Source organism: Lichenostomus cassidix, chromosome 2 (assembly GCF_008360975.1).
Source record: "Lichenostomus cassidix isolate B80296 chromosome 2, HeHo_3.0, whole genome shotgun sequence".
Lineage (NCBI taxonomy): Eukaryota > Metazoa > Chordata > Aves > Passeriformes > Meliphagidae > Lichenostomus > Lichenostomus cassidix.
This window is the reverse complement of record NC_139482.1, coordinates 72,736,371-72,808,459: the sequence shown is the minus strand read 5'-3', so window position 1 is coordinate 72,808,459 and position 72,089 is coordinate 72,736,371. Positions and strand designations below refer to the sequence as shown.

Sequence of the window (72,089 nt, the reverse complement as noted above, 5' to 3'; positions counted from 1 at the left end):
GACAGAGGAGAAAGGGAGTGGACAGGAATCTATCTAAGAATAGCTCATCCTTGTGTCAAACAATGGTTTGGGACATTTTCTAATGCAGTAGATAAGATTATCAGTTTTTTTAAACAGTCTGTACTTATTTTAACCCTCTTCTATGTAAACCAGCAGTAGCTTTGAAATGGTATTAGAAGCAACTCCTTTTGCCTTAGGGATTTAGAATATAAAATGTCAGTGGCAAGATATCTTGAGGGAGATGGGTGGATTTTCTGTCTTAGTAGAAAACTAATTCTTGAATTTTAGTGATAAGAAAACCAGATTTTTTTTTTCAAAAACAAATGCTATTTTGAAAAGTAAGCAAGAGAAATTAGTCTTTTATTAATACTGAAAAAATAATACTGGAACTACATCACTGTAAATTGAAAATAACATGTATAATGAGAATATTGAATTGTCTATTCTCTCTTAACCAAATACCAAAATCAGAATAGGAATGACATTTAGGCAATATTTCTACTTATGATATTTTTGGTTTGTGGGGAAAAAAAACCAAACCAAAACAAAACAATTTTTCTGATTTTTTTTCATCCAGATCAGATTTTCTTGTGTTGACCCATTGCTGTGTCTTGTGAAGGTAAGATTTCTTTTTTCTGCTTGAGCTCTCCAGCAATTCAACAAAAACTGCAGATGTGTTCTTATTGTTAGTGGATGAACTATCAAAAAACTTTCAGTCATAAAGTCAGGCATAAGAATCTGTGTAGAAAAGCTGCCAAGAATAATTTTCAAATTTGAGCTACTTCATTTCAGCTTTGGAATACTGTTAGTCTTTATTGACTATTGTTTACCTGTTCTGAACCAGTTGTTGATTTCTAGACCTTTGCAGCCTGGGTCTGTATTGGTATTCACATCGCAGTGTGAAGTGAGGATTTGATGAATGGAGGCCTGAATGTCAAGCTGCTCCTTTGATTACAGCTGCTGGTGCCACAGTTCTTCCAGCAGCAAATACCTCTTTTGATGACACTTCATGCACTTTAAGATTTTTCTGCAGTGTCCACAAAAATGCACTTAATTCAAATATTTTTTTCTTCAGGTTTAGAAGCTGAGAATTCCTTTTGTTTTCTCCCATTGATAATACTTTTACATGTAACCACTAGTATTGGCTACAACTGGATGAGGTAGGGAGAAAAAAATACTGCTGCAGCCATCTTTCTGCTTAAACCTGACATTACAAGAACTACAGAAATGCTTTTGAGATGTAAAGGAAGACTAAGTGGTCATCTTAGCCAATATCTAATTTCTAAAGGATAAAGTTAGATGAACTTAACTCTAACCTAGGATAAAATATTGAAATAAACAGATTGGTTTCTTTTCAGGAGTTTAGGGGTTTATTGCTGTCAAGGGTTTACCCTGGCTGAATGCCAGGAACCCACCAAATCCTCTCTCTCACTCCCCTCCACAGCTGATGAAGGGTCCATGAGTTGAGATAACAACCAGGAGAGATCACACACCAAATACCATCACAGGCAAAACACACTCAGCTTGGAGATATTAATTGAATTGATCACTAACAAAACCAGAGCAGGATAATGAGAAGTAAAATAAGACCTTAAAATAGCCTTTGCTCCATCTCTCCTTCCTTTCCAGCTCCACCTCCTCACCCAGCAATGCAAGAAGACAGGGAATGGGGGTTATGGTCAGCTCATCACCTCTTGTTTCTGCCACTTTTCAGGGAGAGGAGTCCTTCCCCGTGCCCTTGTGGGGTGTCTCCCATAGAAGACAGTTCTCCATGAACTTCTCCCATGTGATCCCATCTCATGAGCAACAGTTCTTCACAAAACACTGCACCCTTCCATGGGGTGCAGCCCTTAGCTACAGCCTGCTCCAGCGTGAGTCCACCAAGAAGTCACAAGTCATACCAAGAAACCTGCTCCAGCGTGGGCTCCTGTCTCCATGGGTCTGCATGTCCCTGCCAGGAACTTGTTCCAGCATGGGTCTCCCACAGGGTCGCAGCCTCCCCTTAGGTAACCACCAGCTCCAGTGTGGTTCTCCTCCATGGGCTGGAGATGCTCTGCACTCCCACGGATCTCCATGGGCTGCAGGTGCACAGCTGCTCCACCATGGTCTGCACCATGGCCTGCAGGGGAATCTCAGCTCCAGTGCCTGGAGCGCCTCTAGCCCCTCATTCTGCACTGACCTTGGTGTCTGCAGAGGTGTTCCTCTCACATGTTCTCCCTCCGCTATTCTCTGGCTACAATTACAGCTACACAGTAATTATTTATTTTTTCCTTCTTCTTAAATCTGTTATAACAGAGGCGTTACCACCGTCTCTGATGGGCTCAGCCTTGGCCAGCAGTGCATCCATTCTGGAGCCAGCTGGCATTGGCTTTGCTGGACATGGTGGAATCTTCTGGCAGCATCTCATACAAGCAGCCCCTTTAAGCCCCACCCCCCCACCAAAACCTGTAAACCCAATACAACTCCTTCGTTTAGTTTTGGTTTTAGTTTTCCCCCATAATTCATTAATATGAATTGAATGTTGAATTTTTCTTTTTTAGTTAGAGAAATAGGATATTTTCTGCAAAACACTTTTTAAAATTTTCTTTCTTTTTACCAGCGTTTTAAAAAGAGACATATGGAATGGAAAACAGAAGCATGATTTGTATGCAGCAATGATTTACATTGGTATAAAAGCAAATGGTTATAAAATTCTTACTATCGCCTCTACATTACAAAGTCATGCAGCCTCAGCTAAAACCAAATGAACAATAATAATGACAATGCTAGGTCGAAATACGTATGGTAGAGGTATCAAATATGCAGTTAGGAAGAGGATGTATAATTTATTTAATAAGATTTTCTAAGCCATGTGCAACCTTTGAAGATATGATGAATATTTCATAATTCACAAAAACATTCAACTAAAATCTGTAGCTTGGTTACACAGCTATCATTTTGACTGAAATAAAATAAATTCTTTATTTTAGATTTAATTGTATTTCAAGTTTCTCTGAATGCTGCACGAAGCAACATCAATAACAAATCAAGTTATGGTTAAAAATGTATGTACTATCTCCATACATACAAATTGAATACATCAGTAATTTTAAAGGTTCCCCCACTCCCCAATGTTTTTATTATCTTTGACTGTGAAGTTTACATATGGCTCTACACATGGAAAGCTATTTACACATATTGCTAGACTCAGCCACTTCTATGAGGGTGAGGAAACTGCAGTGCTGGGTTTCCAGAATGCTCCAGGACTCAGTTCAGCTAGGGACAGCTGTGAGCTTGGAACAACTAGTGAGGGAGAAAACTTCATTTCACAAAAAGTCATGGCAAATATTCTGTACATTTTTGACTCATATTTGCAGTGGAAACAAATATCTTTACCTTAGTGCAGTTTTGTCCCATTTGGGTAAATATCCTATTAGTTAGGCATATGATACCTAGCTCTTCTAAAGGACACTGTTTGCTACTCTGACATCACCTCATTGATTTTAATGACTTGTAAATTATGTTGGTTTATATCCAGAAAGAGTTCCTGGAATAGTTCTCTGAAATGCTGATGAGCACTACTCATCTGAGTGGGAACACTGAAAGTGTTCTGCTCTGCTCCCCTATGCACATGATCAATAACTGAAGACAATAGGTTTGAGGTTTTAGCTCACAGGGAACACAGAAATTGTTTCTAAGCCAGTCACCTGCTAGAAACATTTTGGAATAGATTCCAGTTTTGAGTTCAAGACTATTTAATGCACTAAATTAAATACATATTCAGTACTTCTTGATATGAGAAATCCAGATTCACAAAGTAGTGCATACAATATGGAACATCAATTTTTTCTTATTTCCAATATCCATGACAGGGAAAAACTCATATTATATACAAAAGTTAAGTAAAATAATCAAAGAAAGTTTGTTTCAGTTAAGAAAACTGCATCAAAAATATATTTCACAACAATCTATTACAATCTATCAAAGATATAAAACAAGTGAGAATAAAAAATTGTTTTAAAATCTGAAAAAGATCTGAAATCAGAATTAAACCATCAAATTAAAATAAGTAATTTTCAAGTAGGATAATTTTCATTGAAAAAATATGTAACTTCATAAAAGGAAACTGCATAGACAAGACCAACTGATTGAACACATAATGCTGACAAATAAACAGGTTAAGTAAATTGCACAGAAAATAATGAAAATTGAGTAACCTTTCCGTAGGAGGAAAAAAGTTCAAAGATAAACCAATTTTGGTGTTAATGTTTTTCTTTTCTGTTCAATAGAAAATGCAGAATAATTTTTGCACTGGATTTATCTTCCCTGTGTCAAATTTAAACAGATTTGCACTATTATCTTCCATATTTTCCAATACTCTGTCCAGTAAATGTGACACAGTTTGCAATAACCAAAATATCTGACCTCAAGTGACATTGTTACTCTTTCTTATTTCATGAACTATGGCAAGGATAATTAAACAGAAGGCTGAAATAACAGTAAGTTGCATTTCCTGGGGTGAAGGGCTAGATAATAAGTAAAAACTGGGACTTTTCTTTGCCTCCAACTCTCTGCAATATGTTCCTTATTCTGTGTGAGAAAATTGTTGTTTCTTTTAGTGGGGAACATCATGGAAACATCTAAACCTGGAAAATAGATTCTCCCTCAAATCAGAAGATCTAAGTTGCAACACTGAAATCAAAGACATCTTATGTATTTTTTTCAGTTAGTTATTTAAGTTTATCAGAATTTCAGAACTGCCTATCAGAAAATCAGTTCCATTGTCCAGTTGATGTGAAAGTAAGCACATATTCATGGTAGGAAAGGTAGATATTGTTCACAGTGTTCCTTTATTACTCCTTCTGGAAAAAGAAAAGGATTTTATTGCTTTTCTCACATGTAATTAAAAAAATATTTTATATATACAGTTATATGTTCCTCATGTGAATTTTAAGCTTGTGAAGAACTTATATGTTACAAGATTTTAAAATCTTCCATTTTGAGACAGAGGTGCTCCTTTAGTAAGGCTTCTACAAAAAGCACTGCTTTTTAAACTAGTTTTACATTGCCCCTGGCTCCAAATCAGCAGGCTATGGATCTTCATGTTTGTTCTGTGGTACATATTCTGACGAGGGACAGGTTGTGTTTGACAGTGCTAACTGGGAACCTCCAATGACATCACCCTCCTTCTTTCTGCACACACTCCATTGTCTCATCTTTGCCAATTACTTGTACTACCCTTTACAGGTAACAACATTAAAAAAACCCCAAAAACCAAAACAAAACCCCAAAAAACCTAAAAACAAAACAAAAACAAAAAAACAAAACAAATAAACAAAAAAAAAACAAACAAAAAAACTCCAACCAACCAAAAAAAACCCCAACAAACCAGTTCAAAATGTAATATCTATTTAGCTAGTGAGAAAAGGGAAACTGTATCATTAAGATACCGGTCTGAAATTTCTTCTTTATTGACAACATGGCAGGTTGTAGGTCTGTAGGGAACCTGTGCACACAGTTTGTGTTGCCTAAGCTTTGTTTTGAGACTTAACTGGATTCTTTTACAGGCTAGAATATGCTAATCAGAGGGATGGAGTGAGGAAACAAAAAAATAGGAGGGTGCTCAACAGAAAGATTCAGTGATGTATTGGATCTTGTGCCAGCAAGAATAGGTAATGGAATAGAGTATCTAAATAAAGGAAAATTGGTACAATGAAACAGAATTTCTGAAGAGAAAATATAACTTTAAAAACTAAATTAGTATTGGCAGTTAAAATGAAAGTTTCTTCCTGTCATGAAGTCTGCACTATGCAGCATACACTCCAATAGTACTAGGATTTGACAATCTTAAGTTTATTTTTCCAGCTTACTTGCACACCTGTGAATTGCTGATACTGACTATCTGAAATGAAGGTGTTGCAGATGGCAACATGCAGGCAAAATACAGCTGCTTTTGCACTGAAATGTATACAATCTAAATAGCACCCTCTCAGTAATAATGAAAACGTGGTTATGCTCTTCCAGCCTATTTTACACAAAAATTGTTCAGCCTCAAATACTTCTTGTGGAGCTTTCTCATTTCAAGATTATGTGCTACTGGAATGGACAGGTATATGATATAATACAATCAAAGTAGCTGCAGAGCTCTGTACACTTTCTAGATATCCTAGTAAGAAATGCTTGCTGCTTGTTGAAATACATACTGGCATGATACCCGAGCATCTGTTAAGCACAGATAGCTGACAGTTGCTTACTCACCCAGGCATTTCTCTTAACATTTTTGCCTGGGTTTTCTTTACTTATTCAAATGATCAAAAGACTTTGTTGACAGGGGAGAAACTCAGCTAAAATCAGTCTGGCTTTGAAAAAAAGGAAACTCAATTCCATGAGAGACTGGACATCACAAGACTGGGCAAATGTAGTTGCAAATTTCATAAAAGGAGTGACTTTTTAATACTGGGGATAGATTAGACAGCATCTGCTGCTATAGCATTACACTGGCTTAAGATAAGTGGCCTCACGTATTACATACTCCTAGAAAGTAAACATTTGAACTCTTGTACTTTTTTACTTCAGAATTGTTGCGGTGGCTTTAGCTCAGCTGAGCGTCCCTAGCAGTGGCATTGCCCCACGGGACGAGTCATGGGAATAAAGCAGCCCTAAAGGGGGTGCTCCCAGAGAGCCTTGAAGTAAAGCTATTGGCCCACCTTATCTCCCCTCCCATATTAATTCTGGAAAGTTCTCCTTTGTCTGCCTTTGCCGTGTTCTCTGATTGGAAAATTTAAAATTCTGTATCCTCCCGCCTTGTTCCCCCATAAGATTAAGTTATTGTCAATCCAGAGTTTTATGTACCCCGTTGGTTCTTTCGGTTTTTCCCCTCCCTTTTTTCCCTGATATATAAGCTGCAACGCAACGCAGAAACCCCGCTTTTAGCTCGCCGATCCAGCCCTATTCCTTCCCTCTTCCATCTCCCCTTACCTTTTAATAAATGCCCTGGGCCGCCGGGCTGACTGCCTGCATCTCCTGTGTCTGCTTTCGATCCCTGATTTGCACCACTCCTCCGGGAGTTCTGCCGAGCTCTGGGCCGCCCCGCTGCCGCCCGAGAGCGGGCTGCCTCGCCGGGCTCCGCTTATGCAGCCTACCCGATCCCGAACTGAGTTTGGGGGTCCGGGACCCCTCTACAGAATAATCTTTATAAGTGTAAAATGCAAAAGATAATAAGAAAGTGTTGATTGCAGGTATTTTGAATCTGATTTAGCTGTGAACTGCTATAGAAAGAGAGATCTCAGGCCTTACTCTATATGAATATTCTTACTCCATCATTGGCAGTTAAAGAAAATTATTAATAATAAGAAAATATCTGCAATCCCCCGTCACACCTTTTGACACACCTCAGATAGTCTCTTATTACATTTCCTATGCAGCTGCTATCAGGAATGCAAGCTAAAGCCCTCTCAAACTCTCAGTTATCTTTCCACTGATCACAGTGAAGTCTTGATAAAAGTACTGACACAGAATTTGCTTTGCAGAGTATTTTGTCTGTCTTCTGAGCATTCTGGGTACACCTGAATTGAATTCTAAGGATCAGCTTAGTTTGCCATAAAATCAAAAACCATAACAGAAAACTGTTGAGTATCACAGAAATCTTTTGCAATTTAACTTTCATCAGATTTTGTGCCCTTCATCTTCTTTTTACCTCCAGACTGAAAGAGCTAAAAATTTTTAAATTAATTTTTCCTGCTCCCATTGTTTTTTTCTGATATCTTCTCATTTTGTAAGAAATATCAAATCAAATCTAAATGGAAAAGGATGAAGTGAAACAGAACATTCTTTTTTCTTCCTCTAAAATAAATCTATTTATTTTCTCAATTTGAAAATAAAACACCAAAAACATTTTCATTTCCTTTTCTATTTTTCTTCCTGTTAGATAGTAAACTGAGATTTCAATGAGTCGCACAGCTCAAGGCTTTTTGCAAATATTTTATGTTCATTAGGAGACATTAGTTCTTTACTGTATGTTAATCCTTCCTCTGTCACTCTGTGAAAGAAAATTTCTCATCTTCAATCTTGACAGTGTGCTAATCTGTCTATCATCAGCTCTACATACCACATGCTGTACACTTGCAAATGCATTTCTGAGATAGCTACAGCTGTAGTTAAGACATATGCATTCAGTCAACAGAGAAAAAGCTTTCTACTCAAAATAGCCTCTTTCTCTACAGTTGTAGCCTTTTTAGACCTATTCTGCTTTACTTTGAAGTTTTTTTTTTCATTATCAAGAGTGAAGTATAAAAGGTATTTGCATTTACTTCATTTTAGATAAATCTTTAAAAGTATAAATGTGTCTGTGTGCTCGGCTACCTTGATGACTGCCTGTTTTAAAAATGCTCAATGAAGCAGCAGATTTCGTTAGCAAAGTTCCAGCAATGCCTTTATGCAGCTTGGACATAAATTAAGCAAAATACCCACTTGATAGCAGACTTTGGAGTAGCCAATCCAGTGCACCTCCTTGGGTGTTCTAAAGAAACAGAAATTTGAATAACAGTAACTCAAGAGATTGGACACTAGCAGCACAAGGGAGCATGCAAACCATATGAAATGCAGCTTACAGAAGATGCAGGTAATAGAAATCAGAGAAAAAAATAACAGAAAACTGGATCATCAGATTTGTTTGCATTACAATTAAGAGAATGCAAGAGTACCTGGAAAAATGTTGTTAGAAGAGAGGACAGGAGATCTTATTTTGGCTTTTCAAAAATCAATAGAAGAGTGGAACAAGCTGTTTGGTCTGAAATTTTTGATCATTTGTTTTGGCAAGTAGAATGTGAGGCAGGAAAAGATTCATTGTTTTTATAAGCACTTTAATCAGTCTCTTGACATCATGCCTTCAACATTTTGATATTTCCCAATTTTTTTAAAAACTGCAATTATCACTTTTTAATTTCCATACTAGAAATTTATTCAGTCTGAAAAATAGAAATGAATTTGTAGAAGCTGCCTGCCTCTACTGGCCATTCCATGAAATCCATCCAGCTATAGTTCCTTATTACATTGTCTTCAGAGTTGTCACAAGTGTCTGTTTAAACCACCATTGTTTAAACATTTCATTTGTCTCCCCACCCTGCCACAACCCTTCCTGAAAAAAAGTAAAATCAGAAGAAAATCTGGAAGGGAAAAGTTCTCTCAGACACTCAGCCTGTGTGGCTATATTACTTTTATGTAATAAAAAGATAGAAAAAAATCTAGTTCAACCCTCCTGCACAGAGCAAGGACATCTTCAACTGGATCAGGTAGTTCGGAGCCCCTTGAATGTTTTCAGGGATGGGGCATCTACCATTTCCCTGGGTAACCCATTCCACTGTTTTAGCACCATCATTGTAAAAAAACTTCTTCCGTGTATGTGACCTAAACTGACTCTTCTTCAATTTAAAACCTTTACCCTTTGTCCTAATGCAACAGCTCCTACTGAAAAGCTTGTCCCCGTCTTTCTTATAACCCCCCTTTAAGTACTGAGAGGCTGCAACAAGGTGTCCCCAGAGCCTCCTTTTCTCCAGGTTGAACAACCCCAACACTCTCACCCTTTCCTCACAGGAGAGGTGCTCCAGCCCTCTGATTGTCTCCATAACCCTTATGAAATAGCTTCACTCAATTGACACTCTGATAACAATGATTTTTCTTCTGTCTTCCTCTTTTACTTTTTTTCAGAACATACAGAAGAATTTCAGGTTTTTTGATAACTCGCTGGTAAGTCAAACCTTCAATTCTATTGCAAAGTTTATACAGAAGGCCATATTATTCCCCCTGCTGCAACAAAACAAATTTTTGGGAGATTGGGTGAGGAAAAAAGCTTTTCTTTTTCTAATCTGCCCAGCTATGGAATATTTTTTAAAATAACCAAGTACCAGTATGAGACACAAGGGCTGAGCTGTGTGTTAATTTAAATTTTAAAAGAGGCAGGAATCTCCAGGACATAATCAGTGAATTTTGTCCATATGCAGAGGTCTGAACTACTGCCCTCTTACTTCCTCTGTGTCTCACCGCTGTATCAATGCCATTTCTCACTTCAGAAATGGCACTCTGAAGCAATCTTTCAAGGACATTAGGTCAAGTTCATTGCTGGTGTAATATTGTCCTCAGTGGCAGTTCTTCAGCTGAAATACGGGCTGGATTGAGTGCTTCATGTTTAATTAGCATCGTTGTGGCACAACGATGTGCAAAATGATTTACTGTCTGAGATGATTGCTGTGATGTGATTTTTGTTCACTAATGATTCAATAATGCTTTATGTCTGCTTAGTCTTATAAAGGAGGAAAGCTTGACCCAACCTGGAGGCAAAATTAAGATGCATGTTCGAGAGCTGCTAGCGCTACATGAGTGTAAGGGAGCTTCTTCCCAATGCTATTTCAGGAAAAGAGACTGAGAGAAGTTCTGGTCTTTATTTTTTTTTTTTTCCCAAAGCAGAGCTGGAAGAACAGAACTGCATAAGTCTGGCAAACACCAGGAAAATTGAAACTGTCATTTATCCGCAGCATTTTATAAACCTTTGAATTGGAAATAGCACAATCTTAAAAGAACACCAATCCACCACTGGTCTCTTTGAACTTCAAAAGATTACAACAGTGTTACTTTTTGTTCTGGTATTACCTTCAGGGAGAAGTGTTCTTTCTTAAGTGCTTTATGCTTTCTCCAGTAAGAAAAAGTAACATGCTGAAAATAATTGCAGCTCTTATGGCAAAACAGGAAGAAGGCAAGAATGAACAAAAGTAAAGGGAACTGTAATTTTCAGTGTCCTTGTCTTCTTTATGAAGCAAAACTCTCTCCATAAAGTGTCTTCCTGGCTCACTGCAGATAGCTCTCATCAGCTTTTACAGCTGGGCATCTTAGAACTTCTTCATGGTGCATTTTATTTCCCATACTTTGCTAGCAAAGCAAGAAGTTTGTTTCAAGTTTAAATACTAGAGATAAACGTATGTTGTAATTAATTTATATACTTACAGCCTGAAAATGAGTGATGTTTACAGATGTAATGCATACAGTCCTTTGCTTTGGGTGGTAACACATCACTTCCCTCTTCTCTTTGCCCTATTGTTTCCTTGAAAGTGATTGTTGCCATCTCATAGCTCAGAAGGACAGAATTTTTCACTATTCTTAGTGTCTCACAAAAACACTTTTTATTTGAAAAGCTTTGTGTTCCATATGGTGTAGTTTTCTGAAAGGATTTCTCTGCCTTGCACAATATCTTTATCTTTTTCCTTGTTGTCTTCAGTTATCATGACTTTAGAGTTATTAGAAACCAGTAATTCCTTCTCATATTTTCTTAAAAGTAATATCTGACAACATAGTATAAATATGTGTCTGGAGTACAAGAAACATCACTAATTTGTAGTATAGTTATTAACAGCATCACGAAAAAACACTTGAAAGAATTAACTTTCTATATTGTTTCAGAAGGATTTATTACTAATTCTGTAGTATGTGGAATTGGGTATTATATTATTTAGCTAGAAAGAATTATTGTAATAATAAGATTAGAGAGCTAGTTACCTCAAAGTCTGTCTTTGAACTTTTCTGATATACACACAGTATGAGTTACTCTCTGTTAGGTCCTAAAGCAATGTTCAGACTTGATATATATGGTTCCAGTATTTACTCTCACCTCAAATATTATTTGAATTGAGCATTAATTGACAGAGCATCCCCAGAGTCAGGGAGATAGCAACAAAGGATTTCAGTCACAGCCATTCAACTTCCTTTCCTCAACATTGTGAGAATGGGAATTTGAGACACTGGTAAGTCCTTTGTGACTTTAAAGGTTCTCATTGGGTGCTATTGGCTGTAAGGCACTAGGAAGTGCAGTAAGAAGACCTACAGGTACAGGATTGGAACAACTCTTCTTCAAGCTAACAGTAGAGGACTGCTCAGCTTCTTTGTAGTCTTTCATAGTCAGTCCCTTAGTTAATTCTTTTCATCTGTTCCAGTTCTGTTCCCACTGAAGAGGCAAGCCACATGGAGATTCACTGGCTGTGGTTCAACAAAAGTAACAGAGACATGAGCCTAAAAGTGCTTTACTGTTATCAAAAAATGTATGAGCACATACAAAGTCACTATTTCATGCCTCAGTAATTACGTGGGAAAGACTATATGTATATATATCACACTAAACACCAAAGCAATTTCTCCTTGTAACTTCTTGAGTCCAAATCAGATTCTGAACAGGCACATTGTGTTATGTTTGCTACACATAAATGTATACATAATTTATAATTTGTTATACCAGTAAGATCTTCTGTTGGGAGTTGCTTAAATGTAAATAAAGATACATTGTGACATTCCTTCTCCTCCTCCCTTTTACAATAAAAACAGTAATCAGGCCTGGGGCGACATAGCAGCAATTAGATTTTACCTTCCTGACATAAATCTCAATGCACATGAAAATTAGGTGTGGCCCTCAGGTTATGAGTTTAACAGCCCAGACCATTATTGTGCTTAAGGGTGGCCTATTTACAACACTCATTATTTGTCTTTTCTAACCTACATCAAGTTTATGTAACTTACTTTTTCTCTGCTTTATGGTCTGTAGATTTGCATGCTAATCCATTTTCTTGCCTACAACAACTAATCTTTTTGTTGCTCTGGACCAATTTTCAGTAAATTTTCGAATTTCTGTGCATCCAGAAGATATGGAAACCATTAATAAGTTTGCTGATGGCTGAAATCTGAATGGTGAGTATAGTAAATGTTCTAATGGACTAACAGTGCAATGAACTACTTCACCACATACAGGTAAATATTTAATCATATATATGATTTTATACATATATCTCTATATTTACACACTGAAATACTGTATTTTTTTATTGTATGTAACTGGCAAATTAACTACACTGTAGCACTCTCTATGGAAACTTTAAAAGTTTTGACTAACCTGCCCAAACAGATTGTAAGAACTCTGGGGATAAGTTTTGCTTCCCTGTCATGGAGGATTCAAAGTCTTTCCCCACTACACACATATATCTTAACAATGACTTCAGAATTACCTCAGAAGAGATTCACACCCGAGGTCACCAAATTTTATTTACGCCTCCCTTTGTGTCTAGGAATGTTACTGCAGTTCTTAAAAAAAACAAATTTATTCTCAGTATTCAGCTGGGACATCAGCAGTAGCAACTGATGTAACCATCTGTCTCTCTCAGGGTCATGTTTTTGGGGCATCTTTTTGTGTATACTGGAAGACTCTGAAGATTGCCATATAAAACTTCAAAGTATAAAGCTGTCATTGATTGTATATCACATACAAAGGATAACTAGCATTATCAAGCCACAAGGCCAAGCACTTACATGCTTATTTAAGTGTGCTTCAGACTTCCATCTTGTCATGTCATACATAAGCCATTCAATGCCTTTGCTAGCAGCCAGTAACTAATCTGATAGGAAGGGTTGGCATCTGCTGCTCCCTGAAATGGAGCTTCGGAGCTGTGGAGTTGTCTTATAATACTGTTTTTTTCTCATAGCATTTTGTATCATTCCATATAATTTTGGGTTGTGGTTTATCTTCTCTTTACTCATTCTGTTGAAATCTCAACAGTCTTACTTCTGTTTCCTATACATTGTATGGTGCAAATCAAATCTACTTTCTCACAATTTCTCTCATCACAAAACAGTTTCCTCAGCTGCCTTAGCCATGGTTACATAGTTTTGCTGTACAAAACCTAGACTGAGTCACAGACAGCTGAACCACACAGTAGGTAACACAGTTGCATTAACCCCAGGCATTAGAATCTTCTAGAACTCAAATGAATCCCTTCTCCAGGGAAACTCATCTCTGATAGAAGCACGCAGATATTTTCTTTTTGGACCTCTATACCATAATGCATGACTAAATCCTCTGAAGCCACTCAAAATATATTTTAAATATTAAAAATATTTAAATATTAATTTGAGAATAATTATTCCCCTTGATTTTTTATCTTCTTGCCTACACAATTTTTAATAGCACTGGACTTTTTTAAAAGAAATATACCTTTTGGACTTAAATTTGCGGTTCTGCTAAGGGCAAACACAAGTTATGGAACCACTGATATTGATGAAGTTCCCAGCAAGAAAATTTTTGAAACACAGCTAGGCTTTCTGGTCACTTTGAGAAATAAGGAGAATGATTAAAAGGTCCAGAAAATTGAACCACTTCAGAAAAAAAATATACCAGAAACAATTTCAGTGTGGAAGGATGACATATTTTGCCACCTGAGATTTTCTCACAGAACTAAATTGTCATTGTCCAGCCAGTTCTAACCTATAATACTTCACAAGAATAAAAAAAAAAAAAAAACCAAACTCATTTAATATTGCAAAGATATATGTTTTCCTCTGAAAAATCAATATAATATAAACCTCTCTGTAAATTCCCTGTGTCTCCTTCCATCTTTCCTCCTTAAAACCCTAATTTGAAAGAATATGACTCAGGTAATTTATTCTTTCTCTTCTTATTGCGTTCAAGCACCTCCAAACTAGCACACTTACTCACACAGCCCCTCCACAAAGATGAAAAAGGAGTTTGAAAGCAGGTGCACAAGATATCTAGAAAGAAATTTTAATGGCTTGGTCCTGTTATGCTTTCACAATCACCTGTTATGCAAACCATTGTTAATTCATTATTTCTTTCTATATGTCCATCAGTCTGTCACCACACTGCTGTGATGTCTCTGTATGGATTGGATGCTACTTAAAAAAGGACTGTTTCCCAGTTTTCATTTCCACATTGAGGGCCATCTGAGACATACCCACAAATAAGTTAAGCTTTAATAATGGTCATATTCAAGTGCCCATCTGTGTATTCTCATGTTCTCAGCTCATGTCCTGAAGCAGTACACTCAGATGGATTCAGAGGTTTGTTCATCAGGACCTCAAGGAACTAGACCATAAGCATCTCACAAACATCGACAAACACAAATGCAAAAACCGGTTCAGAAAGAACATTTTTGTGAAGTCTGAGGGCTCAGACAGTATGTAGAAGCTATGCAAAAGAGAATCTGAGCGTTTTGAGAGATGAATGATATATGAACAAGAAAGGTTTCCTTGCAGCAGTGAAATTTAATCACATATTGGGCTGCAATAGGAAGTAAAGAGTCACAAGGACAAAGACTGTCATTTCTTCCCTTTATTTAGCACTCATGAAGCATTTATTCCTTTTAATTTTGCATGTGTAGCAGAAGAAAAATGTTGGAAAACTGGAGTAGGCTCAGCAGAGTCCCACCATACCTCAGTTATGGGCAGGGAGCTGGAGCACATGACATAAAAGAAACTTCTATGGGTAGTATATTTGTTTAGCCTGGAAAAAAGAAGGCTATTGATATCTCATTTTAGCTTTTCACTATCCAGAGGGAGGACTGAAAATCCAGAGGTAGATCCAGATTCTTCTCAGATCCACAGAAACAAAGGAAAAGAGGTCAAAAGGTCAGAGTTTACAAAGTGTGAAATTCCAACAGGACACAAAGAAGGAAGTTCCCTCATTTAGAAGCACTGGAAGGGGGGCTCAGACTATGTTGCACATTTGTCCTTAGAGATTTTCAAAATTAACCTGTACAGGTTAAATTAACCTGTAAAGGTCCTGAGAAACCACACCTAGGTTTGAATTTAGTGCTCTTTTTGCAAGAGTTTAGCTTTCCAGAGGGGGCTTCCAACCTAAATTACACTAAGAATATTATGACAACTATGACCTGTATTGCCTATGTGTACATACCAATATGTATTCCTTAATCACAAGGCTTTGTATGCTCTTCAATGAAATTTTCTACTTCTCAGCCATGACACCCATAAGATCATACGAAAAGAAGGCTGGATAATCATCTTGTGAATTTCAGAGAAACATCAATTTCCTGGGGAAGTATTATGTATAGTGCACAAAGTTGCAGCACCAGCTACAGGGGGGAAAGGATGTGCAGTTCAGAGAGAGCAGAGTAACTAGACAAAACAAAAGGTGGAAAAATGACAGTTTGAAAAGTGACCTGTGGACTACTGGGAGTTTGAATATCCTCAGAAAACAATTCATACAGGCCCAGACACAGAGGTTTAGGCTTGCTCTTCCGGTTTGATAAGACTATAGAGAAAGAAAAACTATTTAGTAATGAGAATTTTCAAGTGATTGAGATATCATGAACATTAGCAATTGGAGAGTAAAAGGCAAAGAGGATCTTAGGAATATTTAGGATCTGAATTTCTCTGGTTCATGGTATTCCAAAGTAAAAAAAAAAAAAAATCAATTATATTTTGAATGAAACCTCATTCTTTGAACAAAAGTTTTGGAAGATATAAAGAAAATAATTTATCATTTGCTATTGTAAAAATGTTATTTTTGGAACTCATATGAAGTTAGACAAAGCACTAATGTAAAAATAGCAGACATCTGATTCCATGTGGTTACAAGCCTGACTCTAATGCAATTATAGATTTGCATTGTTGCTTTATTAGAATAGTAAACAAGATATAAGAACAAATAAAATAAGAAGAGCATCAGCACCCATTTGATTTCTGATCGTTTTGAAATTAAAATCTATATTTGTTTTACAAATCCATGATGTGCCATTATGCTGGAAGCCATTATAACACTGAAGCATCAGCTAATAGTACTTAAAAAGCAGTTAATTACTAAAACACTACATTCAACTACTTGAAGATGCCATGAGAAACAAACTCTTTAGTGTTTCTTGAGTACTTCAAAATTTGCAAATCGTACTTGTGGTTTAGCCCTGCTAGGCAGCTAAGCACCACACAACTGCTCCCTTACTGTCTCTGAGTGAGGTGGGAGAGAGAATCAGAAGGGTAAAGAAGAGAAAACTCACGAGTTGAGAGAGACAGTTTAACAAGTAAAAAATACAGCCACACCCACTCCCACACACCCCTTCCACCTCCCCCCAAAACCCTCCAAACAAATGAACAAACAGCCCTCCTCCCAAAACACTAAACCCAAAGGGAAAAAAAGAAAGCAAAGCAATGGCCAGCCAGTCCCCGAGCAATTGTAGCCCAAGCAAACATACCCACCTTTTTTTTTTTTTTTGGTGGAACATGACACCATGCGGTATAGAATATCCCTTTGGTTAGCTGAGATCATCCATCCCGGCTATGTTGCCTCCCAACTTCTTGTACATCCCCAGGCTACTCACTGGCAGGTCAGACTGAGAAATAGAAAAGGCCTTAACAGTGTATGCACTGTTCATCATGATTAAAACATCAGTGTGTTATCAAGACTGTTTTCCTCACACATTGAAACCACAGCTCCATAAAAGTTACTACGAGTAAAATTAACTCTAGCCCAGCCGAAACCAGTGCAGTACTATGAAAAACTTGAGAATAAAAAAGCATTTCATGCAATAATAATCAGATCATACGTAGAGCAAAACTCCACAGAAGTCTTTTCTTCTATGAATAATTTAACATCCCCCTTTTACTTGTGCTTAAGTCTATCACCATAATTCAGCTGTCAGTCTTTGTTAACAGATCTCATCTTACAAACATTTCCATACAATCTTAACTCTTTTACACAGTTTTACTCTTTTACTCTCCTTTACTCTCTTTAACTCTTTTACTCTTTTAATCTTTTAGCAAAGAGTTGCTATTGACATTAGCTAAGTTAAGCCATGTTCAACATATTTTAGCTTCCCAGGCCTAACGCTACTGATCTAGTGAAGACTTAGTGATGCACAGTGCCACATCCATGTTACATTCTCTTTAAACAGAGCAGGCGTGTCAGCTGGTGCATTCTTGAGGAAAGAGAGTTTGTGAGAAAAAAGAAAGTCCTGAGAAGGGTCTAGAAGAGAGCAGCCCATCCTCTTCCTGGTCTACCATGGCCATCATGGCTGTAAGTTTATAATAACTTTTTGTTTGGTTGATTTTGTTCCGATTGATGTTGTCATTCTGAGTGTCTCTGTGTAAAAGGCAAAGAATCTTCTCTATTCTAATAAAATTGGTGTGGGGTTTGTTTTATTTTGGTTGGTTGTTTTTTTGTCTGGTTTTTGTTTTAAGTTTAAAGACATTTAATCTTTGGGAAACTTGCACCAGAGCAAAAGTCTGAGGCATGGCCATGTCAAAGTGCTGATTCCGTTGTGGTCCAGAGTGAAGCCTTTTATTGTGTCAGTTTCTACTGACAGAGTAATATGAAAAATTGTTTTCTATTCTCCTGAATACAACTGTTGTTTTTCTGCTGAGCCACACTGACAAACTTCATTAGCTCTTTCAGAAGAGAACTTAGAGTTGCTGCTCCATTTTTATTTCTTCCTTATTTTTTTAAGGTTGTTGAAAGTGGTTCTAGTAATTTTGAAGACTCTTGAGCTGTTAGCTCATTCTGTCCCTGACTCAATTCATCTATAATTTAAAAAAAAAATAAATTAAAAATTGATTGTTGCTTCTCTTTTCTGAAAGGGTCAAAAGTCTTGAGTGTGTAGCCTGAATAGAATGCATAGTGCAATGAGAAACAGTATCTACTTGATATAAAAAGTTATTTGGCTATTGTTTGTGTGGTAAGTTTGTGTTTTCAAAAGCAAGCATAAAATATTTAATCTGTTTTATAAATGCTTTGTATTTCCTGTTCTTGCTTTGTCTGTATATTTTACACTCACTAGCCCTAATAATTAAATGCTATCTATGCTCTAAGTTATGTTTTTTACTGGGGTGAGAGGAAGCTGTGGAAATTTTCTGGGGAGTTTTAATTCACAGAGAAGTTGAAAGTGTCATTTAGGGTCTAAACCTTAAATTTTCCACCATCTTTGATTTTTACTCTTATAGATCAGATTCGAGGTAGAATGTTTTCTTTTTATCATTTTTGAGTTGACGCTACTTTATCACAACCAAAAGGTCTTACAAGGTATTGTACAGCCTTTTCCCTGTGGAAGGGACAACCGAATTTTTTGCGGGTTCTGAAAGCAGAAATAGGCTAAATGCTTGTATCCATCTTGTCGATACATTAATTTCTTTCAAAATATGAAGAGCTTTCAAGGCGCACATTTGGGTGCTACCTTTTCCGTTCTTCCAGAAAGATGTCACTGAAGTCGTAAATCTTCTTTTCTTGTTAGTCTTATAGTTATGTTGATCTTGAGTCAACAAAGGCCTTAAGCTGTCAATGGCTTGTGAAGCAGAACTTACAGGGAGGGACTTGAGTATTTGCATAAATGTCTTTCTAAACTGAAGGACTAATGCTCCTAAAATTAAATGACCTGATAAGCAGAGTGGAAGGAAATGCAGGTGGAAAGAAATGCTGGCTTTTAGACAACAGTGGAGCTGGAAAACTGTTCCTTCATAACTATGTCATGCCCTGTAACTTAAAGTTTTTGCAAGTCTGTTCTTATTCTGCATTTCTGAAAGACATATCTGACTGTAAAGCCATCACTTTGTTCCTCCCTAGGGCTAGGCATGAGCATGTTGCATTAATTCCAGTTTCTTTCTTCTAACATAGAAAACCAAGAAATGTGCAATTTACAGGTTTCCCAGTAACTGTGTCTTTTTAAAGCATATTGAAAAATCATAAACCATAGTTAAGGTCATGGTGCTAAAAGCACATGTTGGGTTATAAGAGGTGATTACAAGCATCACCAGGACATAAATAGCATTTCATGGGAGAGGAGTGGGACAGGAAAGCTGGTATCCTGCTTTACCATCTGTGGAAGAGGCCTAATGAGAAATGAATGTTGCCTGAGTGATACACTGGTGTTTCTCCTCTCAGTTCAGCAGTACTGACTGGTGGCACTATGAATCAAATAGCATGGAGAAATTTTCAGCACCAGATGGCAAGATCAACTCCTGCAAATGGTATTTTAAAACAAAGCTAAAAAGAGCCTTTAATTCTTCCCTGGTGCTAGTCTGAAAACTGAAATAGTTTGAAAGTGATTATGATAGTATGATGAATGGTGCCAATGAGGAGTAAGAGCTGACACCACCATCTTGTAGGAATCTTTGCAATAATACATGGGATCTGAGATAGTTTAAGTAGCTAGGAGTTTGAGGGAACTGGATTTGGAGGTTGTATGCAGGAAAACACAGTGGTGATATGAACAACTATTTCAATGATAGTGTATTGTTAAACAGAAAATCAAAATTAAGTTGGTTCAGTACTGCAGACTGGGGCATTGGCCTAGATAACAAACTTAGATGAGATGATATTCATCTCATGCTGTGTTTCCTAAGTACGACATCATTTGCGATTACACTTAACACATATTTTAAGTTGGTGTCTCTTGATTCATCACACTTTCTTTCTGCTGTTTTTTCTGCCAACTCATTAGCTGATACTGTCACATTTCTACCAGCCTGAGGCGCGGATGGACTCCACAACTTTAAAAAGTTGTAAAGTAGGAATGCTTTATTCCAGCGCTGGGATGCACTGAGGTAACCCTCCAAAGCACGCGCACTGCCAGCAGCACTTCACTTGTTTTATATCGGGTTACAGGCTACATATGCATAAAGTTGGACAAAGCCCCTATTCATATTCATTATCTATCCCCACTTTGTGTTACAACGAGTTCAAAGTTCATTTAAATGTGCTTGCGCCTGCGTGGTGCTACTTGATTATTGTGGGCAAGGGTCTCTGGTGGTCTTTAGTGGAGGAAGTAAGGAGTATTCCTCGGGATGAACTCTTCACCCCGTCTCCTTGCGCATACTCCCTGAGTTCCTGGTCCAAGTCTAAACCTCAAAGCTGACTCGGGCTGCTTTCAGGGTCCAAAAGCAGGATATCTGGTCATGGTTACTTCACTCCTACCAATAGTCTTGCATTCCTTTTGCATCCTCCCTTTCTGCTTGGCAAGCGCAAAGACTGTTTTGTGAGTGATATATTGTTTTAGCAAGCAACTCTTAGTAAATTATTATCCAACCTCTAGTCCCCTAAATCAAGCTGAACTTCCTATTTTGACAAAGAGTATTTTATCTTCTTTTTTTTTCTTCTTTTTTTTTTCTTTTTTTTCTTTTTTTTTCTTTTTTTTCTTTTTTTCCTGAAATGCTCCAATAGGCGGTGACTCCTTCGGTGTCAATAACTGCTATTAACAACTCTTTCAAAATTTAAAAGAAAGATTATGGAATGGTCACCGAACCTGCTAGACAAACAAAAACTCTCCAACAACATTTTTAATGTTAGAGAGTCAAGGCATTACTTTATTTTCTGGCCAGGAGGTTATTCTGGACAGGATGTGTCACAGAAATATTTCATACACACAGAGCCCAGGTGTATAGAGAAAATCATTCCATTACACATTACATTTACAAGCTTTCCCCCAAACTTTATACAATCAAAACATAGAAGTTCATTAATTTAATGTTCATTGGTCCAAAGTTGTGTAGTCTTTACTTTTCGGTTTTTTGTTGGATCTGGATTTCTTCGCCTCCGATGCTAATTAGGTCTTCGCTCTTTGATTTCCTTATCAGCCTTTTCCTGGCCAGGTGTCTTCAACCCTGCTAGGGGGCTGGCTGCATCTGGGTAGATGTTTGTTGATGTTTGCTGATGGCCCTTGGTGTTCTGCTGATGGTCGTTATCTTTTGGGTATCTCTTTGGGGCTACTCCCAGTCTGTTGATTTGTTAAACTCATCAGACCCCACCTGGTGGAACAATGTCCTGGAAAGAAACTTAAAATTCTTTTTCTCGGGGCAAGGGCAGCGCAGAGTAGAGGGGGATGACCTCTTCCTTGGTCTTGCTGGCCATGCTGTTTCTCATACAAGGCAGGATGGCCCTGGACTTCTTGGCAATAAGTCTTCACCCATTACAGTTCACCTTGCAAAGGGGTGAATTCATCAGCCCCAAATTCATCAGCAAAGCAATCAGATTTCCCATTTCGTGCCACATGATCGCATATCTGTATCTGAAACTGCACAGAAAAATCTGTATCTATCATCACACCCCATGAAATTTCATTCAATAATTAAAACTTGCCATCTTGCTCCAAGGCAGTGGAGCAAGATGCTGCATGGCAGTGAATTCAGCTTACACATGATATATGGGAATAATAAGAATGCTATTTTTTTGTTTTAGTTTATTGTAGATATTATTTCTTTTTAAACCTTTTAGTTCAATTACACTCCCACCATTTTTTCTTTCTCACCTTTGTGCAAGCTAAACTACAGAATTGACCTTGATAGTTCATATAATTGTGTAGTGAATGGCTGACCGTAATGTAGGTCAAAGATTATATTTTTCTTCTTTTTGTTTTATGACTTTAATCACTTTTCCAGAATTAATTACCGGAGATAATTATTAGTCACTTTACTTTAAAAACCCCAAACAAACCAAAAAGCATCAAACTACTGCAGGAAATGAATAGCTTTATATTTAAACATCCAGATTGCAGATAAAGGATTTCCAAGTCAGCTGCCATGTCTACTACAGTATTATGCTAATATAAAGGAGTAAAATAAAATAAAAAATGCTGTATATATAAACTTTCGGCAACTAATGTTCATTCTGGAAGGAATGGTTGGCTTGTAACAGTAAACCCTTTCTTCTGCCCTTTTACCTTGCTTAGAGGTTTATTAACTTAATGTAATGAATTATATCCTCAGCAGCAGTGAATACTGCAAGCTGTGCAGATAACTCCTGACTTCAGAAAGGCTCAGCTATCCATCACTCTTGAAGCTTTCTGATGCACAGTGTACATTTCTACTCCCTAGTCTCTGACTCTGATCTCATCCTTTCACCCACTCCTGTTTCATTCCCTAAACATTTCCTAAAGAGTACCTATGTGTACTTCCAGTATTTGCCCACTCACTTTTGATTTGGTTGGTCCCTAGGAAGCTTTAATAGATGTGTTTGTGGAAGATCTGTGTCTCTGGGTGTTACTGGCAGGATCAAAAAAACAAGTTATCTTTTTTACTGCTGGTTGCAAGGCATTTGGGAATTTTACATGAACTCTGCATCAGCCATAGATTTCTTCAGGAAAGAGATTTCCACTATGTATTCAGCTTCAAGTAAAAAATTAAACAGTGAACTATGTTGCCTCAAGTTACCACTGTACTATAAAGCCCTGTTCACAGAAGTATACTTTGAATCCACAATGTTTTAGCAATTTATAATAGTGATAAGCCTGCTAGATGTGCATAATTTTGCACAGGTTTTAAATATTGCAAAGTTATCCTCTTGAAAGGACTTACTTTTCAAAAGGCAAAAGGCAGCACATGGTCCATTTCAGCTGCCATAAGATAGGTGGTTATCCAGAGCTTTTAAGAAATTTCAGTCATAGAAAAATAAATGAGAACCTAAGTAGTTCTTCAAGAAGTAGAATAAAGTATATTTCATCTAAACCATCCAATAAATACATCTGTAAGCATTGTATTGGTTAAATTCCTAACCTCTGCTTCTCTCCTTGCCCTCAGTTAGTTGCTTTTAGATGTAACATGCCCCCAGAAATAGACAAAACATAGTCCTGATTTTGGTTTACAGTCCCTCTGAAAGGGACGATACATATGACGAATACAGAGTAATTTCTTTGTTACTAGTTTTTTTTTGTTTTTTTTTTTTTTAGATAGTGTTATCATATGTGTTTAACAAACTTTTGGATATTGTAATATTTTTCAGTTCAGAATAAAGGCAGATTTGGTTCCTGTTGCAGACTATATGGCAAGAATAAATTATTTTTTTGAAACTTACATGAAGAATTTGGGCTGGAAGTGATTCAATCAAGCACCAATTATGTCTTCTCTTTAGCAGAGGAGTATATTTGTCTGAGAATAAGACACACACTAGATAATGCTGCAATATTCAAGCAAGTACTCAATCAGGAAATGCTACTACTATATAGAAAAGAGAAAATTTAAAAGACCTGAAAATAAAATCCAATGCCTTCTCAGTAAGAGAATTGCCTTGTGGTTTTTCTATATAACATAACCAAAATACATTCAACAAGGCAAACAAACCCCTTAGCAGATAAAAACAGATCTGTTAAAACAGTATAAATTGGTTTATTATTTTCCATTAGCAAATGGTCACAGATACACTTCTGTGAATATATTCCTGACATTGTAAAACTCTGTTCATCCTCTGGAGAGCTCCTGGGGCTGGTAAAGGTGGGTGAGTAGTTCTCAAGGTTATCACTAGCCACAGCTGATGTTTCCTCTCTGGCTTGCCTACTCCACTGTTGATTCTACATGTAAAACAGCATACTTCCACTTGAAACACCAGAGCATTAGCTGTATTGAAGTTTTAAACTATATGGGAAATAGATATTTTGGTGGGGTATTGTTCTTTTATGGGCCCACCTTTTTTTTATCACAATTTTAACTTCTGTTCTTATTATGATATATTTTCATTACAAAGCAATCTACCATCTTTAGTAAGAACAAACTTCAAACATTCTTGTTGCACATTCTTATTTTATGCAAGATTATTTTCTCTTTCCTGTTCTTCAGTAGCTTAGTTTTACCAATTTTTCTTTAACTCCAGGTGAATCCATGTTCTGGAGTATCTGTCTTTAATTCATTGAACACAACAGTTTGTCCAAAAGTCACTTCTTGAGCCTTGCTTTTCAAAGCTTGGAAAACTCTGGGTTCTTTCCTTCTAAACATCCTTGAGCTATATTATCAGTTCTCAAGTTCCACAGCACAAGAATATATTCAAGGGCACATTGCATATTGAAGCTCTTGCAAAAATTAATATATTAAGGATTTGTGCGATTTGTCAATCATTTTGTTTGTTGTAAATAAATCATCATAAAATTAGCAATTAATTCTTGTACAGCAGTAGCTAAAGTGAGGTAGTGTTTGGCAAAAACATAAGTAGAAGGTTTGGATGCAAATCACAAAGATGGGATGGATGCATTGGAGCATTAACTAGAATCAGCAAGGTTTTAAACATCAGAGTATTAACATATCAACAGCTGCTTAGTATTGTAGCTAAAACAGTCTGTTAAGCAGTGTTCTTTAACTCAGAAATTAAGCCAGGCTTTGTGTTCAATTGTTACTGAACAGGTGAGCATGTAAACTTAATCTTTTACTCACCTTTCAATTTTATAGATAATAAATGAGTGCAGGGCTATACTTGAAATTAAAAGAAACATTGGTTCATAAGATTCAAGATCATAACGACCAGCTTTAGTTTCGATGTTTCCATTTCTCAGCGACAAAAGTTCTTTATGGTACATGTATCCAAAAATCTAGTCTCATTCTTATTGAATATCTGTTGTCATCTGCAGCTTCTAAACCTATCTCTCAAATAGTCATGTGGAGCCTCGTGATTTGCACTCTTTGACTGCCCTGTAAAAGCTGCAGTCTCTCCTAAAATTTTTCTAATCATTATTTGCTGACTTAAAAATCCTTGGTCATTGAAGAGCTCCTATATTGTTCATGTAGTTAAGAGGAAACTTTCAGTGGTTTTACCAAATAAAGTAGAACTTAATAGCAAAAAGTTGTACTTTTCATCTGCTATCCATGGTGAAGGGGTTTTTAGCTTTAACAAAAAAGTTCTTCATGTGGTTGGTTACCTTCATAGTGAAATCGCTGTTTTGCACTGAAAACTTTCTCCAGGGATTCAGTGCCTACTGTATTGATCTTATGCTGCATTGGGCCATATTGTGACAAATAGCAGGAGCTGATGATATTTCACCGTTCAGGAGGCTCTGCAGCATTCCTGGCTTTGTTTCTAAAAATAGTTATGGCTTTTGTCAGTATTGTCTGTTGAGGTTGACACACAGTTCTCTTTTCATCATATTTCTGTTTCCAGGAGTGCCTTACACTGAGATACTGCAAAGCAGCTGCTATCTCCTGGAATATATGCAGTCAACTTGAACACCAAATGTTTTCCTAAACAGATCATGCATGAATCCAAGTCAGTATTTGCTATTTTTTTCTTTTTCTGCGTATTATAAGTATTGCTCATGTGGTAATGATGGATATGAATTGTTTTTTGGAATGGGCTTAAATACTTAAGCAGCTTTAGGCTCAGTTAGTTAGTCCAAAAGTCAAGTGGAATGAAGGTATAATCATCTACATGTTGCAGCTGGATTCACACCGACACGGTTCTGTGGCATCCATCACTGCCTTGGGGAAAGGTGATTTGAAAGTGTGAGAGTACACTTTAAATTTCAAAATTATTCATGTTTTCTAAGTCTGTGGTAGCAAAATGCTGTGACAAGTAAATTGAAAAATGAAGAACTTTCGGGGGGCTTTCATCCTATAATTTCTCTACTGTTATAACTTCTGCTGGAATGTGAATATAACTTCCCAGTTTTCCCTAATTACAGCCCTGGTTATATTCCCACAATGACTTAGTCTGTGATTTAAGTAGAAATGTTGATTTGGTCTTGTGTCCTGAGCTGTGAGAGATGGTGTTGGAGTGATTCCTTTTTTCTTTCTCTGTTGTCCTAACTGGTGGGTCATAACTGGAGCTACACTTTCTTATTTGTCCTACTTCCTGCCAGCATCCATGGATGATGGCTGTATGCTCTGTTAGTTTTTAAATGTCTAAAGTAACACCTTTCCATGGCTTTGCTTATGGTGGGAGGTGAAGAAAGAATGGAGTGGAGAGAAGGTACTTCTGCTGCTATCCTGGCTTTACTTTTTTTTGTCCAAGCTGCAGCACTATCGCACATAAATACAGAAATGCAAAATTCATCTTCATAAAACTTAAAACTTATTTGGTTTACCACAGAGGTTAAAATGTTGCTTCCTAAGTTCTGAAATGTGTTATAAACCTGTCTAAATGTGCTTGCTCCTTTACACAACACATTGCTGGAGTGCTGGAGTCACTTGAGTCTGTGCAAGTTGGGAAAACATTAACTGAAGAGCCAGACCTCCCATATCTGATGGGTCTAACCACAGCAACACTTTTCCAAAAAGGGGAATCAAAAATATCAAAACCAATTTCCAAGAAAATACAACATAATGTCCAATCTAGCAACAGCTAGTCCTTTTGTTGATCTTGTTCTTGGCACCTGTGCTTCTTTTTCCAATATTGAAGTAAAGATGGTAATGATAATCTTTGTATGATCCATGGAGTGTACATGCCCAAAATGAGTCAATCTGTCTGGGGCACCAAGATACTGTTATGAGGGCTGTGTTGGAACTGGGTAAGAGACTTGAATCTTAAGAGCAGTAGTGATGACTTCTCTATCTGCACTTACAGTTAAGAGAGAAAATACAGGAGCTGCTAACATTATGTCTTTCAAAGACAACAGTACCATTTTCTATTAAAAATAAATTCTTCAGCCTCCCTTATTCAAGGAATTTCCCTCCCACACACACACCCAAGGTTAAGGATAAGGAAAATATAAGGGGTTTTGATAACAGTTAAGCAGTTTAAATCGGGTATTTCTAAGTATTGCACACTTGATCTTTGTGTCAAATTTTGGAAAATGTTGTGAGGATTCTCAGTGCAATGAGGATTCTCAGTCTGAGATTCTCAAATACTTCAGAAAGTGTTTGTATGGGTTCAGTATAGTAGATATGTAGGTTATTATTGGATTTTCAAAGTTTTTGAAGAACTGACTGAAATCATACTAAAATATGCAGGCCTCACACAGAGAATAAAGGGGCTTTTGTTAGCTAAATTCTGCAAGTTCACTGCAGATGGAAGGAGGATGGGTTCACAAATTTCTAACAAGATTTTGGATGAACTTTATACTAAGCTGATTGAAGTATTAATTTCCATGTTTCTGACTAGTTTGACTCTCACATACCTTTAGCAACATTCCCTGTACTTGAATCAATCTTATTGAGCTCAGCTGCACATTTTACTGTTATCAGCAAACCCTTACACTGCAAGCATTTTTAACAACCTCTTCATGTACTTATGAAGAGGTATGTCTTGCTGTGAAGCTTAGCTGAAATATTATTGGAAACATTTTGAATTAAGATACTTCTAGTTGTCATTTTTTATTATAGAAAACATTGAACGATGAAAGACCTGTTTTTCACCCTAAAATGTTATTTAAACTCCCCAACTTTTCCCTTCAGTCACTCATCTTCTGAACACTTTCAAAACTGCCTAATGCAAGCATTATCATGACAAAGTACAAAAAAAAAAAAAAACCCCAAAAAAAACAACAAAACAAAAACCAACCCTGGAAAAATTCACTCCAGCTTCCTTCCTGTCTAAGTTGGAGCTTAACCTTGTTCATCAACAGAATGTCCCTTAATATTCTGTGGTTGTTTCATACAAGCTTAAGGGTTATAAACTGTTTAACAGCAAAAAGAAATGAAGACACCCAGCTACAGGAGGGCTTGTCCTGAGCTGTATGTTTGTCTGCAAATTCCCAAGCAGTGTATGGGGTAGTTCAGACACAATCACAGCTTGCTGCTCTTGAGCCAGAAGCAGAATAAAAGTTGCAAGGAAATCAGAAGGAGAGGCAGTGCAAGCATCAATGGTGAGCCATGCTCGTGTTTAATAGGCATATGGGAAACCCAGGAAATGTGATGCCCAAACATACTTTGCATATCCTACATGAAAAAGGACATGCTTGGTGAGATAGGCTTGAGAGGATGAGATTGCATGCAGAACTTGAGGCTACGTTTGTGGAGGTGGGATTGTCAGATTATTGCTTTAGAAATATCTGTAGTATGTCCTTTGAAGGTATGCTGTTACCATAAGTAAGATTTAAATATTGTTATGAGGTCCAGAATCTTTGTGCATTCCTTCATTAGCACTTCTGGTTGGTGGTTACTTTTAAAATGGATGGGATAAAAAAGGTTTTCATTACTGTCCTCAATCCTACTTAACATAAAAGCAAGAAAGAACACCTTGACTATTTTCGGCTTTCAAAATTAATCTCTCCCACATGACATTCGAATATTGGTAATCATTATTAAAACACCCCCTTTGCACACTGATGAAAGTTACTGGATTATGACATACTTGTTTTCATTATGTTTTTTAAGACTTGCTATCAGAGCTGATTTATGCTAACCTATCACTCCTCAAGACTTCTGGAGGAGGGGAAAATAATTTAATTTTTTGGGGAAAAAAAAAAAAAGAATACTCCTTTTTCTAGAGCAGAAATTGCTAGACAAGCGAGCTGATTTAGGCATGCTGAGACATTTTCTTTCCACTTGAATACATACGGATCAGCCTAAAGATTGAATACAGGTTAGTCTGAAGTTAATCTCTCTTCTAAACGATAGTGATGTCTCATGGGAATTGTCATTGGAGTCCTAGTGACATTTTCCTCTTGTGGTCTGCGATATCCAACAAGAGAGATCCCAGTTTTGTCCTGACCCAGTCTGCATTTCCTTAACTGACCACAGAGCTGTTTACAGTTTCCAGTGCCATGGATACATCTCATTCCTCTCCATCCAATGCCTATACAAGAGGTATACCCACACCTTATCTGGCCTCCACTTATCAAGGACTCTGCTTTCCTGTCAGGTCTCTGCTCTCAGTGCACCTTGCTATGTTAGTTGGAGAATGATATATTTGTAGAGAATAGATATTTGGGACTACTTTGTATACAAAGCTGTGATTGTACAATGCAAAGAATAAAGAAGCAAAACAAATCACCAGTAGGCACCTGATTAATTTAAAAAAAAAAGTGACAGCTAGGCCGAGTGAAAGAATGCTGCAGGCAGGTCAAGAAAAAGTCAAAAGTAGCAATTGTGACAGAGCTCAGTCCTGAGGTCTTGCAAACACTCAGCCTGTGGCCAGTTGCTGGCAATGCCAATAGTGAACTACAGGGCTTCTCAAGTGCTGAATCTAACAGCTGAATGGTCAGCCTACCCTTATGACAATCTTCATGCTCCACAAACACCCAGTTGAGAAGCTGGACTCTTCCAAGTGACAAATTATCCAAATGGTGAAGCCCCACTGGCACAGCTGTTCAAGCTGCAGGCATGGCCTCCTTTGCATATCCTTGCACTGTTCAAAAAACAAGGTGCACACCAGAGCACCCAGGCACCTTAAACTTATTTCTCTGTCTTGAATTTTCATGGCCAATAGCTTGGCAACAGTTAACTTTAATGTTTATCAGTGCTCAGCTTAAGTCTAAACTGTAAATAGCAACCATGATACAGGGAAAGATAACAGACTGGTCAGACCTGTCTTTAGGAAATGTGGATATCAGATCTGGCTCTGATTTAACTCTCTCTAAATTCAACTCTTCTATATTATCGTAGCTGGATATTGAATACATGTGTGCACTGGTTTTGGCTCTGGTGATTTTCTTTATGTAAAAGCACTTTTTTAAGAGAAATTTGCTGTTATTTGGTCAGACTTCCATTATCTTAAAAACAGGAGGTGAGCAGAACTCTACCAATCTGTACAGTGAGGTTTACACCAGTGTGCAAACTCCTCATTGTCTTAAAAGTTCTTTTTATTAGTTGAGAGAAGGGCATAGGAATCTGGTTCTTTTTAATAAACAGAAATGTCACAGACACAACTTCATGGCAGAATGCCCTCTACAGCAGATAGACATCTATCAGTCTTTATAATATTGAGATATTTGAATAAACTGGGGCTAGTGTTGGTTTTATATCAAATTAGAAGAAAAAAATATATTGTTCAAAACCCCGAAACCCACAAAGAGCACCTTGCTGCTAGAAAATCTCCCAAGAGTGTATTTTTATATACTTTTTATAATCTCATTTTTCTGTGAAATATATGAGAAATAATTTGAGAACAATATACTCATTAGTTCAAAATTTATTAAATAAGTGATTCTAATTGCAGTTACAGAGGCTTCATGCATGTTTAAATCAAAATGCAAGGATTTAAAAATGCTAATTAGAGATTAATGAATACTCATACAGTAATATCTTAGCTAATCTAAAAAAACTATTCAGATCAACATACAAGAAAAAGAAGGAATGAACACAAAGAAAAAAAATTATTTGCCACAAAATCAGTTAGGTTAATTTCAAACTTAATTAGATGGCTATAATTCTATTAGAATAATCAAAGTGATATTTTTACTTTACAGGGCTTCTAATTAGCCATATGAAAGTTTTCTAAAGGTAATTTTTATTTAGAGAAAATAATATTATGCTTAAATATCCTTAAAGTCTGTTAGGGTGTTAATGACCTCTGATTTCACTTGAACATTCTCCATATAAACACTTTATACCATCTTGTCAGCTAAAAACTCCTTATAAACTAAAAACTCCTTATAAAAACACTTCTTTAAACAAAAAAAAAACAAAACTCTGTGGTGAAAAGAATGCTTATGTTGGGATAGTTTCTCTGAGTTTAGATACCTATAGGAAAATGGCTTAAGTATTCAGAACTTCCTCATCAGAAAAATTACTGAGAAAATTGTCTATAATTTTCTGTATCAAGCATAAGCACAGTAACTTGGTTTGAAACTTTTTAGGTATTCATGTGCTTTTGTTCATCCTTGTTTCTTTCTTGCTTACCAGGCCTGCTGGAGACAGATGGGGTTCACCTGCCTAAAAGGGAGAAAAGAATTCCAGGCCATGAGTTGGGAGGCCTGACTGAGATGGCTGTAAATTAGTTTTGAAGGGTGTAAGACCAGGCTGGCTAGAGATGAGCCTGAGGGCAGCCTGTCAGTTTTAGGGGCAAAATCAGCAGCCCAGCTGAAGCACCTACACCAGTGCACCCAGCATGGGTAACAAACAGGAGCAACTGAAAGCTATGGCACAGCAGAAAAGCTACAGTGCAGTTGCCATCCTGCTCCCAAGAGAGAAAAGAAATATAATTCAATCAGCACTTTCTACTTCATTCATATTCTGACCTTAGCTTCTGTCTTCAGAATTTCAAGTGCTTGGGGGCAGGGAGGGTGGGTTGTGCAATCCTACTCTGACAGCCAAGCAGTCACCAAACAAAACCATGGGTTTCTCTCACTCCTCCACTGTCACAGTGAAGGATTAAATTAAAAAAGATTATTATATCTGCTTCTAGTCCAGCAGTGTATTGTCATTATCATAATCTGCACAGCTCTGTTAAAATAGGGTTTTAATACACAAGCACAGCATATGCTAAGTAAAGAACTATCAGTGTTGTAAATAACCATGGAAGTATTTTAAAAATACTTTTTTAATGCAAGTTCAAGGCAGTTCAATTGTACTTCAAATGTAGAACACTGGCAACGTTTGAAACAGTTGATACTTGGCTGATTCATTTTCTCAGTAGTTCTTTCTTAACAGGAAGGAGCCTGGGATTTGTGCTGTGTAATAGCCATTGGGAATACTGATGTGTGATTTGCATAATCATTCACTCAGTCACCATTGTTCCAGGCAGGTTCAGTAGAAAATGCTCCTTAATATCAGCTGAGTGGAATGCTTTGTAAAGAACATATGTAGGATAACAAAAGGTCAGGTCAAGCGTTTCTTTCTTCAACTACTTCTAAATTTAAACATTGTCCTTGAGCTGTCCATCCCCCCATCCATGTTGAATTTCTACCTCTTTTCCTACCGTGTGCACCTCATGAGTATGAAGCATGGTGAACTATTGCAATGCAAAATAAGATTCACCAGTGGTTGGTCCTATGACCAATATAAACACCTAATGGAAGGAGACCAATTGCATTATTATAGGTAACACCTCTTCCCACACACACTAATCATATTTCTAATGGAAGTTTTATGATACCAGGTCTCTATACTTTAAAATGAATTCACTTGGATAACTTGTTAACTAGCAAGTATTTTCAGTCACAGATCTCTAAAAGCTAAACCAGCCCAGAGAGATTGTTATTACTCCCAAATATAGGGTTGGGCTTGCTCAGAGGTTGACCTCCTTTTCAAATTTCCCTGTTATCTTAGGTGACACTTCTTACACCTATATTAAAATAAAATGATATGAATGCAAATGCTTTTGGGGTTTTTTTCTGTTTTGGAAGGAATATAAAAGATTGAAACAGCTATCTGAAGGTCAATGTCATTTTTCTTGTACTTTAAAACACTCTCATCTTGTTAAAAATGGAGGTGGTTTTGAATTCAGGATCCCAGAAGCTGGGATTTAGACATGGTTGACAATGTAAAATTTGGACTGGATGTGGCCAGATGAAAATGGCAGTGTACTGCTTTTATCTGTCCCTCGGATTTTACATATACCCTGTGTATTCTTCTGTATTTATCCATACAGCTTAATGCTTTGTAAATCTGATGTCCTGGCTTTCAGCAGCAAAGGTGTTGCATGGTTGCTCTTTTATTTTTTCTTCTTTAAACAGGCTTGAGCGTGTGATTCTGGGGCCCCTTGGTAGTGGCTGACATTCTGCTGGCTCTAGAATTTTTAACAGTTGTCAGTGTTTCTCTCTCCTTTGACTTCTCTGCCAGTTGTTTGACTGCCTCAAAAATTCTTTCTTCCCCGTTTGATGACAAGACATAATTCAGGGAATGAAGTCCAAATGAGTTGTTGTCTGTCAGGTGATACTAAGAAAGTAGTGTGGACATAGCTTGGTCAGAGATTTACAGCATACCTCTTTTAATATATAGATTGTATATAATATATAGACCTCTTTTAATAAATTCCTCAAAGATGACTGAGGGGTTTTCAACATTAATATAATTCAGTTCAAAACAATTATAATACTTTTAAAATGGAGGCAACTCAGTGACTGGGTCAGAGAGAACAGAAACTTAGAAGTAAAATAGTAATTTTTATGATTAGGCTTGATTTCAGACTGTGCATTAATTTTGATCTGCAGTGAACTGAAAAAGTTTCTTTTAGCCCCTAGAAGACAATCACTGGCCTCTGAGACATAGTTGCATATTTTCTAAGTGTTTCTATCTCTTCACCCCGTGCAGGTAACACGTACTGCCATCTGAATATCCCTGTGTATACTAAGTTCCCCAGAAACAGCCCTCTCTTCTCTCTAAGGGCTCCATTGGAACTCATCACCCTTCTTAAAGGAACCTTTACAAATTGAGGTAAAAGAACACAGTCAATACCCAGAGCAGCAACACAAATGTTACAGTCAATAGATGTGCTGTGTTACAGGCATCTACTTACAGCATCCGATTCATATATTCCAGATCCTGTTGTCCTCAGTGTGGTAAAGGCAACTGAGGCAAAGTATTTATTGAAAGTTTTCCAAAGGGCTGTTCTTAAAGTCAAATTCTTGCCATTCACCTTAGGAACTGCACTAACTCTGCACTGCACAGCATGGACGGAGAGGATGAGTCAGTATGGCAGCTATACAAGCATTAGGATGTAAACTGCATTTCTTTTTACACACCCATTCAGTCATCTGAATAAGTTAAGTGAATGATTGTTAAAATCTGTGATTGTCAAGGATGAGTCTGGTTTAGTTCTTCTCCTTGCCTACAGAAAAATGAAGCTCAATCTAAGCTATTTTTTTTTTTTTAGCATAATGAAACAGATGCCTTTTATCAATAATACTGTATGACTTGTAAGGAAATGCTGCTCACAGCTGATTATTTTATGTACTTGAGAAGTGGAAGATAAATAGCCAGTCAAAGTGAAAAAAGCAAAACAAACCATAAATTATTATAAGAAACATTTTATTAGATTGAATTGTTCTATATATGACCTCAGTAAACTGTTTTCAACTCCTCTTAATTTTACAAGGCACAAGGAGTATAATATTGAAGTTCGTGCACTTAATGTTTTCCAGCACCACTGGAGCTTCAGATTTTGTTTTGCTTGGCGAGTGGGAAGCCATGTTTCTCATTTCCTAAGCGTGTATTCTTTAGTAAGAATTTTTGGCAATGCTGATAATTGCTCTTCTACTGAAAGAGTATGTAAAAACACAATTACACTCTTCCTCAGAGTTAAATTTAAGCTTCCACAGTAAGTTTTAGGACATTTGCCTGATATCAATCATCATAGACCCTTATCTTGTGACGAATTGGTAAATCTAAGAGACTTAGAGTTGTTGAGACTTCTTGCAGAGGTAAAGATTGGATCTGCTACTTTGGGTAGTCCTTGGCATTTCTAGTGTAAACATTTACACAACGAGAAACACATCTTTCTTTTGTAATCTCAGCTTGGAGTTCTTCAGTGTTTTGCAGTAACTTTTACAGCCTTCATTCATGCTATCAATAATGATGCCTTAAGAATTTCTAGCTTCTATTCTTCATGTATCTATAAGTTTGGTGTGTACTTCTAGGATTCATATAAAACTCAAAAACTTCTGTTCCCAGCACTTTTAGCCAAAACAATTCCACTGAATGGAAATCCAAGGATGCATTCATTGCCTCAGAGCCCCAAAAATATGTAAACAACAGTGAACTGGCGGGAGCAGGCTTGAGGTGGTTGACATCATCACCTAGGGGTGTGATTGGAGAATTAAGGCCCAATATGCTAAAAAGACAGAACTTATAAAATGTGAAGAGCTTGTGACCCGGAGTCCATTTTTGGGTATAGCCTTACAAGGGGGCTTTGCTTGCCCTGAATGTGCCTAAGGCCTTAATAAATTTGTCTGCTCTTTATTCTCCTAACTTTGTCTTGGCCGCTGTTTCAGGTAACCCTGTTTTAGGCATCAATGCTACAGTATTTTTAACAAGGTATTGGTTTGTAACAGAAGTGAGAAAAAGGACAAGGCTTGCTTGGACTGCATCGTGGAATGCTCTTCCATAAAGGGGTTACTGAGAGAAAAGACAGACATAAACTACAGGACAACGGAAAGTCGTATGAGGCACATTGTTGAGTATATCAGAGTATGCTTTTTCTGGCACCAGACATTCTCAAGAACATAAGGATAAAGATTCTGCCAAAATATTTATCACCTTTGGTGTTTCTAAATAGAATTTGATACTTGAAAATATGTTCTGAGTGATTGTTGTGGTTTATTCCAGCAGGCAGCTGAACACCACACAGCAAGTTGCCTACACCCCCCTCAGTGGGATGGCAAAAGAATCTGAAAAAAGATTAAATTAATGGGTCAAGATAAAAAGAGCTTAACAGGACAGAAAAGGAAGGGAAACTCATAAAAATGCTAAGGGAATATACAAGCCGAGTGATGCATAATGCAATTGCTTACCATGCAGTGAATTATGCCCAGCCATTCCCTGAGCAGTGGGCTATATTCCCCTGCCATCTCCTCCCACTTTCATTTTTCAGCACAATGACATATGGTCTAGAATATCCCTGTTGGGGTCAGCAGTCCTGGCTGTGTCCCCTTTCAGTTTCTTGTGTACCCCAAACCAACTTGCTGGCAGTGCAGTATGAGAAACTGAAAAGTCCTTGATTTCATGTAAGTACTGCTCAACAGCAACTAAAACATCAGTTTGTTATCAACATTCTTCTCATCCTAAATCCAAAACACAGCACTATACCAGCCACTAGGAAGAAAATTAGGTCTCCAGCCAAAATCAAGACAAATTTAGTAACCTACTATGTAAATGTTTGACCTGGACCATGGTTGTATTGATGAAAAAACCTTTTTCAGTAAAAGAAACAAGAAGCAGGCTTCAGAGATAAAGTAGCTTATATAACTGTCTCTATGTATGTAATGTCAGAATGCTCAAAATATTTGCTTGGCTGCTTATGGTAATACCAACCCATTTGAAAGAATTTGCTCCATTTCCAGAGTTCCTTATTTCTGTTACTTATGTCACTTTTAGAAGAGGGTTAAACCATTAAACTGTAAGTCTTCATAGATCTGCAATATATTCTGTTTCAATTTAGAAACTAACAGTAGTAAAAGCTGTGAAAATACAAGAAATGCAAATGGCATTTCCAGTGTTGGAGAAAAAAAAAAGTGGAGTGTTTGATTTAAACTAACTTACTTTAGTAAGGACTGAAGAGGCTCTGATATTAATACTGTGTTAATTTAATATCAAAGCCAAATGAGAATAATTAAGGGACTGTTGTCCTTTTCACCCTCTATCTACTACTTCCAGATTCCTGTTTTAACTGGACATTTGCAATGATTAAATTTTACTGGAAGTAAAATACAGGACTGGTTCAGGATTCAAGTTGGTGTTCAATTCTTGTAGAAATTGATTTATTTTGTGTTGTCCATTGCAACAGGCTTAAACGTGTATTAAGCTAAATACATACTGGGGGAAGAGTTAGAAGAATCAGGAATGAAGCAGAGAAGCTGAGCCTTGGAAGAATGGAATACGGTAGGGGAGGGTGTTTTAGATTTTGTCTTTGTTTCTTAAACCAACTTTACCTTAACAGACAGGAACCCAATTTTTCCCCAAGACAAATTTGTTTTGCCAGTGACAGTGTTTGGTAAGGGATCCCCTTGTCTTTATCTCAATTCATGAGTTTTTCCTTTATATTGTCTCCTCCTATCCTGTTGAGGAAGAGAAGTGACAGAGCAGCTGGGTAGCTGTCTAGCAGCTGCCCAAGGTTAATGCACCAGAGTGCTCAGTATTGAAATGGTCTCCTGTTTTCTCAATTTCTTTGTTGTATATCTACTTCCACTGTAAAATGGATAAAACTAATGTGTGGGTTTTGGGTATTTGTTTTGTTGATTTTTTTTTTTTTAAGTAGAGCTTCTATTCAAATATATCTTCATTTTGCTTTCCATTCAGATTCACTGGAGTGAAAACGGACGGAAGGACTGTAAGCAAAGGCTAATACAGAAATGAAAAATAGCAACATATTGTTCTAAAGGGCAGATTCTAAAATTAATGCAGGGACCACTGTCAATTGAAATCTAGGACAACTTAATCAGTATTTTTCTGTAAAGAACTAAACAACCACATGCAAAATATAGCTTTGTAATGACCTTTGAGTCTAAATAACAGCACAAATTATTCTGCAGGTGATTGTAAACTGTAATATGTTATGAGGGAAAAAGATTGGTCATGCCATCCATTATTTTGATGCTTGTAAGCAGTGAAATTTGCAGTAAGTGAACATGCATGGTTTTATAGAGGTGCACTGTAGGATGTTCCCAAAAACATAGCATTTAGACAGATGGCATCCATTGTATTCTGGCTTCCTTTTCTTCACTACAAGTGCTACAAAAGAATTTTGAAAGTGCCTTTTTTTCCTGCCCATGAGGGAATAGACCATACAGGAAACTTCTCTGATGTTTCATGTTTGATGGAGTCTCCTGTCAGAGAAGACACTTTTTTTAATGGGTTGAGCGATGTCTTGGGACCTTAAAGTACATACAGTGCTATGTAACTCAGCTGTAACTGAGACACAGTTTTCAGGGCTCTCTAAATTGTTGAGAACACAAAAATCATTAGTGTCATAATATCATTCAGCTGTTTAGCTCTTTGTGTGCCTTTCTATACCTGGGCTATGAATTCTGGATATTAGGATGCAATATGTACTCTAGATAGGCAATAAAGCACCTTGAGTGGATATTCTAGCATCTTAGGTTGATCCTAAATGTAATCATTACTGGTATGCAGCTTAGTACAGGATCTGGTACTAATGAGGGTATTGAAGTGAGCTGTAAAAGCAGAGTATGTTGAAGTTTAACTTAAAAAATAAATAAATACACAAACTGCAATAGTTGACTTGATGTTATTCTGTGCAAGAGGTTCCGTATTAAACATAATTTTGGCATTTGATTGATTTGGCATTCATTGAGCAGAAGTGCTACCAAATGTTTCAGATGCTAAGATGAAGATGTTGGACTCTTTTTGAGGGAATACCACAGAGCCCAGCTCCAGACAAGATCCTGTGAAGCCAGTAGTCAGCTGTACAATGACGGATCTTCTGGGAAACACTACTGTTGGGGTAGGGACAAAAAGAAGTCCATAACTATTTTGCAAGACTCAGGGCTGTGATAGCCAACAGTGACCACTCAAGACAAAGTTGAAAGACAGGGATCTGATAACAACTCCACACCTTTATTTTTTACAGGGAATGAGGGGAATGATGATGTTTTTCATCTCTCCAGAGATAAGACTGGAGTAAGCATTGCCTGGACTAGCTTTTCCGTACAGTTATGGGAAAAAGAAAAAATAGCTCCCAATAGCAAAGGTGAGGGCTCATAGGTCAAAATCAGTAGGGAAAAGTGCTATGAATTTTTATTGTAGGTTAATTTGGCGTCAAGAAGGAAGAATTATATGCTTTCTGTATTCTTGTCTCTCTCCCAGAAACAGTAGCTTGCCTCTTGCTGACAATAAATACACTTCCTCCTTGGCTGACCATTCTCCTTCAGCATAAGGAATCCATACTGTATATGCAACTTCTACTCATTGTGGCCTTTTGAAAGAAACATTCCAGATCTTTCCCTGTTATGCTCTAGTTACTGAGGGGAAGAAGCTGAATTACTCCTCTACACTTCTGCCAAAAGCAGCAAGAGGAAAAAGTTGACTGAAGTAAAAAACAGTGGCAAACATGAAAAAGTTCGCACTCCAATCTCAACAGTGGTAATTGTCCCCTCCATCTGGGCTGTGGAAGACAGGGAAAGACAGTTTTCAGATCATCCACCTGGAGGAAAGGTGATTTTTTTTTTTTAATTCTTTTTAACCAGAAGGTGAATTCTTTTTAATGTAAGGATATACCTTGAAGTTTTTAATAAACATTACAGTCTTGAGACTGGAAGTAGTTACAAAGAATTTATTTAGTGTCTTTCTACCTTATACAGCTTGAAAGCTTATTTAACAGTTCTAACTCATGCATTTTGCTTACTTACTGAGAGGCTTCAAACTCAGCATACAATGAACCCTGCTGATCTGAAACACTGAAAAGGGAAATTATTCTTGGTGTTTGCAGTGACTGTTTAAATAAAGAACTGAATCACAAGGGATAATCTTTCTTTTTTCAGTTTCCTAATTAATATTGCCTTGGCCCCTTTAGAACTTTACTTTGCAAATCAGGCCTAAAAAAGAGTTTTATCTGTATGTATGAGTAGTTTCTACATGAAAAGGAGTAAAAAGTACTTCTTGAAAAACATTATTTAATTTGCAGGGGGTTTAGCTGTAACTAGCATTTCCTTTGGCATAGCTGTCATGTGGTCACTGTAGAAAAGGAAAGGTAGACGGTAAGAAAAAAGAGTTTTACTACCAGCTCACACCAATGTAAAAGATTCCATTGTTATGTAAGGAGTTATTTTTCAGCTCAGAGGGCCACCTTACTTGGTTCTTGGGCCTTACCAAACCTGGCAGCTCTTCAAACTGCATCAGTTACACTACAAAATCTATTTTGGGGCTAATTCCCTAAATGTACAGCTCTATTTCTGCATATTATGTTTTTAATGGTACTGTGTTAAGATTCTTCTATGTGAATAAGCTATTGATTAGAAGTATTTCGATAAAATATCCTTTCTTTTAAAAAGTTAACTTGGAATATAGTAATTCATTAAATACTTTCAGAGAAAATAATTTTTAAAACCCAAATCATCAGACTTGTGAAATTTATTTACCTAAAGATATGAAAATTTTATCAAACTGAATATCTTTCTTCAGTCATATAGTAGCCATGGACCAGGTGGTTTTGGACAATGTAAGCTGGAGCAATTCTGTTGACTGTATGGAGTACACCACAAAAAAAACATGTCTAAAAATTAGTGTTGTGCTAGCATAAAACTGTGGAACTGATCAGCCTGATAAATTAATTTCTTTGACCAGCTTAGTGCGGATGACAAAGGTGATGAGGAATTGGAACTAGCTGCCCAGGGAAGTGATGGAATCGTGATCCCTGAAAGGATTAGAAAATCTTGTAGATGAGGTGCTTAGGTAAATGGTTTAGTGGTGGACCTGGAAGTGTGAGGCTGAGGGCTGGACTCAATCTTAGAGGTCTTTCCCATGCCTAACGATTCTATGATGGCAAGGCTGTGGGTGTTCCTTACCTGGATACCACTGTCCATTCCATTTGCCTGTTCATGGCTTGGACAGATATACTCTTCACTGGATAAAAAAATGTATGGATGGCTGAGCCCTGAGAGTGGTAGTGAAAGGAGTGAAATCCAGCTGACAGCCAATTACAAGTGGTAATTCCCAGGGCTCACTACTGGGGTACAGTTCTGTTTAACATCTTTACCAAGTCTCTGGATGAGGGAATAGAGAAAAGATCAAGTTAGACAGGAGTGCATAAGGTGCTCAAAACTTCTTATAAACTGTTGTTTTCATGGTTCTTCAAGTTGTTGTTTCTGAATGAAGTTCATTATCAGCTCATTTACTACAAGAGGATTTGAAAACCAGTAAATCTGAGATTTCCAAACTGGAATCCTTGTGAACTATAAGTAGTCCTTTGATCCTGCATTCCAAAATAGTGCTCTGTATTCCTTGTAGGGCCTCACTGCCTTCCCATTGATATGAAGCAGCAGAAAAAGCAGATTGGTCTGAAAAATTTTTAGAGGCCACAAGAAGGTTATTTGCAGAAATGTTTCTCTTACATTCCAAATGTCTTTTTCCTTTTTCTCCTTTCTCTAGCTTTTCTCTCATTATAACACAATAATTTGTGATATGCATCTGGTACCTTTTTCTTTTCTTGAAAGTTATTTTAATTCTTCCATTTCTAGCCTTCAAGTTATGTTCCATTGTGTCCTACTGAAATTATTTCCTACTGCACACATTCCCCAGTTCAGATAGTTTTATTATTGTGCCCTTTTCAATTCACTAAGGACACCTTTACATCCTGATGGAAGTTCTACAAAATGTAGCTGACCTAAATCTTAAGGGGAAATGTAGTATCATTTCCCAAGAAGATTTCTGTTTCATTGTGTGATCCTGGAAGATCATTCTTAAGTATTACAGATATGAAATTGTTATGAAATGAATTTCCTGTGAAAGTGACCTCTCACCCAGGAGAGATTAAACATTTGCTTTGTATGTACCATCCCTTCTGAATGAGAATTACACCACATTGCACTGCAAAAATATATTGGGACATACTATTTTGTTGTACCAGGGTGGAAAAAGAATACCAAAATATTCTTTAAAATAGATGAAATAATTTCTACTTGCCTTAGTATTTATAAAGTGACATATGGTCTAAAAATAATATAAGGAACTATTGGAAATTAGTTGACTTAAAAAAAAATCCAAGATTCACAAGACTTTGCAATACCAGTGTAGGCAAAACAATTAATAAACTTCAAAAGCTTATTTGTCTGTTCATTACAATAGTATTTAGTGCAGTGATTATGGGATCTTATTTTTGCTGGGCATTTCTGATTTTTGTTCACAGAACAGAGTCCTTTCTTGGACTGGCCTGTATTCAAGTATGACCCTAAACTGCTTTCTGAACACCACTTGTGCACTGTTTGAAAACTGAGTTAAATTTGCTTTTGTTAGAGTTTCCTGTGATCACAATGACTCATTTCAAACTAACTTCTTTGCAGTACCATTCTAAAGGGAAAGTCTTGCTATCTCTGTGGCATCGGGTGGGATACAAGAGGAAATTCAGGTTACAAACACTCCATAATTCTAGGCAACCTGATTCATGCTGCTCTGTATTGTGGTGATTACACAGGTTCAGGACACTGATTCCCTTTGAATTTGGCTGAAACAGTGAATGCTTGAAGTCTAATGTATAAAAGTACTGAAGGTCTCACACCAAGAGGAGGAAGGAACACACAAAACAGACTATTCTTGCTGCCCCTTGAACTGTGTCACTGGGATTAGTTTCAGAGCAGGGTAGCCTCAGAGACCTGCTTTTTGTCTGTGAGAACAGGGATTGATTATGACTTGATGAAGTTACTTAACCTATCTGGCAGGCAATCTGACTGATCTACTGGAATACTTTCTCTTTCAAGAATGAGTCGGTTCTTGTGTGCTAAAATAAAAGTTCTATTCTGGAGTCCCCTTCCTTGCTCCCTATCTAGACTTCTTCCCTTTCAGATCACATTCCAAGGTTTTCTCTTCTTGCTTTATTGCCTCCTCTTGTTCTAGCCTTACTCAGTAATGAGACAAGTCAATAGATATTGAAGATAATTTACATTCACAAAGATCATAAAAATTCTGGCATGCCTTTTCAGTTCTGCTAGAGGACTTTAAGCCAAAATAAATTTGGATGAATTGGCCCTGATCTTCTGGCAGATTGTGTAAGCTTTTTGTACACCTTTGTTTCTTCCTACTTCTCCCATCCATCCCATAACAGTTCTGCTGTGGTCATGGTAAGATTGAAGTTGAAACACCTTATCAGTGTTGCAATAGGGTATTGGAGTGCGTGTAAGAGCAAAAAATTAAGCTAATCTTATAACCATCAATCACCAAAGTGAACAGTTCTGGTGCATACACATCCTGTGGAGCAGGGTGAATTTCTAGAGCCAGGGGAACATTAGGAGAGCACCAAGATGGTCTGTTGACAAGAGGAAAAGAGCCAGCAAAATGCCAACCCTGAAACGAGAACAGACTACTGATTGCTCAGGGAACTAGTTAGTAAGGACCCCTGGGAAAATGTGGGTCATTTTTGAACATACTTGGGTCCATCAGTGCTGGTCATTCTTTAAGCACCACCTCCTAAGGGCATAGCACCAGGGAATTCCAAAAGGTTGGAAGTCAATCAGCTGATGCAGAAGGCCTGCTTGGCTGTCCAGGGATCTTCTTTTAAGTTGTATGCCCAGTGGAAACAAGTTTGGGTGATGTCGGAGGAATCAAGAGATGCTGCTCATCTCTGTAGGGAGAAAATCCATGCGGTCAAAGATGAACTGGAGTTACTGAAAAACACAAGAAGGAAAATTCAATCATTGGTCACAGCCAGCACAATTTCATGAGGGGAACGTCCAGTTTGTTCAACTTAATTTATTTTTAGAACAAAGTAGCCCACTTGGATGACCAAGGGAGGCAAGTTATGTAACCTTTTCAGATTTCAGCAAAGATTTTGATAATCTTGTCTCTTACAGGATCCTTCTGGACAGAATGTCCCGCACACAGCTGGAAAAACACATAATGTGATACATGAACAACTGGCTCACAGGGTGCAAAGGGGAGTTATAATAAATAGGGTGACATCAGACCAGTGAACTGCCACTGGTGGAGTTCCACAGGGCTCAATCCTTGGCCCTGTGCTCTTCAACATCTTCATAAATTACTTGGATATAGGACTTGAAGGAATACTAAGTAAGTTTGCCAGGGACATTAAGCTGGGAGGAGCTGTTGAATCCCTTGAAGACAGGAAGGCTCTATAGAGAGACCTTGACAAATCAGAGGGCTAGACAATCAACAGCCATATGAAGTGTAACAAACAAGTGCTGATTCTGCGCCAGGGATGGGACAACCCTGGATGTGGAGACAGACTGGAGAGTGAGAGGCTGGAGAAAGAACTGCGGGTCGTGGTCAATGGCAAGCTGAATCTGAGTCAGCAGTGCCCTGGCAGCCAGGAGGGCCAAGCGTGTCCTGAGGTGCATCAGGCACAGCGTTGCCAGCTGGGCAAGGGAGGGGATTGTTCTGCACTGGGTTCTCTGCACCATGAGTGCTGTGTAAAGAAGAACATAAAACTATTAGAAAGCATTCAAAGGAGAGCTAAAATGGTGGTGAAGGACCTAGAGAGCAAGCCGTATGAGGAGTTGTTGAGGTCAGCTGCCTTGTTCAGCTTAGCAAAAAAAGAGACTAAGGGGAGATCTCATTGCACTCTACAAGTTCCTCATGAGTGGAAGTGGAGGGGCAGACACTGATCTCTTCTCTGTGGTGATCAATGATACAACCCAAGGGAATGGCATTAAGCTGTGTAAGGGGTGATTTACATTGGATATTAGGAAAAGGTTCTTCACCCAGAGGCTGGCTGGGCACTGGAACAAACTCCCCAGGGAAGTGGGCACAGCACCAAGCCTGTCCGAGTTCAAGAAGTATTTGGACAAGGATCTCAGACACATGGTGTGAGGGGCTTTCCTGTGCAGGACCAGGAGTTGGACTTGAAGATACTTGTGGACCCCTTTCTGCTCAGGAAATCCTACAATTCTACAAAAACAAAACAAAACAACACAAGAAAAAGAAAGATGTCTTAACAGACCAAAGACTTAGACAAATTTTTATCAAATGTTTATTTAACTGATACAGAAGAAAGCAACACACTTAAACTGTTGTAGTAAAAAAGCTTTTAAGAAGTAAGAGGGTTAAGTCACTGTCACAGATGTACAGATCAATACTCTCAATTAGAGACATAAAATGAAAACCTCTGTGTACTCAAATGCAAAAATGGAAGAAGGGAACATAAAGAAAAGACTGAATCATAAATGAAAAATGTTAAATCAATGCCACAGAGGTGGTCCATGTATATTTTTCTTTAAAGGAAAAAATCAGTTACCATACTACCTCTCAAAATCTCTTCTTTCTCAGACATTGGATCTCACTTGTGATCAGTGGTAGAGGTCTGGAAAAGTCTTTTTCATATGAATGACAGTTTGGAAATCTTGCACAGATGGAGTATTTACTCCAGTAGATGTTTTTTGCTATAACTCTAATTTTTTTACTGTATTTTGCATAACCATTGTAATTGCATCACAGCTGTGTGTATAAATAAGAGTTTCAAGCAGTTTTAATATTTTTCAGATGAACTTCAGAGAGCTATTTGCATCTCTGGCAATACCTCTTTTCAGGCATAAACACTACTTTCTTAGCTGGAAAATAATATAATCATATTCTGCTGTTACGTTGAAAACTATTAACAAAACTGATTCTTTTACTAGTCAGAGTACTTTTTTCCTAATCATTCCATGGCCTGAGAAAGGCCATGTATGGATTGCCTTTACATCATTTTGCTCCTGAATCATGGTTGTCTGGATTGACTCCCAGTGTCATTCCTCTCCCTTTCCATTTGTCATGGGTGTAATAGAAAAAAAAACCTTAAAGTAATTATAATTAGACTGGTGTTAAAACTGAAAAACTATGCCCTGGGGCATCTGCTCCTGTGCCCAACCTCTGTCCAAATGTTTGTGTGAGTTGGCAGTAAATTAACCAAAGCAATGTTTCAGAGCATCCTGCCTGCAACACCTGCCTATAACTGTGCTCTGTTATGGAGAAAAGAGGGACCACTTGTAGAAAAAGCACACGTTGCAGAAACCTTTGGGGAATCCAGAAAAGACCCTTCTGGATCTTGTTTGCTTTTTCACACTGCGTGGATTTTAGAGTATCAAAGCCTGTGTTACAAATGTGCAAAAATAAAATGATGAAAGATACTAATAAAAAAATTCCTTTGCAAGGCCTCTTTATTCCCGAATTCTACTTGCTTTTAAGTGTCCCTACCCATGTGGTCAGAACAAAGGGAGAAGGAGAAAAGTTTTCCTAGAATAAAGTCAATTGTTTTGGGTTGAGAATAACCTCTTTGGTTTTCAGACTGGTGGTGAGCTTGAACTCAAAGCAAGGAAACTGGACAATGGAAGTGAAAGTGACAGCAGCAGAAGCAGAAGGAAAATTTCACACGCTGAAAATCATTTGGGTGAGAAGACTGGATAGCTTTTCCTCTAGAATGCTATGCAAACTGACACACACTCAGCTTGATTGTGGAGACTTAGTAATACCTGTAATTCAATACTTTACACTATGGATAGAAACTGAGCCACGTTTGGAAGAACGTTGGTTATTGTGAGAGACCAATCTGATTTTTACTCATGCCTCAACATATGTCATTCATGAGGTGAAAAAATTACCTTAGGGTCAGTGTACATGCTGAAAGCTCTGTGCCCCGAGAGGCTTCGCCTGGCAGCGATCAGGAGAGAGAGGAAGCTTCCACTGCCGCTCTTCCACAAGCGACCTCCCCTTGCTGAGGGGAGACGGTCAGATCCCCGGATGCCCGGGAAAGACGCGCGGAAAAGCGCGCAGGAAGTCACGCTACAGGAGCGCCAAGCGCATAAAAGCAGCTAACTGCGACACAACCGGGGCCATTTTCTTTGGGCTTCTTGGAGGGAGCAGGGCTCGCCTGGAGGGTCAGCTCTGCCCCCCTCGCCCCCTTCGCATATTTCTTCCTGCGGTGCTGCTCTTTTCCTGGCTGTCCTGCCTGCCCCTGTCCTGCCCTGCTTCGCTATTTGCCCGAGGCAGCTCCGTCGCCGCGACAACCTCGTGCTCGTTGTTTGCCCGACGGAGCCGCCGCCTGCACCTTGCCTGCACCCAGCCCGGAGCTGTCCCTGCCTGCACCCTGCCAGCGCCCAGCTCGGAGCTGCCACCGCCTGCAGCGACCGTGCTCCCACCCTCACCGCCTCGAGTCCTGCTCCTGCTCTTCGCCCACGGCAGGCACACGCAGCTGCTGTTTGGAAATCGCGCCCAGCCCGCCACAGGAGCCACGCAGACTCTTCGCAGCGCACAGCTCCGTCTGCCAAAGCTCGCCGACGGGGCGCCCGGGGTACAGCGGTAACGATCTGTCCGGTGTTCTTTCCCTCTCCGCCACTCTTTTCCCCTCTTAGTTCTTGTTCCTGTCCCCCTTTGGTAGGAGCACTTACCTTTCTTTATCAACAAACAGTTCTCAGATTTAATATTGCCGCGTTTGCGCTTTATTTTTTGTCCGAGAAATCTATTAAAACGAATCCTTCCCTATTCCCCCTTTTACAGCGGAACGGGACACTTACAAATTGACTGGTCCTCAAAAATGAGCAAAGCTGTAGATCATATGTCTGAAAGTACTGAGCAAATAGAAATTAGATCCTAATGTTAAGTAGGTTTTCTAGTGCTAGCTGTTGTTATCCTGTTACTTATCTTTGAGGGAGAAAATGTGTTTGAGATAAGCTCCAATATATGAATGGTTTGCATATAAACATCAGTATTTTGGTTATTAAGAGACACCTGTCCTGACTTTGCTGTAATAACTGATATAGATTATGGCAAACGAAAACAATATTGGGGGATTTAAGCAAGAAGATGGTATCTCAAAAATAAGAAATTCAAGGAAGTCTTGTCAAGGATAATTTGGAGATTGGCGAGCACAATTTCGAGTTTATTTTTATTCTACTTTGAGATACCAATTAGATATTTTTAATTATTTTGTGTTTGTATTGCTGAATTCAGTTTGTGTCACACAAAGTGATAAAGTTAGGTACAGGATTTGGTAAATCTCTGCAGGCTGATTCCGTGCCTTTCATGTACCTAGAAATTGCTTTGAGGGTACCTGTGATCTTGGGGATGGAAGTGTGACTGCAGTTTCCAACATCCTTCTCTGTGCTCTCTTTGGGACATAAAATGAATCTTTTTCTAGTTGCTTTTTCTAATTAGGAGAACTTCTGTTCACTGCAGTATTTCCAAGCTGGTGGAACATCTTCGTGATGACTTTAGCCAGGTTATTGTGCAATGCTGAATATTTGATTAGTAATTTTGGATCTGTACATGCTCATCTTATTCAAACGATCCCCGCTTAAGTTTTTTTTTTTCTAATCACGCCATTTGTCTCCAAACTCTGCTGCCAAGCACGTTGACTTAGGAAACCAGCTTGCTACTGAAAACCTGCAGGTAGAAGAGAGGCCAAACACAGCAGTCTTTGCTTGATTACTCACCCCACTGACTACTCAACCAAACCTTTTCTTGGCTTTCCTTTTGCTTCAGTGTACACCAGTACCTTCCCATTGGCCCTCACATATCCTTCCAATTTTCATTCCAGTGGAGCATTGGCCTTTCAAATGCTCCTTGAGGTTTTCTTTTTAATAAATACTTGGCTACCTCCACTTCTTTGAGCCTCTCTCCTTGCATTTGAGCTTAGTTGGGGTTCGTTAACCTGCCTGGATACTTTCTGCCTATGACTACTCATTTTCTTGCATTTAGATAATTGGATTCAAAACTTGACTCACTCTTTGGATAATCTTTGAGCTTTAAGGAGGCTACCCCTGAAGATCAATCAGACTTCATGAGCTCTTCTATTCCCTGTGCAATCTGTGAAATCCTGCCAGCAGTTCACTGAGTGGACTGAAAACAGTTTTTCTGAAGTCTGAACTTTCTCCTGCTGCTTGCCTCCTGTCTTACTTCAAGACCTTCACTTTTTCCAACAGCAGCATAGATTGTCAGTGACTGTCATACCCCTAACCAGGCCTTGGTATGTAGTAGAACAGCTTCCTGGCTGGTCTATCCCATACCTTTCAGGGAAACAAAAATCCCCAACATGCTTCTAAAACTTTCTGGATTAGGCGTGTTTCACAGTGTTGGTTTTTCAGTAGATACCAAAGTGGTAAAAGTCCTCTATGAGAACGAAAACTTGTGACTGGAGCATCTCCCAGCTGTCTGGATAATGCTTAGTATATCTTGAACAATGCTCAGTCTATATTTTTTCTAGTCTATATTTTTCTACTTTTGGTAGCTGCCACAGTCATTCCTTAACACATCTCTCTGACTTTTCACAGATCCTGTTTCAGATTATCATTCTAAAGGAGAGCTCCACGTATTCTTTTTGTTCCTGTATGCAGAATGCAATATTTTTTTTTCCCTTTTTCCTAAAAATCATGTATCCATCTGTCTCACAAATCCATTCATAAAAGATAATCCATCTTGCTTTTCTGATCTGTTGCCCCATTTTTATCAGGTATCACATCTCTTCTTGACAAGTCTGCTCTTTGAAAATCATTACGGTTTTGTAGGAGCCAAAACGCTTTGCCAGCTTGTGAGCAATGGATTCACTGACAGGATATATCTGTTCCTCCTGTACCCTTTCTCTTTGATTTAATTGAGAATCTCCTACAGGTCCCTGTCCTCTTCACCTGAGCTCTCAGAGACATAAAGTCAACTTTGATCTCATTGTTCCTGAGCAGTGTTGTTCATTGTTATGTGGTTGTAACAATGGGCAACATGGAGCGGCAACTCAAGAGCTAGATGAGTTCCAGCCGTCTCTTCAAGGCTGAGAATCCACTCCCTGGGCAAGTACTAAGCCTCCTTCAAACAACAAATTTGATTGGAAGGAAGGTTTGAGTGCAAGGCTGAACTTCTTTCTGTGTTCTGACTTCCAGACATTTTTTTTTTCAAATATGTACACATTCTAATGGAGAAAAACCACTTATTTCACTAATTTTACTGAAAATAAACACATTCCCATACTTTAATTTCTTCTGGTAACCCTCCCTCAAATAGAGACTTTATTCTTTCCCACTGTTCCCCTTAAGGAGCTGAATGGAACCTTTCACCTAATTGCAGCTTGTATAGCAGTGTGAAATGTGTAGCTTATTTTCTGGTGTTACCTTTTTGCTTGCTTAAGAGTTACGAGCGACACAGTTAAGGGACAAAAGGGTTTTACCTCGGTACTTAATAGGATCTTATGGTACACAGCTCTTCAAGGTAGAGCGCACTGAGATGCACACACCGAATAACACGTAGACAGTTGTTATAGACTTTGTAAATTAGCATATTTGTCCAGGATCGCCCAATAAAAAGCTTAATAAATGAAGTAATGTCTCTCTGCTCTAAAGAATCTCCCCCCAGATGAGGCTAGAGCCCAGTTTACAAAATATGTTTCAGAGAGAAGGTTTCAACCTAGGTTGAAACCTCAAGTTTTTGAGATACCATAGAGTTCACTGGCTTCTTACTGGGGATGTTTGGTCTTTGTGCCTATCAGAACTCCAAAACTAAACTAGAATATCAGGCTACAAAAATTACAAGTATATAGGCTAAGAGTGCAGAGAATATATAAAGGGTACAGAAAATATATAAAAGGATACATTAAAAATATAAAAGGGTATATAAAAAAAAAGGCAAAAATCATCGGGCGTCACTGGCACTTCAGTAAATGTACAGCTTGCCCTAGAAGTTTGGATTAAAAGGTAGTTTTGAGCCTAATGAATATGAAGGACCAGTTTTTGTGATTCATATTGACCCAGACTTCTGTTTGATACTGGTGGATGCTTAGGGAGATAAAAGAACTGGAATCTTAGACCTGATTCTGCTTAGCCATCTGTATTAGAATATTTTCCTTTAAACAACAGGCCCTTCAATCTATATAGATTAGATTGCAGAATAACTGGACTGAGCTTCTCTACCTATGGAGCTTTGGATTTTTTTGCATTAGGAAAATGTCTGGTTCTTTAGCAGCTGAAGTAAAGACTTGGTTTCATATAATTAGGAATCAGCTGCAGGAATTTTAGCTCTTGATCCAAAGAGGATAGCTTAAAAGGTGATAAAAGGAAAGCAAGTAGAAAGTCTTTAAAATGAAACTTTTAATGGGAAGGATTAGAATATTCAAACACTCCATCCCGTGGAAAACTATGCCCCGGGAGGTCAGTAGTGGGGCCGAGACTATTCAATATCTTGTTGGTGACATGGCCAGTGGGATCGAGGGCACCCTCAGCAAGTTCACTGATGACGCCAGGCTGTGTGGGGCAGTCGACATGCTGGAGGGAAGGAATGGCATCCAGAGGGGCCTGGACAAGCTTATGGAGTTCAACAAAGTGGAATGCAAGGTTGTACACCTGGGGCAATCCCAGGCACACCTACAGGTTGGGCAGAGAAATGATTGAGAGCTGCCCTACAGAGAAAGAGTTGAAGGTGCTGTTTGACCCTGAACTAGCAAGGGAGGGCTGGGACTAGATGATCTTTAAGGTCCATTCCAACCCCTTCACATTCTGTGATCCTCATACTGCAGCAATTGAGTCTTGCTCAGGCTTTTCTCAGGTTTGACTTATAAGTGGAATGCTTTTGGAAAGTGATTAAAAACCAGAAAATAGGATTTCAAATCAAGTATTTCAAGGACTGCATTTATTAATAGTTTATTTTTTCCATAAGAAAATGAAGAACAGCTATACTATGTTCTGAAATTTTACTTTTGTGTTTGGAGCTGCAATTTGTCTCAATACCTTTAATCAAAAAATGTCCATTTATCCAGCTGTACAGAACTATTCTGACAATCTCCAAACCCTGATTTATATTCCAGCTGTACAACATTCCCTCTGCCAGCTTTGTATGAATGTAAGAATGCTGTTGTAGCAACCCTTTTTCCTGTTCTTATGCCAAGCTGTGCCTGTGAGCTGAACCAGATCCCCTCTAGATGAAAAAGATCATTCCTGAAATCATACTACAAGAACCAGCCAGGCTTCCCCATGGTTCACTTACAAATATTGTGAGGAAGAATTAGCTATAGAAAGGCACTTGAAATCCACAGACTTACAAATGGGAAGTGCCAGGACTGACTTATGTGAGAAAGAAACTCATTATGAGTCCTGCTAGCCAGAGGAGATGAAGGATGAGACTAGTGTTCAGAATATTGATTCTTTACATAGACAGAACAAATTCCTAGCATTCTTCAGCATTTTCTTGTAGTGTTGTGCAGCTTTTGACAGAGATAATTTTGTTTGTAGTAGCTAGTATGGAGCCATGATTTGGATTTGTGCTGAGCACTATTGATAGCACAGGAATGTTTTAGTTACTGCTGAGCAGGGCTTACACAGAGTTTAGACCTTTTCTGCCCTTCCCACCACCCCACCCACGAGGAGGCTGGGAGTGCATGGCAATTTAGAAGGGGACACAGCTCGGACAACTAACCCCAGCTAACTAAAAGGATATTCCATACCATATGGCATTATGTTCAGCATATACAGCTGGGGGAAGAAGAAAGGGAGGGGACACATTCAGACTTGGTGCTGTTTGTCTTCCCGAGTCACTGTGATGTGGGTAATGGAGTCCTGCTTTCCTGGGAATGGCTGAACACCTGCCTGCCAATGGGAAAGGGTGAATGAATTCCTTCTTTTGGTTTACTTGTGCTTGCAGATTTTGCTTTTCCTGTTTAACTTTCATCTCAGTCTAGAAATCTTCTTGCTTTTGCTCTTCCTATGCTCTCCCCATCCCACTGTGGAGTAGTGAGTGACAGGCTCTGTGGGGCTTACTTGACAGTTGGGGTTAAACCATGACAACTGTGCAATGTTTATTTTCTTTTTAGTTCTAGATGATTAAGGACTTCAGACTAGCAGGTTTCTTAGTATGTCTGTAATGTTTTTCCTTCTAGTTGGCTTAGCTTTTCCTGGAAATATGACAAGGTTGATTCTCAGTTTTAAAACACTGTTACAGGTTACAAACTCTGTGCTAGAAGCTGCAGATCATCTTGCAGTCAGTCACAAAAGTGATATCTAGAATACCTGATACCCGTTAGTGGGCAGATAATAACTAGTCTTCAGTGAATAGGTATCAAACTAACTAGTAAGGACTGCATTTTAGGGGCTTGGTAGTGTGTACACCTCACTTTCAAGAAGTCCATTATATACAGTACAGCTTTGGGACTGTATATTTCACAAAGTAATCTTAAGATGCTGTATGTCGGTTCTATAATAGTATTTTTTTTAATTACTTTTTTTTTTTTTTAAGAAATCATTACAGTGAAAGTTGGAAAGAAGCTTCTCTGTTATGTGTATGGTTCGATGTAATTTTCAGGTATTCAGGAAGTACAGAGATACGCACTTTTAGTAGTGAAAAGAGCTTTTATATCTTATTTTGTTGGAGTATTCCCAGAAATCATAATGGTATCTTGCTTATCTGTAATGAGGAAGTTTTGATATATTTTTAAAGAGGTTTGATTATTTTGATTTGAAGTTGTTTATGGTGTGTGTAATTCTGATAAAGTACATCCAAGATCATGAGACCATGACTTTACAAATAAAAGTTATTTGGATACTTTTTGAATTTATTCTCCGGGTGTGAAAGACACTTAATGTATTAGAAAGTATATGAATACGTAAGTTAGGGAGTAGAGCTTATAAGAGGTAGATTTAACAAACAGGTTTTTTCCATTTTCTTCCCATATTGATACTTTCCCATCTTCTGTTTTTCCAGGGAGTTCTGTGCAAATTTTCTTACAGAGAATGCTGTCTTGATTGTGAACATTTTTGTTGGGATATCTATTAGCCGGTGACTTGTCGTTCATGGTTAATAATTTGACTGGTCATTGTCACACTTACTGAAAATAACAGGAATGAAGTACTTCAGCCCTGTCTAATACAGCTTCCTGATAGTAGGGGAAGAAAAACAGTCAAACTGTAGGAATTCTGTTTGGTAGTCTAACATGTGCCAGTTGGTGCTAAGGTTTTACCACTGGGTTAAATATACTATCAGATTTGATAATTCAGCCCTTCCTGCAAGATCTGCACTCTGATCTTAAGCTTTTTAGTGGTGAATTTAAAATGGCTTGAGATCCAACCATGATTTTGAGTGTTAGAAACTTTGTAAAAATCAAATCATAATGTGGGCAGGATAGTTACCTAATTTTTGAAAAAATTGCTTCAGTTTTTGAAACAGAGGCTTCAGTTAACTTAAGTCTTGATAGAGAGTTGTGATCCAAGAACCATGAATGACAGCAGGAGATGGAATAAAAGGGAGAGAGCGGTCTTGTTTTCCAGCAAATGTAACTAGCTTACACATTTTCTGGAAAGCATGAAAGCATTACAGTCATGATACTAAAGAGTAAAAACTTGACTTCAGACTTGTATTTTTCTCCTGAAAACAGTGGTTGTTCCAGGGAGGTGACATAGCTTAATGAAGGGCTAAATTGTCTAGATGTGCTACAGCTGCAGACATGATGGCTGACTGGAATGGCCCACAGGGAAACAAAGAGGATTAGATCCCAAAACAGAGGCATTAGATCCCACTATGTCAGTCTCAACTCATAAAGGAAAACGCTCAGTTAGGTCTGCTGGGGTGTCTTTGCATTTGTTATGAATGAAACGAAACCTTTTCATCTTGAATGCTAAAAAAAAAAGTTTCTTCAGGAATTACATATGGAAGTTAAGAAAAATTATCTGATGCAAACGTATAGTTTCTCCTAATGTTCTAAAAAGACAAAAGACCCTAGGAATTTTCAATTTCTACTTCATGCAAGCACATCTTGGGGTATTCTTAATCATGCTGATACCTGAATGATGAATTGTCATGGAACTTGCATAAATACCAACATAAAAATATATTAAGTTGCCAAAATGAGGTACAAAATATATCTCTAAGGGTAGCTTGTCTTCCTCTATATTAAAGAAAAGAGATATATGTACTTTCCTGCTTCTGAAGGAGAAAGAGAAACTAAGAATAGTCCCAAAACTGCACTGAAGGTTTCATGCCTGTGATCTGCCCTTCATCTCTTTTAGTTAGCTTTAGCAGAGGAGGAAGAGGGCTTGAATTCTCATGTTACAGCATTTGGGTGTAAGTCTATGTTTTGGATTTTGTCTGTTTTTAAACAGCAGAAGGGCTGAAGAATCACAGAAGAAACGAGTTAGAAATGGAAATTCCTGATGAGAAGTGATCATCTTAGGAACAGGAGCAGGAGCAGCCATGAGACTAAATGAGTATGACAGCCTGGATGTAGAAAGAATAAAATGTTTCCTTGTTCTCACGACATTATGGAGTCAAATATATTTTGTCGAAATGAAACCCAGTTGTATTATAATTTTGGCTTCATATATAGATAATAAAAGGACAGTTTGTAGTTCAATTTGCAAGCTAGTCAAGACCAGAGAAGTAATTGAAGTGTGTGCATTAAAATAGAGAGCTGGGCAATGAAAAGGAAGCAGACATACTACTGCAGGATATGAAATCTCATATGGAAAGGATTATGTATTTCTAAGGCACTAGATAGACAAAAGCTGATAGTATTTATGGGGTAGAATCCCTGTAGGGATAAAATACTGTTGTGAAAGTAAAATAAGAAAAGAAATGTTAGCTTTTTTTTTTTTGTTTTGGGAGGGGGTTAGATGCTCAAAAACAATCTCAGTTACAGACATCTCTGGATCATGAAAAAGCCTCTTGGGATTGTAATTTCTGTTTTTTAAGTCATTATAAGACTTTCTATTATATCTGAAAGAATCTGCTGCCCACCTACACCATCCAGATGCTTTTCAAGTTGCAGGGGAAACAAGCATGCAAAAGGAATCTGTAGATTAGCTTTCATGAAAGAAACAGTGTTTTTAATTAAATTCTTAAGCTATCATTCATAGATCTGTTTTATAAAAGTACCACAGAATTTCTTGATAGTGTATGCATTGCTTTCAAAGAACAAACTTGTTTCTTTTAAACTGTAGGTTGAAGAGTCTGCTTCTGTTCATATAGTGCTGTTGAAAGGTTTCTGAATTCCTCTGGAATTTGTTTCATTTTAGGGCTCCTAAAGAACTCAAAAATCAAGGAAGTTAGACTTGTTTGGGAGTTCTTGCTAAGTTTCTCGTTACTTTATTGTCAAAGTCTAGGGATCAATCTAGCTGGCATTCCACCTTCAAAGGCTCACTTAGGACCAGGAGGTATAAAAACAACCTATGGACTTTGACTTGCAGATTAAAAATCACTTAGGTTTAAAATAGATTTAATATTAAAGATTTTCTAATTATAATTCAAATGGGACCATTGGCATTAAGAATCCATGGGATATGAATGTGAAGAAGGAAAGAGAAGGAAATATAAAACAAGTAATTCGCTGTCAGTCTTAGGAAAAGGAACACAGTTTAATCAACTTGATTTCTAGGATTAAAACTAATAATAGGTTTTATAATTACAGGCTAATCACCAAAAATGCAAATAAACAGTAAGTGTAAGGATGCTGTATCTTAATGAGTGCAATCGCCTTGAAGATTGAAGGGTGTTTAATTGCCTAAAGGAATATGGGACTCATGATGGAATGCAGAAGGAGGTCCATTTTGGGCTTGAGCAATACATTTTGTAGAAAATTTTAAGGGGATTGTGGCACCGTGAAAGATGTAATGAGATAATTAGAGAAGGACCCAAGGTGGAGAAAGGGAGGAGTATGGGTGAATTGGGAGAACAAGCATAGGCAAATGGAGAGGCAAGGAGGCAGGGTGAATCAGGGAGAAAGAAAGGACTTCCGTGTCAACAGATTTCTGGTCAAGAAGTTTGGCTAAGCACTGGATCTGATCACCAGTCATTTCTGCATGTTAAATACTATTCCTGTTTTCCTCTGGTGTTTGTGTGTCCAGGTCTAAATGCTTGTAATTGGAAAGAGTGTGAATGTTTCCCTAGAGAATTTCAGTGTTGCAGTGTGTACTTCACCAGATAATTTCAAACCAAATTGGTTGCTGTATGTGGTAAGAGGCCTGTCAGGAAGTTTCAGGAGAGACAGTAGATTTGGGGGCCAGACAGTGCAGAGGCCAGCAGTCTGCAAGTCAGATATTTGGTTGCCCAGGTTGTTCTTTCACCTTCTGGGGCAGACAGCCTGACAGTCATTGAGAAAGCCATAGGTCTGGGCCAGCTGTTGTGAAGTGAGGGAGGTTTGTACAGAGCAGGAGGGGATCTGAGTGCCAACAAGAAGAGTGTGTCTGCAAGACCCATGGACTTTTACAGCTAGGTATGAGTAAGCAGGGAGACCAGAGGATTTGGAGTTGCTACTGGATAAATCTGGTTTCCGAGAGCAGCTACATATATATATATATATACACACACATAGAGGATATCAACTAGCAGCATCTGCCCTGATCTGTAGAGGACAAACGTGGTCAGGCTTAAAATGTTCACAAAAAAAGATAGGAAGCTTGCACTAGTGCCCTTTTGTTCTACTAATACATTCTCATTTGCCAAATTCCAAGAAATTTTCTCAGACTGTAGTTAATTTAGCAAAAGGAATTTATCACTGTGAAACTTTTATTTGCCAGATGGATTTGATCAGGTAGATCATATGTGAGGTCAGTGTTTTTGAAACTTTTTATTTCCCTTCCTGCTTGTAGCTTTTGCTTCAGGAAATGTTACGGTCTTGACTTAGGTAAGAGCAACATGAGTCTTACGTTTTAGCTCCTCCCCATCTTGGTCACAGCACAAGCCAGCCAGAGCTCAAGAAGTGTTTGCCCTAAGCTCTCAGGCACATGGTGTGAGCCTTGGGGTTGTGCTGTGCAGGGCCAGGATTTGGACTCAACAATCACTGTGAGTCCCTTCCAACGGAGCGTATGCTGTGATTTTATGATTACTTTCCAGTGCTAAAGCACTTCTGGATGTGTAGAAGTTTTGTGCTGTGGCAAAGATGCAAGCAGAATAGTAAATTTTTTTCAAAACCATTTCTACATCTAAAACTTGTGTTCATAACTTTGTGTTATTGAAAGAAACAGATGTTGAATTTTCTGGAGCATGATACTGAAAAAATAGACACATATTATCTCAGAAACCTAAAAAAACCAAATATAACTATAAAGTTGTGGGGTTTTTGGGATTTTATTTTATTTTTTTCTTATTTTTTGTTTGAATTTTGGTTTTTCAGGTTGTGGGTGGGTGGGTGGTGTGGTGTTGGTTTTTTTCCAATTTTTCTGTTTTATAGTTTTACTCATAAACTCAAATTCATTCAAAAGTGAACTCCAGTCCAGGGAGGGAACACACGCTGTGAAGTAAAGTTAATGTGAATATTCATACTGATAGATGAAAAAAGTCATCAACTGAAGAAATTGTTTAATGTGAGCAACTGGAGTTAATGCAGTGCCTCACTTTAGCCTAGTTTACTTTCTGTGTGAATGAAGATCATATGAAAGACACAATTGGGTTAGGGAGTACATTAGAAAGAGAAAACAAGTTTTTATCTCCCTATTTTATAACCTTAAACATTTCTAACTCATTGTGAACTAGCCTACTGTTGAGCAGGATCCCTGAAGAACAAAGCATTGAAGCCCTGGAAGTGAATGGCTTCTGCCAGTATTTCTCTTCTAAAAAATAGCAAATACTTTTCTGAAGTGTTCTGAACTGCACCGACAGTTCTTCACAAAAAATAATGAAGAAATGCTTTCTGATTTGCTGCAGATAACAGATGGTGTGAAAGAAGTCTGTCATACATAATGTTCAGCTGCCAAATCTTTTCTTATAAAAGGATTGAATAAATATCCCATGCAGATGATATTTTATGAAACAGATAATTCTCCTCAAAATAGAAATTTTTTTAGAGCTTTTCAATTCCTGCAAATGTATAAGTGTAAACAAAGTAAGAAAAAAGATTTGTACTCTCTTTTATGGAGAGTGGCAGGAGGGGCTATTTTTCAAAGCATTTTAAAATTTTCCTGTACTTTGAGGGGAAAATATGATTCAGATTTTGATGCAACATTGGAACATTTGAGTTGCACATACTTCTTTTCACTACTGATCCCTGATTTTTTTGATATCTCAGAAAAAAATGTTGGTTTTTTTTGGGTTTTTTAAATCTTTTGTTGTTGTTGTTACTGTTTTTTTCTTCCTTACTAGATTCTAATTAGCTTCAATGCTTTTTCATGGGAATTAAGAAGCTCACCAGGACAAGATTTCTTCAACTGGAGCTGCCACAGTTCATGGCATATAGCGTTCCTTCAGGAATAAGTTTGTTTTGGTTTTTCTTTTTTAGATTTTTTTAAAATTCTTTCTTGGAGGGGAGAGTAGTTTTTGTAGGGATTTTTTGTTTGTTTGTTTGGAACTTTTTAATAGAAGGAGAATAATTTTGGCTTAGATTGTTAATAAAAGTCACGTAATTGTTGTTTGGTTTGGTGGCTCAGAATTGTAATTGTGATTGCTGAGATCAAGGTTTATACTGTGGTGAGAATTATAGATATATATACTCCCAGCAAAACTCTTTCTTTGGAAGACTGGCTGAACTCTCAGCAGTTATCTTAGGGTGTTACCCTCCATTGCTTTCACCATATCTGCCTCCTGAATTAGGAGGTTTCCTCAAATAGTAGGACTAAAACTTTAAGCTTGTGGTTTTAATGTCTTTTTGTTGTTGTTTTTGTGTTATTTAATGCTAAAACATACAGACCAAGCGATTCCCAAGCTCTGTACTGCTGGTCTCAGGAAGAAAACTCAGATCTGGAGATACTTTTTAACTCAAGTCTGTGGCCAGAAAGTGTTGAATGAAGTCATAATATGTTTGACAAACCCTACATATTTGACAGCTAAATGCATTTTACCAGCTGTGCTTAGCATTGTGAGCATCCCATCCTGTTGAACAAGTTGTGGGTTTATGATGAAAAGTTTCATTACTATTTAAATTCTCAATCAGCTACAAAATCAATCAGTCTTATTTTCTCTTCCCCCCCCCCCCACCCCATTCCTGGTATGGAATTATCTGAAGCCAAAGGATGGCTGTTTGAGTTTTGTCTTAGTACTTCTGTTCTCTGAAGTGAAGGCTGTATCTTTGAAATATAATTTGGTAGTTGATGCTATCAGCAGTTTACAGTGATTTGTCTGATTTATCTGTTCTTACTCCTATCCATTTCTCGAGGCTTATTCCAGTATAATATAGAGCACAGGATTTTTGTGCTTGGTGTTTTTTGGCTAACTTCAACTCTAGGTCCAGCTGTATACATAGCTGAGGTTCTTGAAAGCAAAACTTCTAATGTTGCAGCTAGCATTTTAGTCTTGTTAGTTAGATACATAAAGAAGTATTGTTATGTCAGGTTCCAAGTCAGGTTCCAGGCTGAAAGGCTTTAATCATGGTGGACAAGAAGCAGGGATTACTCTTTAAATGAGGAATTGCTTGGTGAAATTTGGGGACTGGTCTTAAATAATCTTTTCATATCCATGGCTAATCTGAAAGTAGGTTGGAGGCTCAAATGTCTAAAAAGTCAGATTTTTCTTGTCCAGAAGTTTACTGTAACATTTAAAAAAATAAGAAAATATAAAATACCGTGCTTTCTCACATCTTGATGGAGTATTTTTCACTGATAGAAGCTTATTTATTAAATCTACCTCATGGATCGCTATGTGCCTTTGGCAGTCCCTACTGGGCATAATTGCCACTAACGAAACAAACAAATGCTTACAGCTAATAATAGCAGTGCCAAAATCTGATCCTGCTTAACTGAGGATATCCAATGTGAGCACAGCTGGTTGCTGTAGATAGTACAGCACACATTCCAGAAAGGTACTGAAGCAAAAGGTGTGAAAACCTTTTTAACAGTTCTGGCTTGCATATTGTACAGAGAATAACTGCAGGATGTGATTAGTGAAAAGGAGCTATCTCTCCTTAAAATACCAATCATTTTTCTACAAGAGTCAGAAAGCTGTATCACAGCATGTGAGGCATTATTGGTTTTTCAAAACTCTTGTAGTGAAATTAACTTAATGTTCTTATTCGGTGTATTTTTTATACTTCCTTCTATGGTGTGTGCATTCAAATATACTCTCTTACGTGCTGAATGATGAAACACATCTTTTTAGTTTTGGACTAAGTTCTAATGCTCTTGAAGGTTGAAGACACATCTTTGTGCTTAGAGTAGCAACACCTTGGGCTGTTCCTTTAACTGAAGCATCCTATAATTTCATACTGCAAGTTTCTGCTTTACTTAGATACAGGTTGTTGACAGGTGGGCTGCATTCCTCCGTATTTGCCCTTTAAGTGTCCTTCCTCACAGAAACCTCTGCACTTTATTTTCCCTTTTCATGTTTAAGAACCAGGTTTTGATATTTTGAGTAAGCTTCATTGGTATCTCCAGTGATGCCAGTGGATCTCCTTCATTAAGTAAGATAGCTCTTTTCTAATGAAGGAGATTAGAATTCCACTGTATGGGAGCAAAATCCAACAATACCCTCAAATGTATTAGGATTGTTTGATTTGTGTTTTTGTGGGGATTTTAAATGTGCATGGGGCATAGAAAATTGCAGTGAAGCTTGTGTTTATGTAAAAGGGAATACAGGCTATCAAACCCACTGATTTTTAACTTCTTTTTAATAGTCTGAGTCACTTTTTTATATTTTATTGACTAAACCTTTTTTGAGTGTGGGAGGGCTGAGAAGTAGATATTGGCTCCCTTGTTTAGAAGGATGGAGTAAGGAGGATACACAGATCTATTTAAATTGCTCAAGCTTCTAAGTAACATACCAGCGATAATTCAGTCATAATTTCTTGATCGATAAGTGGAAAGAAGGAAGAAAATCTCTGCCTTTCATTTGATATTTTACATTTGATCTGCATAGATATTGGTAAAATAAAGTAGAAATAAAAAAGATATAGAAACCTTCATCTAATCAAAGTATGTTGCTGTCATTTTTTATTACAATCATAACTTCCAAAGTGTTAGTGAAATCTGTTAAACCAGCGGTACAGCTTCTAAGCCTTAAACTTTCAGTGGTTTGGGGGTTTTTCAGCATTAAGGAAACAATATTTATAGATGGATTGAAGGAAATTAGGAATTTAAAAAAGCATTAGTTACATGGGAGCATCTGAAAGAGCAAGGAAATGTGCAGTGCCCTATTTCTTACTGGATCCCATATGTTCCTCAGACAACTTATAGAGGAGAAATAACTTTTAGAGCCTTTACTCACAATGGTGATAAAGCCATGCCTTTTGAAAGGCTTTGGCATGGGCAGTTTGGACTATGGGAGGACCTGTGAGACAGTGACTAAGTACAGTAATGCAGATCTCATTATTAATTCTCAAGGTCTTACCTGGAATTTTCTTTTTAGCTTCCTATCACTTCCTCTATTTGTTTGCTCTCAGTGTTTTTTAGAGAAATAAAAAACTGCCTGTGTTGTACTTCTAAAGAAATGCAACGTTGAGGGGTTGTTTTTAAGCTCAGCAAGACTGCTGGATGTTTCAATGGCCAGAAAATATACCACTGTAATTTTAAGTTTTGGGACTTGCCACTACTTCTTACACGTGGTGCTTTGAGATTTGTCCCACCAAGCTTGAAAATTAGATGCCTCAGTAGAGAGGAACCTCCAGAGAATAGTTTTGCTTGGCTGTGGTGGATTGACCATGGTCAACTGATAGGACCCAACCCAGTTACTTGTTCCCTCCCTGTCAGTGGAATTGAGGAGAAAAAATTGGAAGGGCAAAAAGAAAAAAAAAATCAGGGATTGAAATAACAACAGTTTAAATATGTTAAGTAAAGCTGTGCATACAAGCAAAGCAAAATATTCAGTACTTTGTGTTGGCAGGCAGCTGCAGAGCCAGTTTTTGGCAGGGCCTCAGCATATGTAACAGTTACTTGGGAAGCCAGATGTAGTAACCATATACATTGTCCCATCTTCTTCCTTTGTCTGAGCTCTGCTACTGGGCAGGATGCCATGAGGTATGGAAGTCAAATGGTATTGGTCAGTTTGGGTCAGTTGTCCTGGTTGTGCTCCCTGACAGTTTCAGAGTTTCCAGCCTGCCTGTTTGGGAGACCTAGTGCTTAGGATGGGGGATAGGGAATAGCCCTTGACATGTGCACACACTGCTCAACAGTAGTAAAAACACTGGAGTGTTACCAATACTGGTTTTGTCACAAATTCCATGCAGAACACTGTGTAGGCTACTATGAAGAAAACTAACTCCATCCAAGCAGAATCTGGTGGGTAGGCCTGAGATAGGAATGCTCTCCCACTGCTAATTAATTCTTATCATCTAGAGTGGAGGGAGAGTGAGATGCTTTTCAACAGTGATTACAGAAACCTGAATTATTCTCTGAATTTGAGTGATTCTGGACATCAAAATCTGAGACTCTGAGATTCCTAAGTTTAGCATGTTGTGTGATGGAGTTGGTTAGATAGAATCATAAAATAACTTTGGTTGGAAGGGACTTTTGAAAATCATCTAGTCCAATCACCCAGCAGTGAGTCCAGTCTGACTTCAGATGTTTCTGGGGATGGTGCATCTTTCACCTCCCTGGGCAACCTGTTCCAATGTTTCACCACCCTAACTGTGCAAAATTTCTTCCTTAAATCTAGCCTAAATATTTTTGATTACAACCATTACCCTTTTTTCTACTGCAAAGGGCCCTGAAAAAGTTTGTCTCCATCTGTCTTACAAGTGCCCTTCAAATACTAAAAAGCCATAATGAGATCTCCCCAAGAGCCTTCTGTTTTCCAGGCTGAACAATCCCAATTCTTTCAGCCTGTCTTCACAGGGGAGTTGCTCCACCTTTCTGATCATCTTCACAGCCTTCCTCTGGACCTATTCTAACAGGTCCATGTTTCTTCTGTGCTGATGACTCCAGAGCTGGACACAATACTCTAGGTAGGGTCTCATTATAGTGGAGTAGAGGGACAGAATCACCACCCTCAACCAGCTGGCTTTTGATTCAGACTGGGATGCAGATGGCTTCCTGAGCTACACAACTGTCTACTGCCAGCTCATGTCCAGCTTTTCATCCACCTCTGTGTCCAAGTCTTTCTCAGCAGAGCTGCTCTCAATCCCTTCATCCCCCATCCAGCTGGGAGTTGCCCTGATCCAGGTGTAGCAGCATGTACTTGTACTTGTTAAACTGCATGAGATTTCCATAGGGCCACTTCTCGAGCTTGTCCAGGTCCCTCTGGATGGTAGCCCATCCCTCAGGCATGTCAGCTGCACCAGTCAGCTTGGTATCATCTGCAAATGTGCTGAGGGTGCACTGATCCCCCTCTCTATGACATCAGTGAAGACATTAAAGAGTACTGGTCTGAATATGGATCCCTGAGGGACACCACTTGTCACTGATCTTCTGATAGCACTTTAGGTGGAGCACTACAAACTCTCCTGGGACTGTAATATATTTCTTTCACCTCACTTTTCCTGTTTTGTTTCCTTCCTTTTATTAGGTTATTAACTACTTCTTGTTATAAATAGGACCTTCTTACCACATTTATATGGAAGTTTATATAACAGCATATTTTTAAGTGCTACTAATGGATTTTGAATCTGCCTTTTGAATAATTTGATCTCTTCATGCTGAAGAAAGAAATATTGATGAATACACACGATTTAACAATTTAAAATTCATTCTGTTGTCCTTTATCATCTAATTTTCATCTTAGCTGACTCAGTGAGTCAGATCTGCAAAGGATAGAATTCATCTGAATATGAAAGGAATTAGTTATACTGTTCTACTCTTTGTTTTTTGTTTTGAGGGTGGGCCGTAATTGCTTGGAAAAAATAATCCAAAAAATCTACAAGCACAAGTTCCTACATGAATTTTCATTATTGGGTGTAAAAACATATTCTTTGCTTGTTTGCTTCAATTGTTAACTTTGTATCACTACTGCTTTTATGTACAATGATTGCTTTGAATCAGTGTTTTAACATTTGATAAACAGGAAACGTATTCTCGCTCAGTGGACTCACTAATAAATATACTCTTCTTTTAGGTTCATCCTTCTATTGAATGAAGCCACAAGTGGTGCCCGAAACCCGGGAAGGCGACTGAGCATTGTCGACCTTCCGCGCCGGACCGTGCTGGACTGTTACCACCCTCCCGTTCAGTGAAGCTCGTGTGGCGCAGAGCTCCTGGGGGACTGCGGCGAGGCTGACGGAGAAGTCCCATTAGACCAGCAGGAGTTCTCATCGCTACCCGCATTTCTGTTGCCCTGGAAGCGGTGTCGGCGGGGCTGAGCTCCATCTGTGTGTGTGCAGACGTCGAGTCTTCAGGTGAGTGCCTTTGTCGCAGGGCGGGGGGGGGAGATTCCCCCGCCAGTCCCTCAGAGGTTTCTCATTAAGCCCAGGGATAGTCCCTAGGGACTGTGAGGGGTGACGGGACTCACTGATTCTGGGGCCTCTTCTTTTCTTTTATATATTCCCTTTTGTGGCACGTTGAGAGCAAGTCGGGGTTTAGTGAGACTTGGCCCAGATCTTAGGGGGTGAGTTGTGGGTTTTAGTTGTGAGTTTTTCAGTTTTAGTTCATCACAATGGGCGGTGGCAGCTCCAAATCCTACAAACCCCAAAAAGAAATGTATTTTTCGTTGTCCCAGTTGTTTGTAGAGAATAAGGTTTTGTTTCCAAAGTGTGTGTTAAAGAGTTTAGTGCGTTGGATTTTAGTTAATGGTCCCCCTGTGTCGGAAAGCTCTGTTTTTGATTTGTCATTCTGGGACGAGGTGGGGAGAAAGCTGCAAGCCGCAGGCAAGGCTGGGGACAAAACGGCTACTGCTGTCTTTGCCTTGCATGCACAGATATACAAATTAGTCCGAAAAAAGACCTTGGGACCCACTTTGAACCCATTTTGCGAAGCCCCTCCTGAGTTGAATCCTTCAGTTACCCCGCGCATCCCCTCTGACTGTCCTTACCCCGGCTCTCCTCACCCAAGCAACCCTTTTAGGAGTGAGTGGGACAGTGCAACCCACCCGTTGGTGCCTGGCCGCCTCCAGCCCCAGGGCACCTCCCCGCTCTCTCCTTCCTTTTGTCCGTGCGGGACTGATCACCCCGTTCAGGCTTCTCATCCAAACCCCTTCTCTGTACCCACCCTGTCCTCGTTTTTCCCTTCGAGTGGTTTAGACAAAGACGGTGCTCGCCACGCGGTGGCACCGGCACAAAATGGAGGTTGTGATGCTGTTTCTGGCTCTTCGCTAAATGGTGGGGCAGAGCCCGCCAAAGAGACGCCCCCTCCTCCTACTTCTTCCCAAAATCCCTCGTGTTTTTCCACCTTACAGCCATCTATCATCTCGGCTCTGCCTCTCCCTCCTCCGATGTCGTCACTCCCTGCCCCCATTACATCAGGGGGTGGAGCGGCGGCGTGGGAAGATTCCACCTCTGAGTTCCCATGCTCAGATCCCCACGCCCCGTCAACATCCGGCCGCCACCAGGAAAGCCCGAGCCCTCCACCACGGCGTGACCGCTCCACTCGCCATGGCCGCTCCGCTCACCCTGACGCAGCGGCGTGGCAAGCTATTCCATTCAGCTTACGGGAGAGGCTGTGTAAGGCAGCGAGAAATTTCGGGACAGATTCCACATATTTTAAGTCCATTTTCCATGCAATGTTAGACACTGAAGCGAAGTGCCCCCATGATATTAAAACACTAGTAGCTTGTTTGTTGACAAGCAGCCAATTAATAATGTGGGAGGCAGCTTGGAAAAGAAGGGTCCAAGCCCTCATTGACTTGTACAGGGATGACCCTGAGCGTCGCCTTTTAACGCTTGACTGTCTGTGTGGGAAAGGAGAATGGGTCAAGCCTCAGGACCAAGTGGCCACCATTCCCCCCTCTGTTATAGCTGACCTAAGCAAGGCTGCAGAACAAGCTTTCAGGTCAGTCCACACGAGACATGAAGCCCAATTACCTTATACTGATATCAAGCAGGGACCTGATGAGTCATTTGTTGATTTTGTGGATCGCCTGTCTGTTGCCATCGAAAGGCAGTTTATAAGGATGGAAATACAGCAAGAAGTCTTGCTAAACACGGCAATGGTTAATGCAAATAACCGCTGCCAGCAGATCATCAGTGTTCTACCCCCTGATCCACCAATCACAATGAGTTATCTGATAGAAGCCTGTATGAAAGTCCCTGCAGCCCCAAATCCCAACCCTTCCCCATCCCTTCCCTCTTCTGACCAGTCCTCTCAACTCCCGAATGCCTTTTCAGTGGCCCCTAGAAGTTTACGTAGACCCCTGGTGCCAGCTAGGAGCAGAGGCTTTTCAGTGTTCTGCCATCGATGTGGACAGCCAGGGCACATCGCCAGGCGCTGTCCCATGCTGCAGCCAATCACTAACTATCTGTTTGCGAGCTCTTTACCAATAGGACAAGTGCCCCACCTGACAACCAGCTGTCTACACCAGAGCCAGCTCTATCAACTTGTACCGGCTCTGCAGACCATTCCATCAGCAGGCGTGACTCCACTCCCTCCACCAACGCTCCTGCCAGCGCAAGCTGCACCGTATCTTCCATCAGCACTACCAGTGCAGCCAAAAAACTGAACAGCCAGCGCAGTGAGGCGTCGCGTGAGGAACAAGTAATGCCGCCAAAGCGACAGTGTTCCCGGACATGACCTTTATCTGTGCAGACGAAACACATGTTTCACCATTGTCCTCTCTCCTTGCCAGGTGGGCAGAGAGGGTCAATTCGACCCGACACTGCATGACTTGTACTCTGACCAACCATGACATCACGAGGTCAGTGCGGGGTCTCATTGACACTGGGGCCGACGCCACTATTTTGTCAAAAGATGTGTGGCCAGCGTCCTGGCCGCTTCAGTCCGCCGCCTTGACCATTGGTGGAGTTGGGGGGCAATCTCCAGCGTGCCAGAGCGCTGAGAGTGTCACCATAGTTAATTCAGAGGGTGTGCCTGCCAGAGTTCGCCCATATGTCATGGATGTGCCTTTCAACCTGTGGGGTAGGGATTCTTTATCACAATGGGGGACTCAAATTTACATTCCCCCTCGGGAACCGGATTTTTAAGTGGGGTCTCTGTAGAGCGCACCACCCCACATAGGCTCAGTGATACACCTGTGTGGGTGGATCAGTGGTCCCTTCCCGAGGAAAAGTTATGCGCTCTTGAGTCCCTCATGGAGGAACAGCTCTCCAAGGGCCACATCACACCGACGCATAGCCCTTGGAGCTCCCCCGTCTTTGTCCTGAAAAGCAGGGCAAGGACGAGTGGAGGCTCCTTCACGATTTGCAAAGCATCAGTGCAGTCATTGAGGATATGGGGCCCCTACAACCAGTTATGCCCTCTGCCACAATGCTCCCCAGGGAGTGGAAGTTGGCAGTCATTGATACCAAGGACTGCTTCTTCCACATCCCACTCCACCTGGCGGACGCCCCCAGGTTCGTCTTTTCCATCCCTTCCCGGAACAATGAAGCCCCCATGCGGCGGTACCACTGGACAGTTCTCCCCCAAGGGATGAAAAATTCACCAGCTATCTGCCAGTGGTATGTCGATGCCGTACTGACCCCCGCCAGGTTGCAATTCCCAGGCGTCATAATACTACATTACATGGATGACATTCTCGTCTGTGCAGAAAACACTGATAAACTGACTGTGACTCTTGCCCTTGTGTTCCATCTACTGCAGCAGGCGGGGTTCCAGCTTCGACCTGACAAAGTCTGGCGGTCGTGCCCTGTGAAGTACTTTGGCCTTCTCATCAGAGAGCGCACCATCGTCCCCCCAGCAACTTGTCATAGCAGACAACTCAAAGATGCTACGCAAGTTACATCAGTTATTTGGGTCCATCAGTTGGGTGCGTCTGCTGCTGGGCATCTCCTCTGAGGACCTGTCACTGCTTTTCAGTCTACACAGAGGAGGGGAGGACTTGGACTTGCCGCGCTCTCTGACCCTGGAGGCCCGATGGTGCATTGCACAAGTGCAGGACACCATTACGAGCCAGCAGGCACACCGCTGTGACCCCTGTTTGCCTTTCCAAATCATAGTGCTGGGCGAAAAACTATTTATGCATGGTCTAATCTACCAATGAGACGATGAGCTGAAGGACCATTTATTAATCATTGAGTAGGTTTTCCTCCCTCATCAGGTTGCTAAGACTCTGACCACACCCCCAGAGCTGACAGCCAAAGTGATCATGAAGGCGCAATCTTAGCTTCGCGCCCTGGCCAGTCAGGATTTCATGTGGATCCAGGTACCGTTCACGCGTGACAATTTGGAACGTTTATTGAAGTACAGCGAGAGTTTGCCGTTTGCCCTGGAAGGGTTCACTGGAAAAATTCAAATTAGCCATGCAAGACGCAAACTATTTAACACCAATTTCAAATTAATTAAAAAAACACATTTGGCCATGCACCCCATCAAGGGGGCCTTGATAATTTATACAGATGGCTCCAGGGCTTCCCACAAGTCAGTAATGACTTGGAGGAACCCCAAGAAGCAGCAGTGGGAAGCTGACGTTGAGGAAGTTTCAGGCCTTCCTCAAATTGCAGAGTTAGCCGCTGTGGTCAGGGCATTCAAACAATTTCCGGAACCCTTGAACATAGTTACCGACTCAGCCTACGTGGCTGGAGTTGTGTCCAGGGCAGAAAATTCGACTCTAAAAGAGGTGTCTAACCCAAATTTACTCAACTTGCTCCTGCAACTTACAGAAGTCTTCTCCCACCAGGAGCAAATGTACTTTGTGATGCACATGAGATCTCACACTGACCTGCCTGGGCCGATAGCCGAAGGCAACAGAAGGGCAGATTCCTTGGCTGCTCCTGTCATCACACTGTCAGTCCCATATATATTCGCACAAGCCCAGCTAAGTCACCAACTTTATCACCAAAATGCTTCAGCTCTAGTGCAAATGTTCCAGCTGATGAGGGAGCAAGCCAAGGCCATCATTTCAACCTGCCCCTCCTGTTGCCAAGACCAGCTCCCGTTGTACTACCTAGGGGTGAATCCAAGAGGATTAGAAAGCTGTCAGATTTGGCAGATGGACGTCACCTACATTGCAGAGTTTGGGCGGTGGAAGTTTGTGCACATGTCCATCGACACTTTTTCAGGAGCAATGCACGCCACCGCTCACACTGGAGAGAAGACTTCCAACGTGATCAACGACCTCATGCAAGCCTTCTCCACACTGGGTGTTCCCAAAGAGATCAAGACCGACAATGTACCAGTGTACATCTCGCGGCAGTTCAAAAGTTTTATTGAAAAGTGGGGAGTGACTCACTCGACGGGCATTCCTCACTCACCGACCGGCCAATCCATTGTGGAAAGGGCCCACCGGACTCTCAAATCGGTCCTTGATCGGCAGCGGGGCGGGGGCAGACTGAGATTAACTCGCCTCAAGTGTGGCTCTGCAAGGTGCTCTTTACCATCAGCTTTCTCAATAGTTCCTTTGCAGAGCCTCTTCCCCCGTGTTCTGACACTTGCCAATGACACCAGCGCGAAGTTGAAGGAACAACCGCCTGTCATGATCAAGGACCCAGAGTCCCACCAAATCAAGGCCCTTTCCTGTTGGTGATGTGGGGAAGAGGACATGCCTGTGTCTTGACCCTGGAAGGCCCCCGTTGGGTTCCCTGAAAATGGGTCAAACCTTACACCCAATATTCACAAGAAAAAAGGGTGTTCTTCGCAAAGAAGGGCATTGTCCCAGATTGGACTATCCTGCTAACCTTGGGGTGGAAGAGTAGGTGAAAGAAAAAGCTAATTCAAGAGTCCGTGATTTCTCCTAAATCACACATTTACCATTTGTGGTTCCCAGATTGCCCCTCTCCCATTCAGATCAGCCCCTGTGGTTCTGTCCTCTCCCTAAACCGCCTACTTGGTTAAATTTCAGATGTACCCCTGGGAGGGACCAGCTGGGAGAAGAAAAGGGAATTGCACCCCATTCATTTACCTATGTTACTATTTTTGTAGGTTTTCTTCAGTTGCCTGACCCCCAGACACCGTCCACCTCAGAAAGAGACCCAGCCCACCATGAGCCCTGACACCATGCTCGTGCTTGCAAGCTTCGTGGCCTCTGTCATCACCGAAATCAAAGGCCACATTGATGAGCTGCAGACACTAATGAAGGACTGGCTAAGCAAGATCTTTAAGGGTTGGGGACTCTCGGGGTGGGCAGGGTCAATTCTAAAACCAGTTGTATGGGTTTTACTAAGTTTATACCTAATAATTTTAGCCCTCGCAATTTTTAAGTCTTTAATTTTCCACTCTGTTTTTGTTCTTTTCGTAAAGAAAAAAGGGGGAGATGTAGCAGTGTGTGTCTGCAAGTTTTAGTGGTTGAGGCACCACAGTTAGAGATCGTTGGCCCTGCACATCTCCCCTCCCCTATCCCATATTTAGTTACTGTTCTAGAAAGTTCCCTCTAGCTGAGTTTCCCCATTGGGTTTCAAATTTTTGTTCCTTCCCTCCTCGTGTCCCCATTCCCTGGCATCTCTGTCAATCCTGTACCTCTCGTGCTCCTGTTGGTCCTCCCATGTAAACCCCTCCCATGCTGCAGCCCCTCTTAACCCCTTGCGTGGTCACATTCTGGGCTCTCGAGCTCGGAATCCTGACTGTGTCCATCCCCCGCGTCCCTCCCCGGTTCCACCTGCCTTCACCGCGCTGCTGGTCCTCCCAATAAACCCTGGGATTCTGAACCCAAGAGACTGCATTTCTTTATTATCACCTTGTCTCCTGCTGGCCTCCGTCCCCGGAGGAGTTCTCGCCTTTACCTGCGAGCTTCGCTGCTGCACCCAGCCGGTGCATGGTCAACGTGGCGGCTCGCCCACTTCGTTGTGGCTTCGGGGCTTGCCGCCTGACCCGAGCGGAACACCCAGAGTGAAGCTACAATTGTCCTTGAAGATTGACCAGTTTCTCCAGGGCCTGTTTGTCCTTTGGAACAGCACTGCACACCATTCATCCCCCCAGTCCCTGAGCAGGCTGAAAGATGCTTTACTGAAGCCCAGAGTGCTTTCTGCTGCTGCTCTCCCTTGCTGTCATCTGGGTTTTAATCTGTGCCAACACCTGGTCCCTGCAGCCAGGTGCTGACTGTGGGACATTTCCTACCTGCTAAGTGGGTGCAGAGCAGGGTACGTGGGTACCACAGTGGGTAGCAGTGTCTAACTGAAACTGTATTTTTGTTGACTCCAGTCAATGAGTTGGTTCACTGTAAGCATGAGTTATCCAGTGGCTTTGATTTATTGGACAATATGGAGCTTTGTAAATGACCCAAGATACCACTGTAGAAGCATACAACAGAAACAGTGGGTGTGAGTGTGTGTAGAAATTGTAAATCTTGTTAGTCTGAAATACACAGTTATTTTTTTTTGTTTGACTGATACATACCAGAGCAATTAAGAGATCTCTTTTTCACTGATGGATGCTATCATTCTCAGCATCTCCTGGGCAAGGTGACTGTTACACTGTAATTAAAGTAAACACAGGTTGTGAGGAGAATTCTTGTTGATTTCACATCTCTTGACAGTTTCTTCTGCTTTCTTTCAGAAAATTTAAATTCTACAGTTCTGGACTCTACCTTCTCTGCTTTTCTGTATT

General features: G+C 39.4%; 2 protein-coding genes across 2 annotated transcripts; both read left to right on the top strand.

The window, feature by feature from the left end:
• Positions 1–43,877: 43,877 nt before the first annotated feature.
• LOC146441633 (uncharacterized) lies at positions 43,878–65,979 on the top strand. Its single transcript, XM_085049841.1, has 4 exons — positions 43,878–44,221; positions 45,979–46,081; positions 46,319–46,989; positions 64,561–65,979. Exons 1-4 carry the CDS (start codon positions 43,878–43,880, stop codon positions 64,676–64,678), a joined length of 1,236 nt encoding a protein of 411 aa, XP_084905967.1. The 3' UTR covers positions 64,679–65,979.
• A 1,183-nt stretch (positions 65,980–67,162) lies between these two features.
• Positions 67,163–67,576, top strand: LOC146441632 (endogenous retrovirus group K member 8 Pro protein-like). Its single transcript, XM_085049839.1, has one exon. It carries the CDS (start codon positions 67,163–67,165, stop codon positions 67,574–67,576), a length of 414 nt encoding a protein of 137 aa, XP_084905965.1.
• Positions 67,577–72,089: the final 4,513 nt, after the last annotated feature.

What these genes read in the sequence shown, in the direction of transcription:
- LOC146441633 (XM_085049841.1), top strand. Translation starts at nt 43,878, where the DNA reads ATGAAGTGTAACAAACAAGTGCTGATTCTGCGCCAGGGATGGGACAAC. An exon ending in ACACGCTGAAAATCATTTGG is followed by an intron (nt 46,082 to 46,318) that starts GTGAGAAGACTG and finishes ACATGCTGAAAG; the next exon opens with CTCTGTGCCCCGAGAGGCTT. An exon ending in GGGGCGCCCGGGGTACAGCG is followed by an intron (nt 46,990 to 64,560) that starts GTAACGATCTGT and finishes CTCTTCTTTTAG; the next exon opens with GTTCATCCTTCTATTGAATG.
- LOC146441632 (XM_085049839.1), top strand. Translation starts at nt 67,163, where the DNA reads ATGACCTTTATCTGTGCAGACGAAACACATGTTTCACCATTGTCCTCT.